The following is a 50,685-nucleotide window of genomic DNA, read 5'->3' on the forward strand; positions in this document are numbered from 1 at the left end:
TTCCAACAAGCAAGATGATATTATAAAGTGTTATCTTAACCTTGGGATAGCATTTCCCAAAAGTGTGTTCTTGGGGATACTAGTCCCATGAATTGCTACTCAAATGAAGTTTAAAGTGACTATATCTATCCTACATTTGCAAAGCAACCGTGACCTTGAGCACAGCATACTCTGAGAAATACTGAAGAAAACAATCTCTTTGGACTTTTTAAACTCCAAATTGCCCAAACTTGTTTAACCAAAGAACCCTTTTCCAAGTATTCTTTACTGATATTGTATAGAACTAAGGTTGCATAAAACATTATGTCAGAAACTCTACTTTTAAACTAAAAAATTCCAAGAGAGAAATTTTAGAAGTATTTAAGACAGTTTTCCAATACTTAGATCCTTATTGTAGAAAAGTTCTCATGAAAAAGGCCTAAATTCTCCTACATATATTAAGAGTTCAGTCTTACTATATAAAAATGCTTTTACTCAGAATGTACTTAAGGATGTCCCAGTGCCTTGGATATTGTTACTAAAATAAATAAATTAGTACCATAAGAACATGAATTAGCTGCTCAAGCATAATGTTTGAAGCTATAGCCTAGATTCAAACAAATCTGATTTTCACTTGTAGTCAAGTTTATGACTTTGGACAAATCATTTAAATCCTTTGAGTTTCCATTTCCTCCTCTATAAAATAGAGATTATAGTAATAGTACTTACTTCATGGGGTTATTATAAAGCTTATCAATAATACATATACAGGGGTGTCTGGCTGGCTCAGTTGGTAGAGCATACAAACTCGTCATCTCAGGAATGTGAACTCGAGCCCCAAGTTGGGTGTAGAGATTACTTAAAATCTTAAGGGATACCTGGGTGTTGTGGTGGGTTAAAGTGCCTGACTCTTAGTTTCACCTCAGGTCATGCTCTGAGGTTTGGAATTAAGCCTGTGGGGCTCCATGCTCAGCGAGGAGTCTGCTTGTCCCTCTCCCTCTGCTCCTCCCTGACCTCAAATAAATAAAATCTTTAAAAAAGAGTAAAAAAATAAAATAAAATCTTAAAAAGAAAATATATATACAGTACTTAGGACTCTATATATCTGTTATTGAAGTGTCTCATTTTGATATCAGGAAAGCCCATTAGAATATAAATATTCAAATGAAGTTTGCCAAAAAGCAGTCACCATGGCAAGCTACACAGTTAAGTCAATGATGCCAATATTTTTCAAATATCTTTTTTAGAAGGTGAGCAAAGGGAAGAAATAAGTTTGCTTGCTAAATGTGGAAAAATTAAAGTTGATGTGATATGTAAGAAACATTCTCCTAACAACACAATTAAATAAATTCAATGAAACTTGTGATATAGGCTCTGTTTACACAAAGCCATAGATTAATACTACACATTGTGTGATGACTAATTTTCAAAAACTGAGGTTTCCTAGAAAAGAAATTCTACCTCAAGATGGCAACAAAGAAATCCTGTCTGTTTCTAGTCTGCAAGTCCACCCTACAAATTTCAGACTTACCAGTCTCCCACAATCACGTGAGCCAATTCTTTAAAAATCAGTCTTTGTCTCTCTCTCCATCTCCTCTACATGGGCGTGCGCACGCACACACGAACACTAGTGGTTCTGTTTCTCTGGAGAACCCCAACAGATACATGCTATAAGGGATATAAGATGAATTATGACTTCATTGGATTAGCAGTACACTTTCTTTGCAAATAAAATAATCTGAAAATTTCTCCTTTTTTGAATGCCCATCATGAACCAGATACCTTATGAGGAACTTGGATGTATATCATCGGACTTCATCCTTATAATGATCCAAATAGACTTAAAATTTTGTAAATTGCTGTATAGAACATAAAGTAGAAAAAAATTAAGCAAGAAATAGTAAAAAAAAAAAAAAGGAAAAGATGGGTAATTCTGAAAATCTGTTGTCATTTTGAGAAAACATTTGGAGTTATCTTGGCTAAGCCTCATTAGGTTTTTCCAAAGATTGTTTAGTTTTTAGATAATGGAATGAAGTATACCTTTTCCTAATTACTCAGCCCTCCACTATTCCATGGTAAATACACAAAAATTATTCAAGGATATATACTGGGAAATTATGGACTAGATTGAGAGGCATTGAGCATAGGTATGCCTTCAGCTCTACTTATTACTAGTTTGAAGGCCTTGGGTAAGTCTCAGTGCCTCAGTTTCATTACTCATAAAATGGAAATAAGAATGAGCACCTCATAAGATTCCTGTGAAGATCAAACTAAATACCAGTAGCTAAAGAACTCTGCAAACTATACAGGATGCTCAAGCCCTTGTTTGTGTTAATTTGATTATTATATTTTCTGCTGTCTGACAGTTTATTTATTATAGTAGACATGGACTTGCAAAGAAGCTAAATTTCTGAGTCTATCGGTTTTGTAGACTATAAACTCTATGAAGCCCTCCCAACACACAACCAAAGACTTTCAGAAGTGAACACTCTGTCTTTAAAAATAAATGGAACTTTGAGAAAGGAAAACTGCAGTCACTGTAATTGAACTCCTAGTGAATGGAATCAGTTGTCCATTCGAAACAGCTCAGTAACTGGAAGGTGGATATAACGAAATTATCCAGAATGTAAAGCAAATATTTCAGGAGATACCCCCCTCCCAAAAAAGAAGAAGAAGAAAAGAAATAGGGTTTAAGAAACATGGAGAATACATTGAAAAGGTACAACATTCAACAGGAGTTGGCAAAGGACAGGGTAGAGAAGATATAGAAGTGATATTCTGCAAGGCAATGCCTGAGGATTTTCCAAATTAATGAAGGGCATTAATGTGCATAGAGAAAACACACTGCACTAAAGGGAATGATAGAATTGTGGTAAAACTTTGTAACCTACCAAAGACAAAAAAAAAAAAAATGGTTTGCATGTTATAGTCTATTTGCTAATCACTATTTATTTACTTGTAATCAGGAGAATAAGTGCAAAATAATAATATGCCATAGCAATACATTTAATTGCTATTTTTAAAGCATTTGGAGTTTTTCTTGTGTTTCTCTCTCTCTGAATCAGGCCAATTCATTACCTGCTGGAACTCATACCACAAAGCATTTTTGCCAACTATTTATGTTCTTTTCTAACTTAGGTAAAGTAAATCCCATAGTTTCTCAGTGGGGTTAAGGTCAAGACTCGGAGGGGAGCCACTCCTTCCTAATTAGTTCCCCAGACTCCTCTCTTTTTTTTTCCCCTTTAAATGGCCACAACAGTTTAGAAAAATGTTTGGAGTCATAATCCTCCTGATAAATGAATCCTTGATCAAGCAGCTGGTTTCCAGAAGGGACTCCTTGCTGTGCTGCAATTATGCTGAATTTGAGCTCTGGTAGTTCAGGTCACAGCTGAAGTACTTGAGGGAAAAATACCTGTCTCGGAGCTCCACTGTGTGATACACTAAGCTAAGAGACTCCAGCTTCTTCTCTCCAAAGCCCGCCCTCAAAATATCCATTTTTCTTGCAAGCAAATGAGAAAAATACCTACTAATATGAGTGCATGTGAAGATCCTCTACTGGTGACTGAAGCTGGGGGAAGATGTGTGTTTTTGGAGATAATGGCATTCCAATACCTTATCCTAAAAATCTTGAAAATAATTTTCTATTTAGATAATGCACTTAATTTTTGAGCTACTGAATAGTGATCTATTGATATTGGTAGCATAATAACTATTAGCAGCACCATGTATCTGCTGAGAGTTTCTAGATTTAAGTCATTCTGAAGGTAAATGTTTATAAAAACAAAGTTATAGCTCAGACTAAGAAAAGAAGGTACAGAAAATTACAGAGGGTGACATCTTAAACAGTATAAACAATGATACTCACACACACACACACACACACACACACACACACGTGCATGAACACACAAATGCACACAGAATTTTTACCTGAGCACATGCTGAATGAATTTGAGCTCCAGTAACGTATTTTCCATAATTCTTATGGATTTATTTTCCCTCTCTGACTCTCCTAGAATAACAAAATTCCTGTCTTTGTGTTCCATGTGAAAGTACAATCCTACCTTCTTTTGGTACCATCAATAATAAAAACTTCAGAGTTGATTCGTTTTTGCCAAGAGACTACTCTGCTGTCAGTGTCTCTAATAAGAAACATACCTTTCCATGAGACTGCTAAGACTCCACCCTTACCTTAATTACAACAATAAATAAAATCTGTCTATCAATAAATTTTATCTATCTATCTATCTATCTATCTATCTATCCTTCTGGTGAAAAAAAAACCTCAGAGGCATTTTAGAAGACAATGGACTCACTATGTGAAAAGAGATGATGATCACGCATACTTATTTAAAAAACAAGAGGCTCATGGAAGAGGTTCGCAACATATAAAATAGAGAAACAATTAATAACAAGAATAAATAAAGAATCCCTACTCTATTACTTTTCTAGGAACATCATAAAAAATTGCCCAACAGAAATGTATTGTCTCACCGTTCTGAAACCCGGAAGTCCAAAACCAAACTGTCCATAGAGCTGCACTCCCTCAAAGACTCTAGTGCAGAAAACTTTTCCACTTCTGTTTCTGGTGGCTCTAGGCAGTCCTTGGCTTGTGGCTGCATGATACAGAGAGAAAGAAAATAAGGCCATGTAAAGAGTCCAACTTCCTCTTATGTATGCCTCTTAGAATGACACTTGCCATTAGTTTTAGAACTTACCTAGATAATCTAGAATGATTTCATCTTGAGATCCTTAACTTAATAACATCCGTAAAGATATATTTCAAACAATGTCACATTTACAGGTCTCAGAGCTTAGAATATGGACATATTTTTTAGGTGCCACCTACCACACCTATCAGTTAGACTCTAGTTAAAATAGTTCTATAGGGGCACCTGGGTGGTTCAGATGGATAAGTGCTTGACCTCAGCTCAGGTCATTATCTCAGGGTCCTGGGATCAAGCCCCAAATTGGGCTTCCTGCTCAGTGGGGAGTCTGCTTCTCCCTTTGCCTCTCCCTCTGCTCGAGTTCTCTCAAATGAATAAATAAAATCTTAAAAGAAATAGTTCTAGGGGCACCTGAGTGGCTCAGTGGGTTAAGCCTCTGCCTTCGGCTCAGGTCATGATCTCAGGGCCCTGGGATCAAGCCCCACATCGGGCTCCCTGCTTAGCAGGAGGCCTGCTTCTCCCTCTCCCACTCCTACTGCTTATGTTCCCTCTCTCGCTGTATCTCTCTCTGTCAAATAAATAAATAAAATCTTTAAAAAAAATTTAAAAATAAAAAAATCTTTTTTTTTAAAGAAATACCGTATTTTTTGTATGTTGATCTTATAATCAGCAAACTTAATGAACTATAAGTTTGTTAGAATATTTTAGTACTCTAAGTGTTTTAGTACTAGAAGCTTATTAGAATGTTTCCCTGACTTTTCAATACAGTTGATCATATAATCTACAGAGACAGTTTTGTCTCTTCCTTTTCAATGTTTATTCCACTTGAAGTATTGAATAGTAAGCATTCTTGTTTATTCCCAACTTAGGAATGTTTCAATAGTTTTGCCATTAAGTGCGATGAAGGTTGTAAGAATTTTGAAGATTTTGAGTTTTTTTAAACAGAATATGTAAGTTCCCTCTATTCCTCATTTTCTAAGAGTCTTTTTTAAATCCTTAATATGGACTCTTGCTGAATGCACTTTTTATCTAAGAGTGAAAGATATTAATTCATTTGTCTTTTCAAGACCTGAAGTCACTTATGCCATAGTTTCAGCTCGGTGTCTTTAATTTTCTGATTCAATGTGGACGACTGAGCCACCTAAGCACCCCTATTTATTTTTTTGGAGAAAGAGTGCTTGGGGGAGGTAAAGGGAGAGGGAGAGGGAAATCAGACTCCCTGTGGAGCACAGAGCCTGATCTCCCAACACAAAGATGAAGACCTGAGCAGAAACCAAGAGTCAAATGCTTAACTGACTGAGCCACCTAGTCACCCCTGCTAATGGTATTTCTAAAGACCAGCTAAATCAAGTAAAAAGTATAATTTTAAAAAAGAAACCATTCACAAGCAAACACAAAAATTACAAAGGTAAAGAGGAACAGAAAGTGTTCAAAAATTTTGTTGAGAATATTATAATACATCATTGAAGAAATAAAATGAAGATATACACTATATTCATGGGTAGAAAGACTCAAAAATTTGGAAAAGTTGTTACTGTAAAGTGGACCCAAATCTACATAAATTCTACCCCATTTCAATTAATTTCCAACAGGTTTTCATGTGGTACTTGACAGGACAATCCTAAAATTTGGTAGTCAAGTAATTTTGAAAAAGAAAAACAAGTTAAGCAGACAGTGAGGAGATAAAGGTGCCAATGGGACAGAATAGAGAACCCAGAAACAGACTCATACATACACTAAAGCATAGTACTTTAAGTTGCAAGTAAAGGATAAATTACCTAGTAATTGGCACTTGGACTACCGAATATTCATTAAGAAAGAAAAATGTGTTCTGTCTTACACTATAAATAAAAATAATTTACAGATAGAAAAATCAAACGTTAGGGTGCCTGGGTGGCTCAGTGGGTTAAAGCCTCAGCTCAGGTCATGATCCCAGGACCCTGGGATCGAGGTCTGCATCAGGCTCTCTGCTCAGCAGGGAGCCTGCTTCCTCCTCTCGCTCTCTGCCTGCCTCTCTACCTACTTGTGATCTCTGTCAACTAAATTTAAAAAAAAAATCTAAAAAATAAATAAATAAAAAATTTTAAGGAAAAAAGAAAAATCAAACTTTATAGTATTTTACACAAAAAAGTATAGAACATATGACTTAAGTAGGGAAGGACCTCTTAGGAGTAAAAACAAAATGATGAAGGAAAGCTTTAACGCTCTCCTTAAATTAAAAAAAAAAAAAAAAAAAACTTTAGTTCATTAAAAAACACTGTAAACAGGGGCACCGGGGTGGCTCAAAGTCGGTTAAGCATACTGATCTCAATTTTGGCCCAGGTCATGATCTTGAAATCCTGGGATCAAGCCCATGTCAAGGTCCCTCTGCTCAGAGAGGAGTCTGCTTGTCTCCCTTTGCCCCTCCTCCTGTTCTCTCTCTCTCTCTATCAAATAAATAAATAATTCTTAAAAAAAAAAAAAACTGTAAACAAAGTTAAAAGACAAGCAATGAGGGAAGAGCTATGCCACTTATATAACTGATAAAATTCAACCCATCAATTTAGCTTAAACTGGGTCTCCAACCTTAGTGCTCTTAGGCACATGGAAAAAACAAAAACAAATCATTTCTGGAGGTGGACACCCATACTCTATGCCACAAAAAATCTCCACAATTAGTTTTCCAAGAAAAATAAACAATTCATAAAGATATCTTGCAACACAAAGAAATAGGCATTCTAAATGACAATCAGCTGAGAAAACAGGCAGCATAAACAGACCTACATGACTAATATAATGGAATTATTGATACAGATTATGAAGAAAATCTGCTTGGTATGTTTAAAGAGATAAAAGGTAAGCCTGAAAGCTTCAATTTATTTGCAGGAAGAGGAATTTATTAAAAATAGCATAGCAGATATAAAAAAAAATCAAATGATATTTCTTAACCTGAAAATTAAAATAATTGAGATTAAAAACACAAGGAGATTTGACACAGATGATAAAAGAATTTGTGAATTAGGGAATAGTCCAGATGACAGTATTAAGGATGCAACACAGAAAGGAAAAAATAAAGCATATTAAGTAAAAGTAGAGAAACATATAGGATAAAGTGAAGAGATCTATCAGGAATCTACTCTGAGTCCAGAACACAATGAAGAGGAAACAAGGATGGATGCTATGAGGGGAGAGTTGTGGTGATAAAGGGGGGGAAGAATTTTCTAAAAACTGATGCATAACATTCATTTACTGATTCAAGAATCATAGTGAATCTTAAACAAGTTAAATAAAAATAAATTCACACCCCAATGCATCCTGTGGAAATACAGAACTTCAAAGACAAAGAGAGGATCTGCAAGTTATCACTGAAGGAGTAGTATATTGACCCCTGACTTCTCAAGACCCACAGCTAAAGTCAGAAGACTGGGGAATGGAATCTTTAACGCTCTACAAGAGAATAACTATCCTTCTGGATTTCTATATACAGAGAAAATATTGCACAGGGAAAAAGATAAAATTAAGATATTTTCAGGCTAATAAAACTGGTTAACCACCATTAGATGCAACCTAAAGAAAATTTTAAGGACTACACTTTAAGCAGGAAAAATGATCCCACAGGGACTGACATGGAAGAAAAACAAAGAATGTGATAACTACGTGGGTAAAAAAAAAAATGGACATTGAATATATAATCATAATAATCATTATCATAGCTTCTAGGATTTAAAAGGGTAGGATTAAAATACATCACAATAATAGCATATAAGCCAGGGAAAGAAAGGTATGAATAGAGTAAAGTGGTGTCAAATCATGATGAAGTAGCACTTATCCCAGGAATATAAGGTTGGTTTGACACCATAAAATTAAGTACTATCATATACTGCATTTAAAGATTAAAGGATACAAAGTATGACCATCTCAATTGATGGAGAAAAGGATTTCAATTCAGAAGAATTCAACATCCTTTCCTGGTTAAAAAATATCCTTTAGGGGTGCTTGGCTGGCTCAGTTGGAAGAACATGTGACTCTTGATCTTAGGGTCATGAGTTTGAGCCCCACATTGGGTGTAGAGATTACTAAAATAAATAAATGAATAAATAAATAAAATTGAAAAATAAACAAAAATTTAAAATTTAAAAAAATCCTTTAAGCAAACCAGAAATAAAAAGGACTCTCCTATGTTGTTAAAGGAATTTATAGAAAGCCTACAGCAAATATTACACTTAGTGTTAAAATATTGAAAGTTTCTATTTGAGGTTGGTAAGAGGATTCCCTCTATCACAGGTATTCATTGCTATACTGGCAATCTTACTTAAGAAACTTTTTTTTTAAGATTTTATTTATTTATTTGACAGAGATCACAAGTAGGCAGAGAGACAGGCAGAGAGAGAGGGGAAAGCAGGCTCCCCGCTGAGCAGAGAGCCGGATACCAGGCTAGATCCCAGGACCCTGAGATCATGGCTGAGCTGAAGGCAGAGGCTTAACCCACTGAGCCACTCAGGTGCCCCAAGAAACTTTTTTTTAAAGATTTTTTCAAATTTTTCTATTTAAAAGAGAGAGACAGAGAGACAGCACACAGGGGGAAGAGCAGACTGGGAGAAGCAGACACAGGGCTCCATCCCAGACCCCAAGATCATGACCTGAGCTGAAGGTAAATACTTAACTGAGTCACCCAGGCACCTCTAACTTAAGATATTTCACTATGAACTTTAACAACAAATGTATGCTATTTATGTTTTTATGTAAAATCTCAAGATACAAAATACAAAATTTTTAATTCTTGGCTTAATTTTTAGTGCCCCAACACATTCATATTCTAACCCATTAATGAGTTGTGACCTGGTATTCCAGCTACTGTTGCTGCATAACAAATCACCTCAAACTGGTGGCAGGAAACAAGCGCCATTTTATTATATTTAGGGTTTCTGTTGGTCAAGAATTTGGGCAGAGCACAGCAGGGGGGTGGTTCTCTCTGTTTTGCAATGCCTGGGGCTACAGCTGGGAAGAATCAAATGGCTGAGAATGACCTAAAGGCCTCGGGTCTGGAGTCATCGGCAGGCTTCTTCATTCAATGCCTGGATCCTATGCAAGGATGACCTGAAGACTTGGCTCAGCTGGGGCTGTCATGGGAGCATCTCCTTGCAGCTTCTCACTGTGTCTTGGGCTCCTCATGGGATGGTGGCTGTGTTCCCAGGGGGAGCATCTTGAGAAGGTGTGACCAGAAAGCATGCATTCCCAAACACCTAGGCAGAAGCTGCAAAGCTTCTTCTGGTGAAGCCTCAGAAGTCATAGGATGTCACTTGTGCTGTATGTGACTGGTTGCAGCAGGTCACTAAATCAGGCCTATATTCCAGGAAGGGGGAATTATACTCCATGTATCCACAGAGGAGTGAGTGGCAAGCACAGGCTGCAGGAGAGTACCTAGACTAGGAGACATTGTTGCCACTCTTTTTGCAAGATAGGAGCTAAAATATCCACAGTCTGAAAAACACTTGTCTACTGAATAATGGTGTATTTACACAACCCATCTGGAGTTGAATTGTTTACCTCCACCAAAAAAAAAAAAAAAAAAAAAAAAAAAAATGTCCTAACCATCCAGCTCCCTGCCTCCTCTGCCGCACCTGTTAATGTGGCCTTGTTTGGAGACAGGTTCTTTGCAGATGTCCTCAAGTTAAAAAGAGGTCATTGGTGTGGGGCTTTCGTCTAATAAAACTGGGGTTCTTATAAGAAGAGGAGAGAGCAAAGACAGAACGCCATGTGAAGATACTGAGAACAGAGAGTGGAGGAGGCCACCTGAAGACAGAGGCAGAGATTAGAGTGATCGTGCTGTAAACCAAGGAATGTCTGGAGCTGGAAGAGGCAAGGGAAGATTCTCCCCTGGAGCCTCCAAAGAGAGTGTGACCCTGGAAACACCTTGATTTTGGACTTCTCACCTCCAGAACCGTGAGAGAATAAATTCCTTTTGTTTTAAGCCCTCAGTTTGTGCTTCTTTGTTAGAGCAGCCCTGGGAAACTAACATAGAACCCCTTCATTTTTTTTTTTTTAACATAAATAGGATATACACCATTCTACGTTTTGCTTTTTTCACTTGTAAGTGCTCATATTTAGTCAGACTTAAATGTAAGTTTGGCTTTGCTTCTTCCTAACATTTTCTTCATCTAAAGACATAAATATTGTTACCAGTTCACTTCCTGAACATTTTTACCTGATAAAAACACTGGATTCTCCTTTCTATGCCCATTTCTTTTCTCTATTGATCTCTAACGGAATGTGTGAAATGGTTTTCCCTTGGTATTTTTCCTCTCCCCACTGCAATCATTAGCCAAATTTGTACAGTTGCATGTAACAAAATCAAGCTACTTTCTTGTCCCACTCAAGAGAAATCTTCATTATTTACCTCATCTTATATCATTTCAGCTAAGCCAATTCTACATGTTCTCTAAAGGACTACTGTTTACAACCCAACTTCTGGTACCAATATCCTAGTTAAGATTTTTTTTTAACCAATATATAATTGACACATAACATTATATTAGTATTGGGTGTAAAACAATATAGCCACAACATAAGTCTCATTATCATCCAGCACCTCACATAGCTACACTTATTTTTCTTGTGATGAAAACTTTTAAGATCTACTCTCTTATCAACTTTCAAAATATGGTATCATTAACTATAGTCACCATGCTGTACATTGCATCCCCAGTACTTAGTCAACTTATAACTGGAAATTTGTACATTTTGACACCCTTTACCTACCTTGTCCACCCCCACCCCCCACTTTGGGTGACCACTATAGATACTGTTCTCAGTATCTATGAGCTCCATTTCTTTTTTTTTCCTTTTGTTTCCTTTTAGATTCCATATTCCACATATAAGTATGAGATCACACAATATTTTTCTTTCTCTGTCTGACTTATTTCAATTGGCATAATGCCTTCCAGGTCCATCTATATTGTCACAAGTGGCAAGATTTCCTTCATTTATATGGCTGAGTAATATTCCATTATATGTATATATATATATATATATATATATATATACACACACACACCACATGTTCTTTATCCATTCATTCATCAATGGACACTTAGGTTGCTCCCACGTCTTAGTTATGATAAGTAATTCTGCAATGAATATGGGGCTGCATTTATTTTTTGAGTAAGTCTTTCCATTTTCTTCACATGAAAAAACCCAGAAATGGAAAACTCTTTTTTTTTTTTTTTAAGATTTTATTTATTTATTTACTTGACAGACAGAGATCACAAGCAGGCAGAGAAGCAGGCAGAGAGAGAGGAGGAAGCAGGCTCCCTGCTGAGCAGAGAGTCAGATGCGGGGCTTGATCCCAGGACCCTGGGATCATGACCTGAGCCGAAGGCAGAGGCTTTAACCCACTGGGCCACCCAGGTGCCCCAGAAAACTCTTTTGATTAAAATAGTAAAATGTGACTTGAACTAGACTTAATTATCAGGATACAGGAGTTTCCTATAGAATCAAAGAATGGAGTTGAAGCTCCCAGAACACTTTAAACAAGACCTAGAAATCCATACAGAAAAGAGAGTACTCTGCCTGTCTCTCATATTTATTTTTCTCTATGTATATAATGTATCCCACTCTAGTTGCCTGGTACTCTTTGCTTCCTTGTCTGGAAGACAGCCATGCCTCAGTTCCCAGGCTTACATTATTGTAATTCCAATTGCATGCACAGATGAATTCTCTCTCTCTGAATCCCAATTCCAAATTTCTCACTGTTCCAGTTGGGTCGAGGGATCTATTACAAGTCTAATCAATGAAAGCTGGGGGCTTCCATTAAGGACAAAGTCCTTGGTAGGGAAGGACACTAACCTGAGAAAGGGTGAGCAGAAGCTGTCTTGAATTGCATAGTCCATAGGGAACAACTTGGCAGAAATTCCTTCAGACTTTCTTATCCTTCAAATTTATATTTCAACCTCCTTTCTGCCCAGGCCCCTCCTGTTTGTCTTTTATAAGCAACACCCAGCTACCCTCTTTTCATTTGCCTTCTTCCTGATTTCCCTTAGAACTTTAGTTAGACTTCTCCTTCTCTATCCTCTGAGCTCTTGGCACCAGCCTATGCCTGCATATCTGGGTTGAGGGTGTTATGGGCAAGGTTGGGAAATGGGAGAGCATCACAGGAATCTCTGCATTACCCTAAAAGATAGCTCTATCCCTAAAAATGGTACTGTGGCGAACAACATTTCTCCTTCTATTATGTCTGTTTATTTACTAATGTTTATCCTCTCTCTTCCAAAAATGGTTACAGAAGCTCCTCTCATCTCTACATCTCCCCCTTCATTCCTCTTTCTGCACTTTTTCTTCTAGGACCATTTCTATGCAATGCTTAGCCTTGCATGCTTACACGTAGTCTTAAAGCGTACAGGAATCCCAGGGCCTGTTGACACTACCTAGTTCTTAACATTATTTTTTGTCCTGCCTATGAACTTCCAAGTTCATATTTTGGGAAGATATACATGAAGCCGTATGGTTTCTTGGACAGGATTCCTTGAAAACAGAGTTTGAGCCAGAGAATTGCATGCAAAAGGTTGATTGGTGAGTGCTCTAGCGAGATATTCCCAGAAGGAAGTCAGGATTGGACAGCATGAGGAGCTGACCTGAACACTGTTGCAATTGTGACTGAGGCCTCAGCCCACTCCAGTGGTTGCTCCGAAAGCTGGTGTGGCTCTTAAGAGCTGTCCCAATTGGAAAGAGGAGAGCCACATCTTTGTATTCTTAAATCAGCCAGTCGCTCACCATGAGACACTCTCTGGGAGAAGGGCATAACCTTGGCCAGAGCAGTCTCCTGCAGCCAAGGGCAGTCCTCTGTGAGCATTGAGGCCATGAGCTGCCAGAAGCTGCTGCCCCAGCCTCTGAGGAGGGGAGCGTTTTCTGTGAACAGAGGATTCGGGCAGACTCCAAGTAGCCACCACATATGGTGTCACAGAAAAGTCTGTGAACTACGAACCAGGAGATCTGGGCTTCAGTCCTGGCTTTACCAGTCCTAAGGCAAATCAGTCCATCTCTATGGACGCTGGGGGACACAATTATAAAATAAGAGGATTTTGGCACAGTTCACAGTTACTTGCTCCACTGCAATAAATCCCACATGTATGTAAAGAGGGGCAAAGAACATGGTTATAATAATGAAATTTTGAGAGGTGCTTAATAGGATGGATTTATAAGCCCCGATCAAAAAGAATTAGGTATATCTATATGTACCAATATGGAAAGCTCTTTAAGTAATACTATAAGGTCAAAGTTTGCATAAGAAGTATGGTATGATTCCATTTATATCTGCAATAAATCACATAAAACAAAATTATGTATGGAAATACAGTTGTTGGGGCGCCTGGGTGGCTCAGTGGGTTAAAGCCTCTGCCTTTGGCTCAGGTCATGATCCCAGGGTCCTGGGATCGATCCTTGCATTGGGCTCTCTGCTTGGCGGGGAGCCTGCTTCCTCCTCTCTCTCTGTCTGCCTCTCTGCCTACTTGTGATCTCTGTCAAATAAATAAATAAAATCTAAAAAAAAAAAAAAATTCACTTCTGGGCACCTGGGTGGCTCAGTGGGTTGGGCCTCTGCCTTCTGCTCAGGTAGTGATCTCAGGGTCCTGGGATCAAGCCCCGCATCGGGCTCTCTGCTCAGCAGGGAGACTGCTTCCCCCTCTCTCTCTGCCTGCCTCTCTGCCTACTTGTGATCTCTCTCTGGGTGTCAAATAAATAAATAAAATCTTTAAAAAAAATAAAGAAAGAAAATACACTTGTGTCTGGAAGGACTGATGCCAAAGTAACATCAGTAATCACCACTGGGAAGGTTCTAGGATTGAGGGAGATGAAGGGAGAGTAAACTATTTTACTTTATATAACATATATTTTTAGTAGTCATATATTACTAATGTAATTTGAAATAAAAATAGAAAAAGAACATGAAGTAGGTTAAAATAAGGTGGCTGAATGTGAGCCTTGAGATTCCAACTCTGACATTCCATGATTTTAAGGCCACTTGTCCATGTTTATTTTACCTCCACCCATTGGACAGCAATCCACCCAAATACTGGTAATCCTAACAAGACAGAGTTGACCCTGGCAGCAGATTCAGCCAGAAGTGATAAGGCAAGATGAGAAACCAGAAATAGAAATATTCTCAAAAGTAACCACCTCTCAAATTTAAGCATATTTGCTCAGGAAAACTTAAGAACCATGTGACTGGTAAGTACTCCATGCTTAACTCTAGTCTTCATTCAGTATGAAACAATGGCAAGAGTTATTAAAACTGGAACAGCTTCAAGTAGGATGTTGGCTGATCCACACATGTCTTGAAGAAAGGATTCTGACTTCTCATACAGAAAGGAAAGTTAGCCTCCCAAGATGCGATTCCTATCTTAGTAATCACAATCTTTAAATATGTATAAATTATTATCATAAAGCATTCTTGATTTCCACCACTTTGAAAATGAGCTGTTGAAACTCTGAGATTAAAATAACTGCTTTATGTCATCCCTTAAATACTTTAAAATTAAAATCTTTTGAAGAAAGAGTCTATGCACCCACCAAATAATGTTTATAATTTAGAAATGCTAAACGTCTTCTAACACTTACACATGCACAGTGTTGAAATTCACCTTTAGCTACTTTGATCATGTACAGAACATCCTAATACACTCAGAAATTTAGTCGAAGAAGGGATGACTGTCTTCACTCTTTCTGCCAGAATGGGGAACATTTTTGGGGGCAGAGGGAAGGCTCCCCAAAGTGAAGAAAAGGGTCAGACCCAATTAAAACTGCAAAGGAAACTTCGAAAGGACGAATGCCATTAGCCCAAACTGGAATGTGGCCAAAACACGGCGTAATACTTCAACTCTTAGAAAAAGTCCCAGGGGGATATTTAACAACTGCAGGTGGCCAAATGCCTTCTCATAAGTCTCATCAGAAAAGTCACTTATGGCAACAATATTCACCAAGTAAAACATATTATTTGAGAAACTGCATATTCAAGCACTATGTTTAAATTCTGACATTGACAAGGTTATCAATTGAAACTACTTCTCCAAAGGACAACTAGAGAATTGAGCTGCTTCTGTTAAGAAGCAAGGCTAGAACATAGGAAACAATTGTTATTTAAATCTAACATCGGACTTCCTTAAATGAAACACCAATCATCATTTTGTCCAATAAACTGAGCCTTTATGCTTTTTTTTTAAATTTTCCTTCTAGGTTTTAGAGGTCCTCAGGATATTTTTAACTAAGATTGTATTCCCCACAATATTTTCTCATTATATGTTTATTTTATACGACTTTAACCAAGTTTATAGTTTCCATAATGTCCATAAGAAGGAGCTTAACTAGTTTTGAAAAAAAATGTATCAGTTCATACTGTAAAACATTAATATGATGCACCTTCTTATATCCTTCTTAATTTATCTTTCTTTTTTATCTCTTTAATTTCTTTATTTCCTTTTAAGCAACCACCCCCTCTTTTCCTCCCTTATCTCCTTCCCTCTCTCCTAAGGTTGCCAGAGAAACATTCTGTGAACTGTGATAGAAAGGCTGTGGAAAATGCAAGCCTGTTAAGTGACATAACACATCCATTCTTGAATGTTGCAAAGAATATTATGCGAGCAAAGGCACATAGTGAAACCTGAAAAAGGTTCCGTTTTAAAATGCTGAATGCTTGAGAGTTCTGCTTTTACCTGCTGTGATTTAAAAGGCTAGAGGCCTCATTTTGAGCCACTAAAATTCAAAGTGACAGAAACCTACAAATTTTTATTGCTGTGCATTTAATAAAATTTACATTTACAAGCTGTCAGTTTGAAATGTTGAATAACGGGTACTTTCGCATTCAGAGGAGCAGATTTGGTTGTACTGGGGGTTCATTACTACCTACTTACACGTTCTTGAAATGCTCAGAATAATCCTTCAATCTATGACTTTTGATATCTCTTAATTCAACACTGCACAAAAACACCATTGAGCTTTGCAGTAAGGTCAACAAAAGGAATTTATTGTGCTCCCATAAAGCAAGGCGTAATTAAGAGCCCCCTTTCTGCTTGTTTTAATGTGCTAATACGAGAACATTAGAACCAACCAACAGCCAATTGCTAGGTGTCTGCAACAGCTGCCTAGGTTTTTGGTAATTTACTTACTCAATTATGTCGACTCTCTTAAATCCACAACACTGGTGGGTGGTAAGGTAGAGGGATAATAAAAAAACATAGAGTAGGAAACGCCTTTAATGCATGTTTTATGTGCATCTTGGGTAACATTTTTTGTTTGTTTGCTTTTGAGAACAAGAATTAAAGATTGTAACTTTAGGAAATTCAGCACAGGAATAACCGTGCATGGGTTTAAGACACCTCTAAAAATTATGACATGTCTAATAATCCTATGATTATGTGGTCTGTTCTGAAAAAGAATATTAAACCAAATGTTTGACTCAGTATTACAAAAACAGATTATCTAATGGCTTCCAAGGGGGAAATATGAGAAAGACCATTCATAAAGTTCCTTAATAGTAATAAATTACACACACTTCCTTATTCTCCACGTAAATGGAAAAACAAAGAGAGACTCTGAGAGAGAGGATGTGTTCTCACACTTTTATAAGAGCCACACTGTAATATAGTCTTTTAAAATCGTTTGCTATCAATATGAATCTGATATTCTTTCAAAGCAAGCCCCAGGAAAATGCACATTATGCTTGTGAAGTATCTCATTTTTTTAACATTCAAAGAAGCCTTGAATGCCAACTTTAACGTCCTCTTTTTTTTTTTTTTTTAAAGAATGTATTTCCATTATAAACAAGTCAAAACAAACTAGCGGGAAAAGGCCCAAAGTGTAAAATTCATCCAGATTTTCCTTGGCATTATTCAAATTTTTTAAAAATTGAATTATTGAACTAAATGGAAATCACTGACAACAATGGAAATTCAAATGACCTCATTTTAAATTTTATTTAAATTATCTCTATAATTGTGGCATCTGTATAAAAGGACACATCTTTATATGTTGATATAAATTGATGCTTGGAGGAAAAAAGTTAAGTAATTTTCTTCAAATGCCAAAATTTACCTAGTATGCATGATCTATTTTCTTTTCAATTTAAGTTCCACAAAATGTCTTTGATAAATCAAATAATCTTCATGTTACAGTTCAGAAATTGTAAAAGAAATTCCAAATACCCACCTACTAGTTTTGATTGCATATTAGATATCCTTAAGCTTTCCTCCCTGGAACTTTGCCTTCTCTCTTAGACAAGGAGACATAATTTTAAAAGAAGAAAGAAGAAAAAATACCATATTTTAGTCATTGTGTTTAAAATCATTTTTATCTTTTGATTCAAAGAGAACATTTTTTCATTTTGGTCTCAAAGGAATTTAAGGTATAAAACATTATACTCAATTAAGTCCTATACAATATTATGTTCAGTAATGCAGGTAACTTGCTAAATTTTCAAAAGGAATTTATGCCTCATTTTTCTCTTTAGTTGCCAGCAGTGAATTAAACAGTTTGGAAGGGAGCATATGAGACTTGTTTTTAAAATGAAAAGTGAAACCTGAAAATGGCTGGGAGGCTACAAAATGACAGATGAATGTGTAAAAGTCATCTTTTCTCTCTTTTATTTTCCTAATAATGAAGCCACTGAGTTAGAGGGACCCACTGAATTTTCACTGTGCAAAGATCACTGAACTAGCCTTTGTCTGAATTCTGTAGGTCCAACTGAGCCACTCAATTCTGTGCTGATAAGTCCGTTCTGGAAGATTACACCTTATTCAGAAAACATAAACGACTATCATATCTCTAACAGAGCAAAAGAATTTCACCTCTCAAAACAAAAAACAAAAAAAACAAAAACCTGACAGTATAATAATTTCATGGTAAACACAGCAAGTGACACATCTAAATGTGCCAAAGAACTCACTTATCACAGTTTCGAGTTTTTAAAAAAAGATATTTTGCCCTCATTCATCAACTCAGGGCAAGCTTAGGCTGAACAGGAATACTTAAATGCTGTCTCTTCCTCAGACACTTAGTTTCAATGTTTGCTAAAATGCTAGGGTTATTGGTGTAATGTATGCATTGAATATATTCAGTCTATTTTAGTTGACTGGTTGCCTTCAGATAACTGAACTCTTAGTAACAAAAATAACACCAATGTTAATATAATTGTATTTACTAACCTCTTGCCACACCGTCCTGCCTGGCGTAAGTGTTGAAATTGCAAGTCAGACGGCGCTGAGCAGCAATCTTCAAGAAAATTGCTTTAAATTGGCCTTCATTAGTGCTCACAGCACTGAAAAACAAATCCAAGTACATGCCTTATGGAAGGTAAGTCAGTAGCAATAGCTCCCTATTAAAAAGGCAGCACATTAACCTGCGCAACCAGCATCGACCACATTCTATAAATACTATTAAATAAAGAATATTTAACCACAAAATAATTTCGCTATTTCTAAGGACTGGGACAATTATGACCAAATTTAAAATTCCAACATTCAATGGTGTGTATGTTAATTCCAGTTTACTCTTTTTCCATTTAGAGAATTGGATATTGCAACTGAAATGTTGAATTTCCTTTACATGGTATTGTTGCTGGGTTATAAAAAATCAGTACCACACCGTAGCAAAGAACAAAGAAACTAAACCTTTCAGAGGATATTCAAACTTATTTAGATACCAAACGCGAGAAGAAAATATATTTCAAAGTGAAGAAAAAATTCTTGTGTTTCATAGCTTTGGTTTGAAGAGCATGCTGTTTCTTGACATCTGCATAGTAAAAGGGAGTTTAATTTCCTTGGTCAACTATCCTTTCTGAAAATCCTGCATTGGCAGACTTGGAAATGGAAGGAATTTTTCCCGGGGATTAATTCGCAGCTCTTCTTAACACTCAAAAAGCTGAATATCTTCAGTACACAAGCCAGAGAATTTGGCGCTTGGAGTTACACTTTTTAGCAAACAAATGTTAAAGAAAAATGTTTCCAACAGAAAGAGGCCATGTAAAGTCTGTCAGATATATGAAATGCTCAGCTACGAAACCGCTATACATATTAATTCTTCCACTTGAGCTCTCTCTGCTTTACAACTTGAAAAGATTCCAGCATTTCATCCTTTATATTGGCATTTCCATTTCTGAATCTTACCACTGGTTTTGTTCCAAAAAATAACATTTCAAAACAGAACAGTAAAGTAAAACATTTTAGGCCTAGCAAATAAGACCACCTTCTGGAAAGCCAGGTAATTTTTCTCAAAGTCTAAGTTCATAGCCAATTCTTCCATTTCAACTTGAACCATTCAATTTAGTAAACATTTTTTTTTTAAGCACAAGTTTCTGTGAATTCATGTCTGTTCAGTGAAACATGGCTATTCATATCAATGGAGGGAGTAGCTTAGAGTAGTGGCTAAAATTTGGATGTTAAAGTCAACTGATCCTTGTTCCACTCTTTACTATCCATACCACTGTAAGGAAGTTAATTACACTTTCCAAGTCTCCACCTTCTCATCTGCTAAGTGGGGATAATATCAAAGATTATCATAAGAGGAAATAATGTTTGTAAGGCATCTAGCATAGTGGTTAGCACATGGGAAGCTCTCCAAAATGATAGTTATCTCCCTGCTCGACTTGATCATATTAAAAAATTAAATAGAACAGTTTTAGACCAAAATGGTCAGTTACATCTTGTAAAACTTTATCAGTCCTCAGCTCAAATTTCAATTGATCCCACGCAGACTGCTTATATCCACCAGATAAAATGTGAAAACCTGGATCATTTATAAAATACTCCTCCCCTCTCCAGACACACACAAATGTCAAGTGTTTCCCTCCAAAATATCTGGTTATATGTTTCTGTAAACAGGGCTTAAAGTGACAAATAACATTTTTCACATTTCTTCAAAGCCTTTGCCATCTTAAAAATAATTGTGCTGTCTTCCTTCTTATGTCATTTGCATGTAAACCAAATTGTATTTTAAGTATTTATTTCAAGATTTATCTTGAAGCTGACTTTGAAATTTCTTCCCATTGTCCACCATCAAGTAGAATTCTCAAGCCTTGTTCTTTATTCTAGTTCTCCATTCAAACAAGCTACTGTTTTGGGGGAGAGTCCTGATTAAAAACAAAACAAAACAAAACTCTGTGTGTGTGTGTGTGTGTGTGTGTGTGTGTGTGTATTTGGAAAGTAAGGGTATATAGTGGGTTTTTTTTTCCCCATTCTCTTGCATACACAAACTATGCTTTTTCAAGTAATATGAACTAACTTACTTACATTGCAACACCTATCAGGACCCAAGATTATTTTTATGCCAATCTACCTGTTCTTTACTGAGCAACTCATTTCTAGATCTCTAATTATCTTATGAAAATTATTTTGTTTTATGGTTACAAATAAAGGAGTAGAGAAACCCACGATAAAAATCTTAGGTGGCTTATCTGCATGGAGTGTGACAATTATTTCAAGCTCATTTGCTTTAAAGAAGGGAACTGGATACCCTGTTCAGGGGCTAGGGCAGCTTCAATTTAGGCTTCCTGTCTGTAAGGTAAAGTTGGGAGGACAGCCAAAGCAAAGCAATGGCGAAATAACACAAAACAAAATCCCAAACACCACCTCCAATATAATGATGCACTTGCCATGTGATCTCTGAAGAGAAGACTGACTGAAGAAAGGTGCCCAGGCCCAGTTTCCAGCGGAATCAAGAGCTTCCTCCTGTCCTGGGGCCTAGGCCACTGTGGGGGCCAGCTTTTAGGCATCCAAGACAACACAGATTGCACCAGCTTATACCTAACCAGGCCATTTTCTACTTGCCTCCCTCTGTCCATGGAGGTGGGGATTCTAGAAGTCAATGGGAGTTCAGGGCATGTGAGCCTGTGTAAAGCAAGCCCATACAGCCCAACCAGGCCCATAAAAGCCAGGAAATGAACAAGTTCAAGTTCTCATAGTGTGTTAATGTGCCCACAAATGTACCTACTTTATACATTTAACAGCTCATGTAGTAATGAAAAATGCCATGTAGAACATACAGCTGCAAGTGCAAGGTGGGATAATTAATATGCCTATATGTGCTCCCTAATTGTTTCATTCCCTGTATTTTTGGTTAATGTAACACTGCAAACTTTTATATAAATAGTTTGTGTTTTATATGGAATTCCATGTAAAAGAAACCAAGGGGGAATGACGAATAAGGGAAAATTCTAATGGTATTCTTACTGAATTTCATTAGCTCAATATTCTACCTTATTTTTTCCTCCTATTAACTGCCAATATATTGACACAAAATTTTCAGTGACTAGCATGGTCACTCAGCAAGGCCATGGCCAGCTTAGGAAAAGAAAAAGGAGAATCCCCTATCTGTCAGAATTAACATTTCATGTTTTCTGTCATTTCTCAGCCAAGCCATCTTTGTAAAACAGCCAGATATCAAGTTTGACATTTGAAGTCCAAACATGCTTGAGTTGTCAGTTGAAAACTGGGGAAGCATGGGATAAAGAGCTGAATTTTAAGGTTTTCACTATTACTAGTGAGGTCTGGGTTTTGGTTGTTTTTCTAGGAGAACCCAAAGGCCACTGAAGATGTTTTTCCATCAATTTTTTCATAAGCGTTTAAGCTAAAGGGAAAAAAAAAGTGGAAAGATGGGAGGACATGGTTTTCTTTGGGGGAAGGAAATTAGAAGTCACCGCAAATAATTCACCTGGATAGGTAAAGGCGAGCAAACACTGTTTGCTTGTGAATCCCTAACAACTTCATTGCCCTGTACCCAAGGGAGGAGGCAGAGCCTCTCGCTTCATTTCAGACCCGCCTTGAGAAGGGAACTGGGGAGGAGCACGTTCCAGGTGTGGGTTCAGCTCGGCACTCGCCAGCGGCCTCCGCAGGTGGCTCTTCTTGGCAGCAAGGCCAGGCGCAAACCCGCTTGCTTGGGAAGCCTGACTTGACCCCCGCCCAGGCTGGCAGGAAGCGATGTTCCTGTTCTCTACAAAGAGAATGGGCCTCCGCGAGTCGGCGGCAGCGGGGCCCAGACTGCTGATGTGCTTCGGGACAAACCGCGGCAAGACCCGAGTAAGGAAAACCTCGACCTCATACTCACCAGCTGGTGACTGCCTCCCACCCCCCCCATCCCCAAAGTTGGCAAAGGCCTCGTCTCCGGATTGACTGTGGGCCAGGACGCTCGCCAAAGCGCTCGGGGCTTCAGCAAAGCTGCAGCGCGTTGCCGCTCCCTCCCCTGACCGGACCTGGGAACCCGCGTGCTGCCCCGGCCCCGCACCGCGTGAGCCACGAGACTCAACCGTGCGACAGCTACTCGGAGGCCGAAGGCGCTTGGGGAGACTGCGGCTTGGTGGCGGCTCACGACGCTGCAGACTTCGCGGCGGGGAGGCCTCGCTGGACGAAGTGGCCTAAACGCACAGTCCTGGTCCCAGGTCCCAGGTCCGACTCTCAACTGCTAAACTGTCACCTCCCCAAGGATGGATCTCTAGCTGTCTAGCACCCTGGCCCCCGGGACACGCTGACCAAGCCCAGGCCGGCCGTACGGCACTGCACGCCCCTACCGGTCCCCGCAACATGCGGCATCTCCCTGTGAGGTCCATGAAACCATGTGCACCAGGACCACCCGTGGGCTAAAAGTGAGGATTCTGGGCCTCACCTTCACCCACTGAAACCAAGCACACTCCCCGTTGAATTTTTACTCGCGCTGAAATTGGGAGGCTTGCTGGGCCCTGACCGACCGCAGCTTTTTCGTTTCGGAAACGCGGGTAGCCTCGGAAGGAGAGAGATACTACCAGCCGGATCTTACAGAAGAAGGACCTGAAGCACAAAGAGGGGTGTGGATGCCCAAAGCCCCATGTGGGCAGCGGCCCTGCGCGGCTGGGGCTGTGCGCCGTTCATGCGCTGTCCGACGGAGCACTGGGCTGCTAGTATTTGGAGAGAGTCCCCTCTCCTGCCTCTGCTCCCGCGTACCGACTCCCCTCCACCTTTCCCCCAACCTCGATTGCTGGCGTTGGGGTGGGGGGGCGTTCCAGGGGCCGGAAAGGAACACCCAGCTTCAGGGCAGGGGCTAGTTCACCCAACTTGTCCTGCGGAATGGGGGAAGGACCCGCTGGCGGGCGTCTTTGCATAGGGGCCAGGTGATCTCCGTGAGAGCCCGGGCTTCGTCCTTCAACCTGATCCCATCCAACTAAAACTGCGCTGCGGCGTCTACCCCATTTCATTCCACCCTCGCGGGGCCTCCTCCCCCCGCCCGGCTTCACTCCACTCACGCGGGGCTTACGCCAGTCACCATCCTACCCCACCCACGCGGCTGCTCCAGACAACAACCTGGGACTGGATTCCAGGCCCAACCCGTTTTACACTCCCGGGGCTCGAGCCTCGGCTTCCAGCATCCTGGAAGGGCGCAGTGTTTGGGGAGCCGGGGAAACGGTTAGTTGGTGGTAATAGGGTGGCCTTCCGACTGGAGCTCTCAGAAATAAAATTTAATCAGCGTCCTCTGCGCGCAAGGCCAATAGCCCTAATTCACAGAAGTTTGTGCTCTGCTTGGGACTGAAGGACCAGGTATTGAAGGCAGGGTGTATCAGGCTAGCGGCCCTGTTTCAGATCCTGGAGTCCACCGGGGACGCAGAGGAGAAGACACATGCCAGCGTGGTCTCAGACTCCGTCCAGCCAGGGGTTAGCTCGGCAAGTCTGTCCGCCTGCTCATCATCCATAACCGATGGGTTACAATGCCTTCCTCTCTCCACAAATATTCAGAGAAGACTATCAGATGTCGGGCAACGTTCTGGGCCGGAGGCACAGAAGCAGAAAGCAGCGTAGAGGCGTGGTTAAAGACGCGAGCTATCAAGGTTCAAATCCAGGTTCTATTGCTTGGTTAACTATAGGACCAGAGAAAAATTCAGCTCTTTGTACTTCAGTCCTCATAGCTGTAAGATGGGGAGAATAGCAATACCTCCTTCATGGAACGGATGTGACAAATCATTGAAAGGGCGTAGATAATTTGCCAGGGTGACTGGCCCCTCTGGGAAGCTCAACAAATTCTGAGCTGCCACTACCATGCTCCGGCTTCAGAGCGCAGCGTGATACCCATCAGTCTTGACAACGACGTTTCCATAAGGATCAGAAGCAAGGGATGCAGAGGTAAAGAACTCAAGGAGGAGCCCGCATGCTGGGCGCTAGCCAGGTGGATGCCAACCGTCGGCCCCTGGCAACGGGACCGAAAAGCCGAAAGCACAGAGATCCTGCTCGCTCTCCCAAACCTCAGGGTCCTGGGTCGCGGGAGGCGATCCAGCAGTGCGCCCGGCACGCGGCGCCGTCCAGGAATCCTAGAACTAACCGTGGGCGCAGACTTCAGTGGAGCCGCGCAGAGGAGTTGCAGGTGCCGCCGCCCACACAATTCATCCCAAACTCAGGAAGCAACAGCGCTGGGCACCGGGGACCCGAGCCAGAGAGTTGGAGCAAGTGGTGCTAGGCCCCAGCTTCGCTTCTTCGGAAATGAGTTACTAGATAGACTCATATCTTAGGGAATTCCAGTGGAAAAATTCTCTCAGTCTCAGGATGGCCTTCAGTGAGATGGACAGAAGTTGCACCACAAGCCTCTTAAAAGCTCAGCTGGAAAGGTTTAAAAATGCACCGTGAACCTTCCTGTGAACAAGTCCCCAAAGGCCGTTTCACTTCAGGTTATGATCTGACTTAATAATAAGGGCCCCCAATTTTTCCAGGACTGAGTGCTAGGCACATTGCTAAATATTTTACTTGCTCTAATTCTAAATCTACAAAATAGGTCCTGAAGCTTTGTGGACCTTTTAAACCCTGCAGGCATATTGAATGTGGTTCCTAAGATCTAGTAAGTAATCAGGATTTGTGATCAGTTGTCCTGCAGAAAAGGAGTCCATGAACCCCAGATCAATTCTGCCCTTCCACTGGTGTTTTGTGGAGGACTATTTAGCAAGAACCCCTCTCTATCAGACTTCAGCCTGCCTGCCCCACCCACAGACCTGACGGGACTACAATAGGAATATTAGCATAGCATTTTCCTCTTTAAGAGTAGACTGGACAAGCAGAGAGAGCCAATTATCATATGGTTTCACTTATTTGTGGAGCATAACAAGTAACATGGAGGACAGGGGAGATGGAAAGGAGAAGGGAGTTGAGGGAAATTGGAAGGGGAGGTGAACCATGAGAGACTATGGATTCTGAAAAACAACGTGAGGGTTTTGAAGGGGCGGGCATGGGAGGTTGGGGGAGCCAGGTGGTGGGTATTGGGGAGGGCGTGTATTGCACGGAGCACTGGGTGTGGTGCAAAAACAATGAATACTGTTACGCTGAAAAGAAATTTTTAAAAAATGTAAAAAAAAAAAAAGTAGACTGGACAACCAGCGGCAGCAAGCGCCATGGCCTTGAAGTGTCTCTTCCAGTGGATCACAGCATCCAATTTCAGTCAATCTGCTTGTTCTGACAGAACACCTTTAAGACACAATTACAACTGACCCAAGCCTCCACAGCCCTTCCTATTGGGAAATTCTGGAGTCTCTGCTGCTAATGGAAGTCCTTATCCTTCTTGGAGACTTGGCAGGCTGGGTCAAAGAGGCTGTAATGGGTGCAAAGGCCACACAACTGTGAGTGGTCATGTCAGCCTTGAGTTCAGGTCTTCTCTAAAGTCCTTGTCTCTGAGCGATCACACCCAGTTAGTTACCAGAGCATTAAACAATTAATGTCACCTCCCTCTATACTAGGAGTATAAGTGTCTATAAGGGCAGTTCATAAGAGCTAACAATATTGAACTCTTACTGAGTGTTAGGCAGTGAGATAAAGCTTTACCTCTACCTTTTAAAAATCATTTTACACAATAAAAAACCAAGGCACAAACAGATTAAGTATCTATTAGCTTAATGTCACCTTGCTAGGAAATGGCAGGGCTGAAATTGACATCCAGGCTACCCTCCAAACGCCCGGGATCCAGGCAACACTTACACCATCTCTTTGTAGGGCTCATTAAGCTCTCAGTGAATGGTAGCCTCTATAAATGTTTGTTTAAATCCAAGCAAAGACCTGGGATTCCTTCACATGCGAGCCATGGCATCTTTGAAAACAGCTAACATGTACTGATTGCTTATCATACCCAGGGCACCATGAACTGGGCACTTATTATATACCAGGCACTATTCTAAGTTTTAACTCATTTAATGCTAAGCAAACCCCTATAAGGTAGGTTCTATTCCTATCCCCAATTTACAGATGAGCAAACTGAGGCCCACTGTCATCTGACCAGTAAAAGACAGAATTGGGCTTGACTCCCAGGTACTTTGGCTATCAATGATTCTATACTGGATGTGAAAATGTAAGATTCCTCTGCTTAGAAGCTACTGCACCATTATGTATCTCTCTCTCTCTCTTTCTCTTTTTAATTAGAGGATGTCCTCTCTGATGGAGCTTCTCTATAGAGCTAAAGCACAACCAGCCCAAAGGAAAGAGGAGAGCCACCACCCCCAAACTTGGCCTCAGTCTCTAAATTGGTAAAATGAGCAGTCGATGCAGGTCTTGTAGGTTTGAGGCTGGAAAGTTGTGCCTGGAACCTGAATGACAGGATGGCTATCCTGTCCAGAGGGGCTCTCTATAGCCTCTGGGCAGGTCTTCATAGGTAAGTGTGCATCAGCTACACTCAGGGCTCTTTGCATACTCTGGGGGTTACCAAGCACTTTCAAACCCACCCTTCCATTTGTGCCTTCCATTCAGGAAGGTGAAGGGAGGTCTGTTACTCTTTAACTTTTAAAAAGAAACCAAAACCCAGAAATCACAGTGGACAACACCCACTTTGGCTTCAGGCTGGCCTGGGTCTTGAACAAACAAGTTCCTAGTTGTCATGATAGCTAATTATCTTCAGCCTTCCTCCACGGAAGCCTCAAACTTATTCATGTCTAAAAAATGTATTCTTAACACATTTCTTTTTAATCAACAAAGGCCAACTTTGGGGATTGCGTGAAGGCAGATGTGACAGAGAAGCCAGCTGATTTAGCATTTACACTGGTTGGCACACCTGGGCTGCATCCTCTTCCCACTCCTTCTCTGGGCATCCCCTCAGTCCTTGGATCAGAAAGAGTTGAGACTGCAGCAGTGATGGAGTGTGGTCCACAGCAGACCTTGGGTGGGGTGGGGGAGAAGGTGTTCAGCATGATGAGACCCACGAGATCCATGGGACAGATGCCAGGCGGTAAATTCAGCAGGGAGCTAAGTGGGGGCGGGGGGAGCACAAGTGGTTGGGATGGGGTAAGGTGGAGGCGGAGAATCGCACCTGCTTTCAGACCTTGGTGTGTTGTGTTTTGGGTTGTTTTTTGTTTTTTGTTTTTTTGTTTTCTCTTCTCCAGTTGTTTCTGGAGTGGGTGCGTAGTCTGGCTGCGCCGCTTACACTGGAGCAGTGTCTGCAAACTCTGGTGGTTCCTCCCAGAGAAGACTTCGCAGAGTGCAGCAGGGACTTGTGTACTTCTGGGCCCTCATGCCACCCTTGGCTCAGGGCTCCGTGGGGACAACAGATAACCTCTGGGATTCACCTGCACACCCTAGGGAAGCTCCGGGTTTCCTTATATGATTGGGTTGCGTTCCTTAGCAACAGTAGCGTTCCCCCTTTCTTAGCAATAGCAGCATCCCTTCCCACCACCGGGAAGTGGCACAGCGGCATCTTGGGATTGCTGGAACAGAGCCCCAGTCAAGGTTGGAGCCTCCCCAGTGCCTGGATAAGAGGCCTTTACCAATCTCCCAGTCATTTCGGTAGGTGAATATTTTCAACCCCATCTTACAGAGAATGGTTCTGAGGTTCTGTGAAATATGCACGAGGTCCGGTTATTAAATTCTGAGCAGATGCAACTCGTCCCTTGGACCTTCGTGCCTCTGTAGAACCAAGTGCGTTGGTCAACATCAGGCCCCTTGGGCCTATGTGATGAGCCATTTTTATTGTGGAACCTCTGGCAGAGGGGCTGTATCTCTTCACTTCTCTATCCTCAGGGTCTCCCTCAGACCCACACTTGAAACAGGGGAGATGGGAGAAGCACAAGGAAAGCTACTCTTGAAGCAAACTGGAGGATTTTGGCTGAAAGTGGAATACGCTTGGTCTACTGAGCCTCTAAAGTGAGCAACACCTGAGATATGGACAGGAAAATCTTGGTTTTAGCTTTCTGCCTCCTGGCCTTAATTTCTTCACAACGAGAAGTGGGAATAATAATCTGTACCTGGCTGGTATGAGCGATGAATATGAGTGATCAAGGTGAATTGCATCAGTCTGGAAAGCAGTCAAAAGCACAAGTTCTGGGTGCGACTCCATCTCCACTGGCCCTATCTTCCTGGACAAATTACTTAACCTCTCTGTGCCTCAACCTCTCCCTCTGCATTAAGCTTACCCCAGTGTTCCCTAGAAAGATTCGCCTCACTGATTTTGAGGCTTGCAAATAAAAGAAAAAGCCAGGTCTTCCTTTCTCAGGCTGAGGGACACAAAAGCCTCCCTGCTCAGAATTCCAGAGATGGTTTTGAGAAAAACATACCCTCCAATTACCAGCCCTGACATCTTGGACAAGAGGTACTCCCCTCTCTGCTCCTCTGTGTCCCCATTTGTAAAGTGGGTCCCTAAAATGCATCAGTCTCTGAGGCCCCTGCCAAGTTCCGGTTTTTGTTATTGGTACTTGGCGTGGCGGGGGTTCTTGTCGGAGGGAGGGGCCGGAAGACTGAGGAGCCAGCAAAGACGGACCCATCCCTAGGGCCCCTCCAGCTCCACCGCTTTGGGCGCGGCTGAGCGGGTGGGTGGAAGCACCAGCCACAAGTTCTCTTTGCCCCAGCGGGGAGGGAGAACCGTGGGGCCCAGAGTTCCCGCTGCCACATATGGTCTGTGGATTTAGGTGTCAAAAACCGGAGAATTAGAAATGGTAATTTTCCGTCATTATGGCTGAAACGCGATCTGTCACAACAACTGGAACATGTCTCCGCGCTAGCGAAAATAATGTTCGTGATTAGGAATCATTACGCATGTCAAGCCGAGTCCATTAAGTTGTAGGGAGAAATTAGGCTTGACGGGCGGAATCAAACTACAAATATACAGGCCTCGCCTTCAGGCAGCCGAGCGGCAGCCCTAGGGAGGAGGCTGGCCAGAGCCGGGTGTTTTCTTAATAGGAAACTGCCCAGAGAATTAATACCCGCTTTGTCGCCCCCCATGGGATTCCTCCGCCTCTCCCCGCCGCCCAGCCCCCACCCCAAGGGAGGGAGTGGGGCGCGGAGGTGTGTCGCAAGCAGTAACTGAAAGCTTTGATGTCCCACAGGCCCCCTGGGTAAGTACCAGGCTCACCATTTGCAAGTTGTGACCCTGCCCTAGTCACTTGACCCTCCTGAACTTCGCTCCCTCCTCTGTAAAGGAGAGATAATCCCACCCACTTCATGGGGTTCTCCTGAGGCTTAAATGCGAACAAACATCGTCACCGGAGCTCACTAGAAATCCTCAGACCTGGGAGATGCCTTTTCCCTCCCTAGAACACTCCGCTTTGGGTCCCGGCGAAATGCGAGGCTGGGTGCGCTGGAAGGGGTTGGTGGAGCTAAGGATCTCTTGCTAATCAATCCCTGAGAAAGGAAGTCAGAATCTGCAAATCCCAGAGGGGTAATCTCAGAGCAACCCCTGTGCCTTGGGTAGACCGTGTACTCCCTTCTCTATAACACTACCAAAGAAAAGGGTCACTAAGTCCTCCCCGCTGCCTCCCTGGGCCTGCCCCCTCCAGCAGCCCAGAAGGATCCCTGGTGTCACCAGGAACCGCACACTGTTAGCCAGAAGAGGTAAATGGTAAAGGAGCCAAGAATAAGAAACCTTCCTTTTCAGGCAGCTGTCTAGTCCTCCTAAAATGAAAAGGCACTTTACTATCCCCTGATATGCCCTGTTCGGAGTTTGGGAAGGATTCTCCCCTTTTTGCAGATGGGTTCCCCCTGCTCAAGTGTGAGCCTGGGAAGGCTGGTTCCTGCTCTGCTCTGGACCCACATCACCTCTGAGAGTTTGCCCTGGGCCAGGCACCAACTCCACACTGTCCCCCTTTATCTCCCACCAAACCTCTATCTCCATACTTCCTTCCTGTGGGGAAACTGAGGGTCAGAGGTTAGGGAAGTCACCCAAGGGCTGGAAGCTGGGAGAAGTGGGAGTCAAGCCTGCTCTGCCTCCAAAGCCGTAACACCACGCTGCCATTTCTGCCTACAAGGCCATGGTCATCCACCCCTCCCTTACCTGGTTCTCTGTCCTCCTTGCTCCTGGTTGGGGAATCCCCTCTCTCAGAGAAGTGGTGAAAATGAAATGAGCTAAGGCAGTAAAACATTTAGTTTGGGCCCTGACATTTCCGGACCTCATTCTTCTCCTCTGTAAATGGGATCCTTGCAGCCGCAGCTCTGCGGTGGGGAACAGAACGGAAATATGGCCAGCGCTGAGTACTTTGGAGCCAGACAGTCTAGTTCGAACCCCATCTCCGCCAGCAATAGCCGCAGCGTATGGTCCATACCCAAAGTGGGATAATAGTAATGGAGCTGCCAGGAGGAATGAATGAAATAATTCAAGGAAAGCACTTAGGGAAACAGAATAAGCGCTAAATAAAGCACTGATTACCAGAGCAATGATTGGCCTCGACAGGCTTGGAGGGCCGCAGCCGGGCGGAGGAGAAGCTGACCCCAGCCCCCTCCAGAAACTTCTCAGTGTTTCAGCAGTTCCTAGAACTAGGGATGGGAATGGGGGCATCAATTCCACAGGGCTCCTGGGTCCTGGGGCTGTGCCTCCTGGATCCTCCCCTGGGAGATGGAGGAGTGGTTCAAAAGGGAGGATGGGAGTGCCTGGGTGGCTCAGTGGGTTAAAACCTCTGCCTTCGCTCAGGTCATGATCCCAGGGTCTTAGGATCGCACCTCGCATCGGGATCTCTGCTCAGCGGGGAGCCTGCTTCCTCCTCTCTCTCTTTGCCTGCCCTCTCTGCCTACTTGTGATCTGTGTCTGTCAAATAAATAAATAAAATCTTTAAAAGAAAAAAAAAAGGTGGGGGAAGATGGGCGGGAACACCAGATCCCTGGAGCTCCCTGCCTGTTCTCCACTGGGTGCACATTCAGAATTGGGCAGACTCAGAGAGGGAATTAAACGGCGGGGGTGGGGGGGGCATAGCAGGACAGAGACTTAGCCTGAATAGAGAGACCTTCTGACGGAGTCCAGCAAAGACTTGTCTCTAGCGATTAGCACATACCAAAAACGCTCTTACAAACATTTAACATCCAAGGGGCTCCTGGGTGTCCCCTTCCGTTTAGCAGTGGACTCTTGATTGCCGCTCAGGTCAAGATCTCAGATTGGTGTGATCAAGCCCCAGAGCCCCACCTTGGGCTCCCCATTGCGGGCGTGTGGAGCTTACTTTGGTAGGAGTCTCTTTCTCCCTCTCCCACTGCCTCACCCTCCTTAAAAAAAATTAACATTCCAGTGACCTTCCTTGACTGATCTCTCAAATGATACCCCGTGCTTGCCCTGCGATAACGTACACTTACTTCGTTTTCCTTTTGGCACTTCTATCTCTGTCTCCCACTAGATGGTAAACTCCACTAGTGTGGGGCCTTTCTCCTCTGTACCTCTCAGGCAGAGTAGCTGCTTAACAAATACGGCTTAATATTTGGATGAATGAATAAAAGACAAAAAGAGGATGTCAGCCAGTTCCATGCAAATATTTTTCTCTTAAAAAAAACCTCCCTGTTGATAATTCCCCTGCCAGCTCTTTTGAGCCCTCCCCTTGGTGCTGAAGGGTAAGACCCCAGTTCTCCTCCCTATGTGTCCTGTGGCTATCTTTCTGAGTGAGTTCTGCAACTCCTTCTCTAGACTGAATCATAAAGTAGGACACTAGCCTCTCACAAACAGAAGGACTAGCACGACAGGGAGGGCCTTCCTTTAGGAAACACTGCAGAGAACAATTAGTGTAAATCAAATAAATAATATACGTCTTATAAAATAATTATTTTAAGAAACTTTTCTGCAAGTTATTGTGGGCAGAAAAATATCAGCTGGAGGGGACCTGGCTGGCTCGGTCCTAGAGCATGAGACTCTTGATCTCGAGGTTGTACATTCAAGCTTACATTGGGGATACCTGGGTAGATCAGTTTTTGGGCTTCTGCTCAGGTCCATGATCCCATGGTCATGGGATGAAGCCCCATCAGGCTCCCTGCTAGGCAGGAAGCCTGCTTCTCCCTCTCCCTGCTTGTGTTCCCTCCCTTGCTGTCTCTCTCTGTCAAATTAATAAACTCTTAAAAAAAAAAAAAGCCCCACATTGGGTGCAGAGATCACTTAAAAAAATAAAATCTTGGGACATCTCGGTGGCTCAGTCAGTGAAGTGTCTACCTTGGCTCAGGTCATGATCTAGGAGTTCCGGGATCAAGCCCCAGCCCTATGGCCAGGCTTCCTGATCAGTGAGGACCAGCCCCCCCACCCACCCTCACGATGCTTTCTTGCACTGTCTCTCTCAAATAAATAAAATATTTTCAAAAAATAAAATAGTTTTGGGGCGCCTGGGTAGCTCAGTGGGTTAAGCCTCTGCCTTCGGCTCGGGTCATGACCGTGGGATCGAGCCCCGCATCGGGCTCTCTGCTCAGCAGGGAGCTTGCTTCTTCCTCTCTCTCTGCCTGCCTCTCTGCCTGCTTGTGATCTCTCTCTGTCAAATAAATAAATAAAATCTTAAAAAAAATAAAATAAAATAGTTTTTAAAAAAGAAGGAGTCAACTGGAAAGCAGTTGCTGTACATTTTTAAGCGTTAGAAGTCTATATACCGAATTTATTTTAAAAGCACAACTGCAGTTGCAAACAATGTACAGAACATGTTGCAGCCAAGGTTTCCAATGAGGGCTAACTGTTCTTCTGTTCTGATTGTTTTTATAATCACTCAACACTGCTTGTCTATCCCTTCTCATTTCCACAGGTAAGTTTCTTTAAATGGTAAATGTCTTTGTTTAACTTGGCAAATAATATTATCTATTAGGTTGTGAGTATTTCATGGTGACTACTGTTCAGGGAACACCCCCTTATCTTCGTGGGGATGGGGGTAATTTTCCATATTTTCATCAGAGCAACTCCTTTTGGGTCTTCATCAACCACCTCGTTCCAAATCCATGCTCTGTCCCCATGGGGTTTTTCCGGAGGTAGATTTTAATGCCTTCCCTCCTGGAGAATCAAAAAGACCTCGTGCTTGAGCGCCTGGGTTCAGCTTCTCCAGCTAAGCACTCGGGCAACAGCACCTTCTTCCTCTTTGGGGGTTACTCATGGAACCAGAACTCCTTGCTAGTGAGATTCAATGGAAATGGGCTGGAGAATACATTCATGAAATATAAGACACTATACAGTAGGAAATTTTCATCTAAAACCATGTGAAGGGGCACCTGGGTGGCTCAGGTTATGATCTCAGGGTTCTGGGATTGAGCCCACGTCAGGCTCTCTCCTTAGCGGGGAGCCTGCTTCCCCCTCTCTGTCTGCCTCTCTGCCCGTGTGTTATATCTCTCTGTGTCAAATAAATAAATAAAATCTTAAAAAAAAAAACAACCCAAATACCTCTAATTTAATCTTCAAAAAATAAATAAAACAAAACCATATGAAGGGGCGCCTGGGTGGCTCAGACGGTTAAGTGGCTGCCTTACTTTCAGGTTGTGATCTCCAGGTCCTGGGATTGAGCCCCACATGGGGCAGCCAGCTCAGCAGGAATTCTGCTTCTCCCTCTGCCTCTCTCCCTGCTTATGCATTCTCTGTTTCAGTCTTTCCCAAATGAATAAATAAAAATTCTTTAAAAAAATGAAAACATGGGGCACCTGGGTGGCTCAGTGGGTTAAAGCCTCTGCCTTTGGCTCAGGTCTGTTCCCAGGGTCCTGGGATTGAGCCCCGCACCGCATCGGGCTCTCTGCTCAGCGGGGAGCGTGCTTCCTCCTCTCTCTCTCTCTCTCTGCCTGCCTCTCTGCCTACTGTGATCTCTGTCAAATAAATAAATAAATAAAATATTTAAAAAAATGAAAACATGTGAGTGCCAGACCCGAGTTGGGAATCCAGAGAACTTGAGCCCTTTGTCTAAAGCAGCTACCCAACTAGCAGCACTGTGTTTAGGTGTGATCATAAGCCCACACAGGGAGGAGGGCAGGTAGGATCCCAAGTTCACCTCAAGGCCTATAGGTGAAGCAGTTCTGCCCAGAGCCACTGAGCCCCCCCCCCCCCTTAGGCCTGTCTCACCACCAGGTCCACCACAAATACCTCTCCAAGGGTATCCCCATCCACCAGGCCTGGCTCTGAGCTCTGTGGGGCAGCTAATGCTCTCCAATTTCCAAACAGGAGCATTCTCCCACCCCACTCCCAGCTCCCACCCCCATATAAATCAGCAGTACAACGGTTCATTCAACACCATGGTGTTTTTCAGCCCTCAGCCGGTCAGGCATGGTATACATTTTAATAGGATCATGTCCGAGATGATGAGATGATTTGTCAAGTTTGCTCAAAGCTAAGGTGGTACCAGGAAGAATTTGAGCCCCAGGCCTGAGAGCTTGACCCCAAGACGTGAGGGGGTCGCCTGCTCAGACCCCCAGGACTGGCGCCCAGCTGGCCAGGAGAAGAAGACCTTGATGAGGTTTGGGAAAGCTCCGCTGGCCCTCCTGCCCTTGGCTGGCTTCTCAACAAGACCTGTGGGTACGCACTTGGAGCCAGGAGGGAGGGATGTGGTGGGGGCTGACAAGGATAAAGCTGAAGGATTCTGATCCTCATTCATGAGTGCTTCAAATATGTATTCAACATCCAAGAGCAACAGGCTCCATGCTAGGCACTTAGGGTCCCTGTGGGGGCAGGCCCTCCCAACCTGTCTTCCCAGAGGTTGCAAGGCCAGGTCAGACCATGCTAGAGCTCTGCACTGAACCCAGTATTACTTATCACTGCAGCAAGTAGGTGGGACAGCTTCAGGAGCGACATCTAACTGAAACTTCCCAGGAGGATTGACTCAGGAAGGCCTGAGACCTGTAAGTTGAGACTTGAAGGGACATGGGAACTTGGGCAGGCTAGGTCTTCCCATTAGCTTGGTTTTTCTCTCACTTGCTCTGTGTCCTCGAAGATCTTTCTCCTCGTTGTCACCACCTTATACGTGTTTGTAGCTTCCTTTCCCACAGTTGGGGGTGGGGACAAAGCCCAGTCGCTCAAGTTCCCCCAGAGGGGCAGTGTCCCAGGCCTCGTCCGAGAGGGATACCCAGAAGTCATCACCCTAGTGACACTCCTGCTCCAGGTCTAAGATGCATGTGGACCAAACCCAAGCCTCCCCTGTCCGCAGGAATACCCGAGACACCTGTCCAAGAGAGGAGATTTTACTATTTAGTTTTCGATCCTCAGGGAAGAGTGTCAGTTTCGGGGACGACTATCGCAAAAACACGAGCAAAAATGTAGTGGGGCGGGACAAAACCCCAGCCCTGTGGGTTGCTCGAAGCTGTGGGGACACTTCAGTGCGGCATTGGGTCACTCGAGCTCTTTGGCGACTTCTGACCCTGTGTAGCCCTTTTGGGCTGCACGCATCAAAGCATGGACCAGCGGGGGACACCGAGGTCCTGAGAAAACATTGTGCGCACAGCCTGGCAGCCCCAGCCGGGACAGGGCCCCCTGCGCAGAGGGCAGCAGCGCCGGCTGGGTAACCTGCGTGTCCTTGCGGAAAAACCTCCGAAAACCCCGCCGCAGAACTCCGCAGCTCCACCGAGGGAGGCCTTGGCGCACACAAGGGGAGCCATTCAAAAATGTTAATAAGCTTATTAAAATAATCGGTTTACTGGCTCTTGTTTTACAGCATGCTGCCCACCCTTGGTGGACTATGGGAGAGAAAGTACTAGTGGCATTAATTTTTTTTTTTTTCCTTAACGTATTTTCCGTGATTTCCGTCCAAGGACAGGGGACTCTCCGGGCTCAATGCGGCCACCGAGGCGGAATAGCCTCAGGCCTCCCACCTCCGGAGGGCGGTGGGTGGAGAGAAGTCTAAACCGAGGACCACAGCTGCCCACCCAGGCTCGGGAAGTGCAAAGGAGGCGCAGAGAGAATAACTTTGGAGAGACCTATGGTACTGGAATTGGGGGACCCAGCTCTTTTTTAAAAAATGAAGCAAAACAACCCTCCTTCCAAAATCTGCGCACGAAGGGCATGGCTCACTATTTAAAATAGAAAGACTTTGTCTTTTACCTCCATTCCAAGCCAGAGGTCAGTGTGGACTCCAAACATTGCTCAGATTTAAGAAGCATCTCATACTCCCCCCCCCCTTTTTTTTAGTATAGATGCGGAGAAGAGAAGTTAATTGCCTAGGATTCATCAAGTCAGCGGCAGAGTTGCCTCCAGCCTGTAGACACAGGACCCAGGTAGAATCACTTAATGGATCCTGGAGGCCATTGAACCCGACTTGGCCACTTCCCGCCCCCAGATGTGCTGGTGCTGGCTGCAGGGAGAAGCTCTCACGTTGGTCTCCCAGACGTCTAGAACCGCAAGCACCTAAGGGATAGGGCACACGCCCAAGTCGTAGGAGCCCAGTTCAGCCAGGTGGCCTGAGTGTGACAATCAGAAGCAGGCCAGGCTGGGGAGGAGAAGGACTCACTGAGAAGCCCCCAGAAGTTTCCCTCACGCCAGAAGCTCTTGTTGCAATTGCGGAAACAGTAAAGAGTGATGTAGGTGCTCCTTGAATACCCTGAGGCCTAAGCAGAGACCACGCCCTCTGGGCTCCGCAGGCGCACTAACCCCTGGGCTGCGGGGGGCCTCACCGGACCTGTGGGCAGGGCACCCAGGGACAAAACAGGGTGCTTATGGGAGGCAGAGTGGAGTGAGTGGGCTCCGGGCGACCGGGGTGAAGGGGCGTGGGGGGAGGAGTAGGAAAGGAGGCAGCTTGTCACGCACAGTCGCAGCAGCAAGGGGGAAAGGATGAGCCCGGGAGCGAGCTCAACTTGCCAGAGGCTCCGGGCAAAGTGATGGCTCCGCTCCTGCCGCCACTGTGTATTCCCTTTAAACTTGACCTTCCAACAGGAACCCATGAGTGCTATTCGCTTGTGCGGCAGATTCTGGGTCAGCTCCGGATCTGCCAAAAGCCAGGTGCCCGCCGGTCTTTCCCTGCCCGCCTCAAAGCAAAAAGTAACAGTAACAGCAGCGCTCCGGGAGGGGTGCGGGGCGGCAGGGCCGTTTGCCAGTTCTCGCGTCCTCAGTTGACCCAAATTTGGTCGTTGGACGTTTCCTTCATAGGTGGTATAGCCTTATACACACCCAACAGGTTTGAAAGAAGTTCATCGTTCAACTTAACCTGGACTCCATACCGACCACCCCTGCTTGAAAGGCCCTGGGAATCAATCTCCTTTTATAAATGTGTTAATGATTTGAGCAACCTAGTTTATGTTGAATAACTTCTATGTGTAACTACAGAAAAAAATTAATTTATTACATGATGTAACCATTTACAATATAACACAATTTTTTTTTGCAACCTGTTTTGGCATTTCTTCATTTTAAAAAACATATTTATCAGGAGACTTGAAAACTGGTGGCAGCCGGGAGTCTCTACCCCTCTAAGGGACTCTCTGCTGAGCACACCGCAGGTCACTTGGAAACTTCTGAAGGGTGCAGGAATTTAAGGATGATTGTTTCAGATCAGCTTACTAAGCATTGCCCAGAAGTTTGTAATAATAATAATAATAATGATAATGATAATAATAATAATGGCAACGTTAGTAATAAGTCCATACCAGCTTTACAGTGCTTAGTGGTTTTCAAAACACACTCACCCTTAGTAATCCAACCACCCCAAAGCCAAACCAGGAGATGCTAGTTCTAAGGGACTATCTATCCACACTGCCTGCCTCAAATAGTAAAATATGTTTCTGAACTTTGAAAGACCCTGAAAGGCCTCCTTATGGCCTGTGACTTCGGACACCGTTTACCCAACTGTAAAATGGAGGCCATGTCCACGCTGCTCAGGCTGCCTCAGGAAAACGGTGCAGAGCAGAATGCAGAAGCACTTTTTCACGTGTAGTGTCCCAGACAACCGAACAACCGAATGTAGTTATAGATATTTGTTGTTGTTATGTGTTGTTTGGCTGCTCTCCAGGTCGCCCTCGGATTAAGAGCCTCAGCTCCTGCTACATTCAGGTTCTGGGCGCGGCCTTCCCTCGAGGCCAGGGCTTGTGCAGGAGCCATGCGCCTCTAGCGTGTGTAACTACCCGCCCTCAGTGCTTTCTGACTTACAAAGCGCGTTCAAACATTTGCTGTGTCTTGCAGTCCCCGTGCAGCTCGGTGTGATTCCCAATTAAGATTGTTAGCGGAGTGAGGCAGGTGGCCCGCCAGTCAAGCCCTGCAGCGCCTGGGCATGGGGGGGTGGTGCGGGTCGGCGTCGCTTCCCTCCTCATCCTTTGCGGACCAGGACCTCTTCTGCCAGTATTCAGGTTTCGGGGAGATGTCTAAATTTCTCCGCAAATCAGGGTCTGTCAGTGGCGGCAGCTTTCCCCTGAGGCAGAAGTCTCTTCCGTCTGCCTAGTTGAATTCTGTGGACGTGCTCGAGGCTGTATTCTACCCTCTCCTGGCAAAGACTGATGAAACGTGAATGGAGTGGCCGCCTGGCCAGGACAGAGCTTTGGCGGCCGGCTGGGGAGTTAAAGTCACAGCATCCCCGGCCGGAGAGATGTCTGCAGGCCTTGGAAGACGTCTTGCTTCTGTGAGATGCTTGGTATGGTGTTTCCAGGTTTTGCCAGTTTCCCCGTCTGCAAAAGCTCCCTATTTCCCGGAAGCCCTCAGACACCGCCCCTATAGGGGCCCAGCCCCTAGGGGATCGGGATCCCGGGCAGGTGATATCTCGTTTGAGCCTTCCTCGGACCTTCTCCCATAAAATCAGATTCTCTGTCAACCTCTTACCTTGGGCTAGTGCGGAGGAATGGCGAGAGCACTTGGATTCTCAGTGGCGGGGAAGGCATCTATTTCCTGAAATGCAACCCATTCCCAAACTCCCACTGCCTGGCCCAGCTCTTCTGAGATTCTCCTAAGGGTCTAAGGGCCCTTCCAACCTAGTGGGTTAGAGTTAGATGCCGCTTGGGAGAGTCGAAACCAACAGGCCAGGGATTTGAGTTGCGCGCGCGCGCGCACACACACACACACACACACACACACACACACACACACTAGTGATATTTGGTAGTAGATGGATCTCAAATTGCTGGCCAGAGGAAGATTCATGGGCTAAGCCTGACTCCTTGGGATGGATTTCAGGGCTGGTAACATTGTGTCCTCTTCCCAGCTCTTCCTCCAGGCGTGGTTTACCCATTTAAGTGTGCGGGTCATACCCAACTATCTCCAAGGTCAGCTCTGAGATTCGCTAAGGACCCAGAAGGACGATGAAAGGTGAATAGGTCCAAAGGCTCCGCCCGCCACTACTCTGGGGGAAATCAGGCCCCAAGCAAGCCAACAAGGAGCACTGCGCCCCAGGGGCACAGAGAGTGGTGGAGGAAGAGCCTCCGTCAGAAAGCAAGGAGGCCAAAGAGCTCAACTGACTCCTTCTCATCTTTAAAGAAGAAGAAGAAGAAAAAGAAGCAGCAGTGGCGGCGGCGGCGGAGCTGGGAGTGGAGAAGGAAGAGGAAATTCAGAAAGCAATAGCTCCGATTTCCAACAGGAGCCTTGTCTATGGCGGGGGGAGCCCCAGGTAAAGGCACCCGTCTCAGGTCTCCAAATGCGAGGGGAGATCTTCGGAAGCCCAGCTGGCCCCGCAGGCTGATTCCGAATCCACGAATCGGATCTAAAGGTGCTGCTGCCAGAGCCGGGTGCGGGGCAGCTCAGAGCAAAACTGCAACAATCTGGGGCAAACTGAATTCGTTTGAGTCATTCTTCCCCGGGCGTCTGGAGCCAGCCCGGCATAGCTGGTCCAGACGGGGAGTGCAGAAGGGACGGGAAAGGGAAGGGGCGCCGCCGGCCTACTTGAGAGAAAATCCCTAGATCCCTCAACTTCAAACCCGCAGGGATGGAGGACAAACTCACCTCTTAGAATGCAGTCACAACCAAATGACATTTCAGGAGGGGGGGGGGAAGCCTCCTCCCCCCAAACCCCTCAGTAGTGCAATCTCTGCAGAGAGGAAGGGAGGGAATTCTAGCATTATTGGAAATGTTCTAACTTTCTACAAGTAAAATGCATTCGTGATTAATTATGAAGCTTACATGGAATTATTAAAACATGCCAAAAAGAAATAAAATGATTGCAGGAACCATTTAGAAGGTAGTTGGACTTGGGGGTAAGGGCGTGTGCATCTTGAGGGCATTTGCCTTTCCCTTCTCGCTTTGTTGTTTCCACAAGCAGGAATCATTCTCCAAAAGCACTTGTCACTGGGCCGGGGGCCGGGGGAGGGGGGCGGGAGGCGCAGACTCCTGGCCATGGACTTTGGGATACAAAGGCCTGGGAATCCTGAGGCTGGAAAAGATTGCCGACCCGGAAAAGGGCTGGTAGGCCTTTCTGGTTGGGGTAAAATTGAAAGTAGCTGGGGCCTGGGATTGGCAACTCCCGGCTCCCGCCGGCCGCTGGAGGCCTCTGGGCCTGCAATGTGGCATTAACTCTTCCTTGCTCGACTGGGACCCAGAGTGAGAGGAGTGAAGCCTAAGCATTTTGCTCTGGCGAATCCTTGACAGCCTGGGGAGTTGTGCAATGGGGGCGGGTGTTCGTCTTTAAAATGTAAATAATAAATAACCCTGGCCCTAGTCCTCCTCTGTTTCCACCTTAGGCTTCCGTGTGGATCACATGAGACCATGTCACAGACGGAGTGAGTGGCATCGCTCTGGAACAATGTAGAGGGCCATGTGCACTCTGCCAGGGTCAAAGCTCAGTTGACCCTCCCCAAGAGACCTCTTATTATAGACCTGGTTATTATAGCCTTCAGAATTTCGGCGAGTTTTTGCTAGTCTATTCTCCAAACGAAATGAAGACAGGGTCAGTTACAGAAATGCTGGGAAAATCAAAAGCAGAGAGGACGTGGGCAGGTGAAGGAGACAGCAGGTTCGGTAGGGGTTGAAATTGGTTGTGCGTTCAGCTGTGGACGCTTTCCAGACTCTGAGACCAATCCCGTGAGGAAAAGAGAGAGAGAGAGAGAAAGAGAGAGAGAGAGAATCCTAGCCATTTGCTCCTTATTCAGTGGGATTCAGTTGTGACTTTTGCGAAGTCCCCTACTTTGCAATTCCCTGAGCTTAGTGGATTTAAACACTTTCTTCCCGGTGGGCAGCCCTGCTGCTCCCTAGAGGGAGGAGACATTCTTGGTCCAGGACTGAAAAGTGGTTGGAAAGGAGCCCCAGACATTTTTACCATACAGCTGGACAGAGAGAGGCTCAGAGACAACACGATGTCCAGGAGGGCATGTGAAACTAAAAGTTTATAAATTAAAGGAAAAAGAAAGATAAAGCGAACAGAGCTTCCAAACTTCACAAATCTTTTTAAAGTTAATATTCTAGTTGAGTGCACAGTGCCCTTAAGGAGGCAAAAAGCAACAATGTTGACAGGATCGTCTGTCTTAGGGACAGGGGCTGGAATGGGAGAATCTTGGGTCAGAATGCAGGAATCGTGGGGAACTTTAGAGACAGAGGGCCTGGCATCTGAAGTGCGGGGTACGCTGGGGAAAGGCCAGTCAGGGATATTCACATTGAATACAAAAATAACCGTTATTTGAATACAAACAACCGAAAAGTGCTACAAGTTTTAACCTCCTTTAAAAAAATAAAAAGAAATAAAAGAAAGTTTCTGCCAAGGGCTGCTGGGTTTGCCCTTTCCCGGTTCCAGGTTCCCGGAAGTTCCCGAGTTGGTGGTGGACTCCGGAGAGGAAAGATTTTGGGGGGCCTCTGCCCAGCCCTGTGCTCAGAAGCTCCCTTCTTTACATTCAGCACCCAAAAGGGCGTCCACACCCCAGCTCTGACATGCGGAGGGGTGGGGGCAGAGGGCCCAAAAAGCAAAACTTTCATGGTTCAAATCAACCCTCTATGGCTCGGGGCTCCTTGGGGCTATCAAGGTTCTGCACCCCTTCCTTACAAATGCAATTTCCAAAAAAAAAAAAAAATAGATACGTAGATAAACATAGATTGGTAGCATGGATACCATGAACTATTGTGGCCTACTGCACGAAGCTCCCAGCCAGCCTGAAATTCTGGGGATTCAGGCTATGTGGATCCGGGAGTTCTCTCCGCTCCAGGGAAACGCCGTGTCCTGGCAGATACAATCCAAATCCAACTTTGTTGTGATAATAAATAATGTCCAAGAGCTTCCACGCAGGCAACGTGGGAGCAAGGACCCTAGGCCATAGGGTACCTCCTAATTAGGCATAGGGTGCCTTCAAATTAGAAAAAGGCGCCTCCTCTGGACAGACTCAGTCCCGCTGCCACGGCGCACTCCTGGATTTTGAGCCTGCGCTGGACTGCATCCTCCACTTGCCCTCTCGCCGGGGCGCCCTCGTACAGAGCGCAACCTGCACAGCCGTCTGCGGCCGTCCGGAGCTGGGGCCCGGGGATAGTTTGCTGCCTCGACCCAGGCCGGCTCACTGGGTGCCCGCGGCGGCTGCACACGTGGAGAGTGCCCAGCCAGGGAGGCAATAGTAAGGGTAATAGTAGGAGGGCTGCAGTGGCAGCAGCGACGGCGGCCGCAGCACCTCGCCAGGCAAGTACTGTCTCTGGTCGTCGCGCACCAGCACTTTCACCGCCACCTTCTTGGCGGCGGGCGCTGATGCCAGCAGGTCGGCAGCCATCTGCCGGCGTTTGGTCTTGTAGCGACGGTTCTGGAACCAGATCTTCACTTGCGTCTCGGTGAGCTTCAGCGACGCGGCCAGGTCCGCGCGTTCCGGCCCGGACAGGTAGCGCTGGTGGTTGAAGCGCCGCTCCAGCTCGAAGACCTGAGCGTGGGAGAAGGCGGCCCGCGAGCGTTTCTTGCGCGGCTTGGGCGCGGCGGGCTCCTCCTCCTCCTCCGCGCCGCCCGCCGTGCCGCCCCCGCCGCCACTTCGGCTGCACAGCGCGGGTACGCGTGCACTTCCGGGGCCAACAGCGTCGTCTTCGGCCCTAGGGCTGCGGTCGCCTGCGAACCCCAGTGGGAACAGAAACAACAGACTGTCAGCGCCGCAAACAAAGGAGGTCTGGCCCCAACTGCGGGGTGTGGGGGAGGGGGACGAAAATACGCTTTGATCCCAGCAGAGCGCTTGGCGAGGGTCTGTAAGCCGCGGGTCCTTATAGACCGGTCTCAGAATCCTCTTCCACTAGCTTCTTACATCTAGGCCTGTCCCACTCGGGAAGGGGACTCCGCCGCTGTATCAATTCTGTGTGGCCAAGATCCAGCTCCCTGTCCTCACTGGGCCCCAGGCTTCCCTCAGTAATGTGGGGCCACCAGGCCTAAGCATCCTCACAAGCCTTATAAGTATTCAGCGCTGAGCTCTGGGGTGGGGGGGAATTCTTGGTTGCTCTTTCCCTGGGTTTACCCGCCACCGGCACACTCACGCTCAAACACACTCATCGGTGCAGCACACACTGTCAACTGCACTTAAGGGGAAGATGGGGGGCCAAATCCTCGGACAGATGTATTCTGAGTCTTACCCCCAACCCCTCAACCTCCTGGAATTGTGTGAGATCTGTGGCAATAGAGCAGCCTTGGTGGGGTTCTGTCTCTCTCTCTCTGCAAGGAAATGAGAAGATTGAGGGGAAGAGAGAGAGGTGCCCCGGCTTCACGTCTTTGAACCCTAATCTGACACCAGCTCCTCAGCCTCTTCCTGGATCTCCCCACAAGACCCTAGCAGAGAGGCTCAGAGATCTGGCCTCTGGCAAGTATTATTTACTTGGAGCCAGGGTGAGGCCTACAGCAGCAACCAGCCCACAGGGGAGTGGGTGTGGGGTGTCTTTCTGACCCAAGGACCTGCCAACTCTGGCAGGGGATGTTCCTCTCCGTGCTACTTGTGGAATGACCCACATTAAGCCCCCCTGCCTTCAGCTGGCTGCAGGGTGTGCTGCCAGGTCTTGGGTCCTCAGCCCATCCCAGCTTCCCTGAACTTGGGGTCTGGGAAAGCTAAATAAGCCCTCCCCCCAAAGCCCAGGCTTGGCACATGCATGTTCAGTACCACTTAGAGGTATCCCTCACCACCTATCCTTAAGCAGAGGACCTCGGAGCCTTGGGACCTGGAGCTGGGAGCATTTATGCTCTGTGGGCCAGGGACCATGGCACTGACTACTCGAGGTCTCCGGGCCTTTGGATCTTCTCTGTCGCTGATTTGGGGGATTTGGACATAGACAGGGCCGAAGCACTGGCGATGGACTTAAAGGCAGGGTGCAGTGGTTTTCTTTTAGCGCAGTCTAGGGCACAATTGCCCCAGGACGTCTCAGGCCTCGCCCCAGGACGCAGGCTCTGAGGAGTTTCTCGGTTCTCTCTCGGGCTTGGTTCCCAGAGAATAAGAGCAGCCTGCGCCAGCGCGAAGAGCTTCGGGTCCTGGCCAGCCCCAGGGCCCCAGGGCGTAGGGTACTCACAGCAGGCCCACCCCATTCGGCATGTTTCCCCTCCTTGCCAGCCCCTCTGCCCGGCCCCCTTCCCCGCCAAGCCTCGGCAGACCTGAGACGCTGGCCGACATCTCGCTGTCGCTCCTGCCTGCGGCTTCCTCCTCTAGGTCCTTGGTGGCGGGCAGCTCGCAGACCGGCTGGCCGAGGTCCAGCGTCCCCCCTGCACAGCCGGCCCCGCTGGCCCCCGGCGCGTCAGCACAGCGCCGCCCGCCCTCGTTCTCCTCGCTCAGCGCCGAGTCCGAGTCCCAACCAACCAGGCTCTCCGCGGTCCGCCCTGCAGCCGTTCTGGTCCCGGCAGGCGACGCCAGCAGAGAGTCCTCCGCGCCCCCCAGAGCGCCCGCGTCTGTCTCCCCGAACAATCGCCAGCAGCAGACAGCGGGCGCCTCAGCCACTGCGGTGCCCCCGGGTACCGAGCGCCCCTCTGGCGCGGGCAGCCCTCCACGCTCCTCTTTCTTGTTGAGGATTGCCTGGATGGAGAAGGGCGTCAAGGTGTTGGCGCCGCGCACAGCCATCTGCGCCGTGAGCCAGAGCGGCCGGCCGGCCGGGCGGCTGGGGCGCGGGGCAGCTCCGAGCTGGACGCAGCGCGCGGGCCGCCGGAGCGCGAGTGAGCCGGCTCGCGAGGCCCCAGCAGCCCACTCCTGCGCGGCCCAGCAGCCCCCGCCTCCCTCTGGCCGAGGATCAGCGCCGACCCTCACCCCCACTTCCGAGGCCCACCCCTCCCGAAGACCCCTTCCCCCCCCAATCCAGAGCCAGACGCTCGACTTTCGCAGCTCAGCTGGATTATCTCATCGCCTCGCGCCCTTAGGGGCGGGCCGGGGTCTGCCCCCTCGGAGGATGTTGGGGGCGGATCGGCGGGGCCCCCACCGCGGCTGCAGTCCCCTCCTGAGCGCCTCCGGGGCGCACGGCCGGAGTCACTTTTTCTTTGCGCCTTGGTCTCTTCACTGGCTGCAGGATTTCGCTCCTGGTTAGTCCTTTCCTAGTTGGTCCGGCTCTTCCGGAGCCCACCCCCAGTGGCGGCGGCGGCGACGGCGGCCTCTGGATTCTGAGAGGCGCGGGGCACCTTTTTACCCCCTGCTCTGGTTTTATCTGTTTCTTCTCTCTTTCGTTCCCCGGCGTTCCACCGTATCCCCCCTCCTGCGCGGGTGTCATTCCTCACCGCTGAGTGACAGCTTCAGGCCACGCCCTTCACTGGGTTGTCCGGGGCCCTCCAGGCCGCCTATTGGCTGGCTCCAGCTGGGCGACGTCGACTTTAACAGACAAAACTGGGCACGCTGTGCGGAGAAAGTCAGGGTCTGGCTTAACCCTTTTCCTCCCAAGCCTGGTTCTCGAAGCATCTTCCAGCAACCGGGAGGCTTACCCACCCACACACGGTGTCTGAGAAACCACGTTTCTTATCTCTGCAGATGTATCCACCCATTCCTGCGCTTTTGTGGAACACGATATTTGATAGTCGAGTCGAAATCTAGGCGTGGGAGTGTGGGGAGGGGGAAATCCAAGATAACGCAGTTCGGTAAATCGCGCGCTCAGTTTTCTGTTTTCTAGGAAGGGTCAAAGATAAGACAAAAAAAATTTTTTTTTAACCTTTATAGTTTCAGGGCTTCCTGCTAATTCTTTTCACTGAAATAATTAAAATCACTAGACATATTTTTTTTCCTTCACCTTATTTTACTTGATTCGATTTCTATGGAGGAACTAAAAAGAAAAAGATGGTACAGTTAGAGAACTAAAGGCAGGCGAGAAATGAGAAGTCATCTTTGGGAGAGTTTCTGGAAATTGCGCTGTCATTTCCCTGGATAGTTAATACTGAATTTAATTGGAGTTTTTAAAATTTTACACCAGGAAGGAGGGGAAAATATTTCAACTTGTTATTTAAATATTCTGTTACTTGTGAGTGGAATAAGATTAGAAAAGATATGTGTTTGTTTAAAGGACTATGTGGGAATTACCGTACTCATGATTCTGAACTGACGACATTAAATTAATTTTCTTAAAAAGTAAGTAATGAATTGTTTTATGTAATAGAAGGAACCGAGCTATGAAACACAAATATTGTAGTATAAAAACATGTTACTTATTTACATTAATTATTTTTAAATAAAAAATTTACTTGAGTAACATACTTTACTGCCTTCCATAAATTTTACAAAGGTTTAACTTAACACTAAAGACACAATCTGAACCATTAAATAAGTTTAAAGAACTGTAATTTTAGTTTAGTAAATTGGTGCTTTTGGTGTCACTAAAATAAATAGCATTTCTCCCTGTTGCTTTCTTTTTGGTGGTACTTGTGCACTGCAGTACGAAATACACACACTCTTCATAGTTTTCAGCTCGGTGTGTTGGAGGGGAAGAGGGCTTTGCAGCATCTGTACTTTCCAGAATTTTAGCTACATGATGCTTTTTTTTGCATCCCCAATACACTACAGTGCAGATACTGTAATGTACTTGGGTTACAAATTCTCACTTGAAAAGATCATTGTCCTTTCTAGCTCTTTAGAGTTACATCACTTTTGAGGGAAAGGTGCTTAAATTTGGTGTCAGTATAACGCAAATGTAGGAAACGGAATGCTCTTCAGGCCGGAAGGGAAACAGAACAGAATGCTTCAGAGGTTTCAAAAGAAAGAGTGTCCTTTCCTTCCTCCGCTGACCTTTATTTACTCTATAAATTACCTCCCTCCCCCACCATCCTGTTACTCTCTGGGGATCACGTCTAGGGGGAGATTGACACAGGTCCCCCAGAAGGTGAGAGATGAACAGGTGTGAACTGTGTGCCTTTGTGGGGTGAGGGTTTGGTGTGGACAAATAATAGGGTGAGTTCCGCACACACAGGCAACGGAGATGTTCTGGGGGCTGAATGACCTAGTATAAGTAAGTTTGGGGGCTATACAAAGACTTACTTGTAAATAGCAACTACTATTTAGTTGCCCCCCCCACCAATATATTTTTAAAAAGAAACCCGATCCACGGTAGGATATGCCCTTTGCCACAGTTTTCAGCAGAGGTTGTCAAAGCATTAAAGATGCAGTTCCGAGGAGGTTTTGAGTTGTCCGTTTTCTGTGCGTCCCCAGACTGCAAGACACTGGCTGCATTCCGAGACTTCAGCAGGCACAAAGTGAGAGAGACCCGTGTCATCTCTGGGCAACTGCCGCCGCTGTTGACCTCTAAGTCTGGTGAGTGGCAGGGCCAGGAGGTGTGTAAGCACCCTGGTCTGGAACTACAACTAAAAGCTGCTAGTAAGGGGCTGGGTGGGGATGAAAAGGCTTTCGGAGACGGTGAGCAGAAGTGGTCGTAGGCAGAGATTGTCCCGGACACGCGCGGAGTCAAGGCTGGTGAGTTGGGGTGTCTGTCGAGGGCTCGGCAGGTCAGCGGGTGCCAGAGGGCCGGGGGTCCGCGGGGAAGGGGCGCGTCCGCGCGGGCGCAGCGGGGCCCCGTTCCTAGCCCACTGAGGCCATCTGCCCCGGGAGTGGCCACGAGCTCCTGGAACCCCGCGGCTGCTTGACCGCGCCTGACCTTCCGTTGGCGCCGCGCTTCGGGCTTGGGCCCGCCGCGGGAATCGGCGGAGCCGGGGAGCCCCGGCAGCCTGCCAGCCTTCAAGGAGGAGGCCTCGGGAGCTTCGCTCCCGAGCCCTCCTCCTGGCCCCACGTTCCGCTCTTTCCCAGTCTTTTCCCTCTCCTCCCTTTCTTCTCGCCTCCCACCCCTCTCTCTTCTTTCTCCGCCGCTGTTTGGTTCCTGCGCGCCCCTGGCGTGCCGCGCCCCCTCCGCCCCAGGAACGGCCCCGGCCCGAAGCGCTGCGGGGCAGCGAAGCCTCGGGCGGCCGCGGGCGCAAGATGGGAGGGCGGTGGGAGAGGCGCGGGGGCCAGGAGAGGGGAAACCCGGGCCCTCCGGCGCGCGCCGAAAGTTGCTGAGCACGCGTCTGCGCCCCCGCCGCCTTCCACCTGCGCCTTTGGCGGTCCTCGGTCTGAGAGGAGGGGAGGAGAGACAGTCTTCTGTGCGGGGAAGAGGCCCCAGGGAGTGAGGCCCCTCCCGCAGCGGCTGTGCAGTGGAAGGCCACGCGGGACTTGGCCCTCAGACGCCGATGACCTTGACTGAAGTCACCTGCTTTCTCTAGACCAGGGTTCCCAGTCCTTTAAAACGAGGGCTTGTGTGTGGCATCTTCCAAGGCGCTCCTGAACCGTGCGCACTGACGTGCAGGCGAGAGGAGGAGGCGGTGCAGGCTCGTCAGGGCCAAGTCTAGGCAGAGGTCTCGCCCGGGACTGAGACTGACCGTCTGTCCCCATCCGCGGGCTCCTGAGGGCGCTCGAAGCAGCCGCAGCACCCCAAACTTCAAGCTACACATCACTTTCCCGCCAGCAGACACCGGCTCCTGGGTTCCTAAATCGTCCGTTTCCCTACCTCACTAGGGCTTTTCATGAAGATGGTTCAGGTATATTAGACTGAAGAGAGGATTATTATGGGCCAAGGAGGTTCTGTATTTAAACAAATGTCGTTTACCAACAATATACCACGAGCCACAGCCTATTGTTTTACTTAGTCTGCACAACCCTGAGGGTGTGGTTAGGAGAAAACATGATTATCCCCATTTTATAGATGAGCAAACCGAGTCTCAGGGAGTTTAAATGACTTGACATCAGCAAATGGCTAAATCAGGATTTAAATCCGACTATCTAATGCCAATCTAGTTGGGTTTTCTACTCTAATCGTTTTTTTGTTTGTTTGTTTTTTTCTTAAACCTTCACATTTTTTCTCATTAAACCTTTCCCATAGTCTTCCTTACCAATTTCTGTGCTACTCATTCATCAGAAACGGAGCTCGTAACTCAAGGAAATCAAAGAAAGGACCCAGGCAGGTAAATATGACGATTTTTCTGTTCCGAGCGTTTGAAAATAAAGAACTCTGAGGCCTGCAGATCTGAACCCAAACCTTGTTATATACAAAGAAAGAAACACCGTTTTTATTTTAATCAATAAACTAAACCGTGTGTAGAGGGAGACAGCCAGGTGATGGAAGTTAGCTGGGTTCAGAAATATGGGGACCTGAGTTTGCTCGAGGCTCCAAGATGCAGTGATACGGCCTCACGAAAGACACTTTGGAGCTTCGTTTTCTTACCTGTAAAAAGCCTCTCAGGTTTAAAAAGAATTGTACAGGCTCCGGAACCCGCCTGGGTACAGTGGAGGACGAGTGCCACCTAGCGGGCACCTCTGAGGGGTGTATGGCGTTCTCCTCTAGAGAACATGTTGGCTTCGCAAAACGGCATGTTTTGCTCTTAGTTTTATGTTTCCCCAGTCTCGCATTGTCAGTGATGTAATAGCTGAGGTGTTCCATTTTAAAAACTCATGCAGACACCGTCCGGAACCCCACTGGAGGCTCCCCGCACTCAAGGCCAGGGGAAGATGGGATTCCCCCAGGGCGTGCCAAGAGCCCAGTTACAGAATCGAAGTGGTTGCAGTGGGGAGATCCCAGAGACCTCCTGACCTAACAGCACCTCCATTCCTGGATACTGGCTTGGTAGGCTGAGTGCTCGACCAGGCTCCCAATGGATGGT

General features: G+C 45.7%; 1 protein-coding gene and 1 long non-coding RNA gene across 2 annotated transcripts; one reads left to right on the forward strand and one right to left on the reverse strand.

Annotated features, from left to right (window-relative positions):
- The first annotated feature begins 24,969 nt into the window (after window positions 1-24,969).
- LOC125094323 (uncharacterized) lies at window positions 24,970-29,057 on the forward strand. The gene is made up of 3 exons (XR_007125456.1): window positions 24,970-25,287; window positions 27,020-27,248; window positions 28,404-29,057. It is a non-coding gene; the product is annotated as an uncharacterized LOC125094323 (long non-coding RNA).
- Window positions 29,058-41,501: 12,444 nt separating this feature from the next.
- On the reverse strand, window positions 41,502-45,899 carry NKX3-2 (NK3 homeobox 2). Its single transcript, XM_047718897.1, has 2 exons — window positions 45,196-45,899; window positions 41,502-43,680 (listed from the first exon to the last, which is right to left on the reverse strand). Exons 1-2 carry the CDS (start codon window positions 45,653-45,655, stop codon window positions 43,151-43,153), a joined length of 990 nt encoding a protein of 329 aa, XP_047574853.1. The 5' UTR covers window positions 45,656-45,899; the 3' UTR covers window positions 41,502-43,150.
- Between the last annotated feature and the right edge of the window lie 4,786 nt (window positions 45,900-50,685).

Source organism: Lutra lutra, chromosome 2 (genome assembly GCF_902655055.1).
Source record: "Lutra lutra chromosome 2, mLutLut1.2, whole genome shotgun sequence".
Lineage (NCBI taxonomy): Eukaryota > Metazoa > Chordata > Mammalia > Carnivora > Mustelidae > Lutra > Lutra lutra.

Bases quoted from the DNA above. Each gene is read 5' to 3' on its own strand.
- NKX3-2 (XM_047718897.1), bottom strand. From the start codon at position 45,655: ATGGCTGTGCGCGGCGCCAACACCTTGACGCCCTTCTCCATCCAGGCA. The intron at 43,681-45,195 runs GTCTGCCGAGGC...TGGGGTTCGCAG, and splicing joins GATGTCGGCCAGCGTCTCAG to GCGACCGCAGCCCTAGGGCC.